General features: G+C 44.6%; 2 protein-coding genes across 2 annotated transcripts in view; both read left to right on the top strand.

Moving 5' to 3' along the window:
- LOC142184157 (vomeronasal type-2 receptor 26-like) overlaps nucleotides 1-465 on the top strand; it is a 15,737-nt gene extending 15,272 nt beyond the window's left edge. The window contains exon 7 of the mRNA XM_075258928.1: nucleotides 1-465. This exon is cut by the window's left edge and continues 434 nt beyond it. Within this exon, the coding sequence (XP_075115029.1) occupies nucleotides 1-465 (465 nt within the window).
- An 18,904-nt stretch (nucleotides 466-19,369) lies between these two features.
- Nucleotides 19,370-36,673, top strand: LOC142184057 (vomeronasal type-2 receptor 26-like). The gene is made up of 5 exons (XM_075258808.1): nucleotides 19,370-19,729; nucleotides 23,152-23,928; nucleotides 28,946-29,173; nucleotides 33,223-33,346; nucleotides 35,775-36,673. Exons 1-5 carry the CDS (start codon nucleotides 19,370-19,372, stop codon nucleotides 36,671-36,673), a joined length of 2,388 nt encoding a protein of 795 aa, XP_075114909.1.
- Nucleotides 36,674-72,089: the final 35,416 nt, after the last annotated feature.

Genomic DNA, 72,089 nt, shown 5'->3' with positions numbered 1-72,089 from the left:
AAAGTCTCTAATTATGTAGTGGTGACCTGTTCCTCAGTACAAATACTGCTTTGTGTTATGTGGTTGTTGGTGTCTCCTCCCTATGTAGAGTTTGACCATCACTCTTATCCTGGGAAGATCGTCATTCAGTGTAATGAGGGCTCAGATCTCTGGTTCTACTCCATGTTGGGTTATATGGGGCTCCTGGCCGCTGTCAGCTTTCTTCTGGCTTTCATGGTGAGGACATTACCGGACAGTTTTAATGAGGCCAAGTACATCACCTTCAGCATGCTGCTGTTCTGTAGTGTCTGGATGGCCATGATCCCGACCTATCTGAGCACCAGAGGGAAATCCATGGTGGCTGTGGAGATATTTGCCATATTGACCTCATGTGCTGGGGTACTTGGTTGTATCTTTGTTCCAAAGTTGTACATTATGGTTATAAGACCTGAGTTTAACACCAGGAAAATCATCCTGCAAAAATAAAGCTTTAAGTGTACAAAAGCAGAGGCATAACTTCCCAACAAGAATTATTTACCCCCCCCCCCCCCCCACACACACACACACACACACACACCTTTCTACATCTGACGTTTAGCTGCACTAAATTGTTTCTGAGCATTACAAACATTAGGTAATTCATTTTACTTTTGAGTACCACAAAAGAATTTATGCAAAATAGCAAGGAGAAATGTGAAATACAATAGTCAAATTTTATTAATAAGTGGGGAGTAGCGGAGAGAGACAAGAGAACCGGGAGAAGCAGAGAGAGGGGTGGGCTGCATAGCTGGAAATAACAGAGCGGCCAGGCCAAGGAGTTGTATGGGGGGAAGCGGGGTCGGAGGTGTATATTAGGAGAAAGTGTGGGTCAACAGTAGTTGCGTCAGTAAATATAGTCAAGTGGGCAGTGAGGGTGAATTTACTTGGCTATTGCTCAAAGAAGGTCTGTTTAATCGATAACCATGGTGTCCAAGTCTTGAGGAATGTAGGTCTGGATATGGTGCTCCAGTGAGGCAATTCTTCCATCCTACAGATGTTGTTGACCTTATTAACCCATTGAGAGAAGGATAGGGGGGGTGTGTGGAAGATCAACACATGGTGGGGATTAAGAGCCTAGTTGCCATCAGTAGATGGGTGGCCAGGTCTCCTCTGCATGGCTGGAAATTGGTGGGGGAAGCCACAGCAAGATGTGCTCAGGTGTTGAGGGAATAGTCTTGGAGCAGATCCTAGAGGTGGTGCCTAAAACCTTCCTCCAGAATGATGCGATCAGCAGACAGCACCACCAGATATGTAGGTAGCTACCCACTCACTTTTCGCAATGCCAACAGACCTCTGGAACTCAGGGATCAATGCCAGGTAGCCAAGCTGGAGTTTTATACCAGTGCGTTAATAGATTATACGGGTTCTCCTGCATTGGGACTCAGCAGGGAAAAAATGTGTGCACTAGTTAGTAGTTGATTCTTTTCTTGATGAGAAAAGGATCACTCCAGTTCCTCCACCTATCGCAGTAAAAACCTAGACGAGTCCTCAGAGGTCAGGGAAGATAGGGTGTGATGGTCCAATCTGTTCCAGAAGTTACATTGAGCATACCATGTGGGGTCAATCAGGTATGGCAACAGAGGTAGTGGTAGCGTAGGTCAAGCACCAGAAAGAAGGGGATGGGTTTTCTGGAGGGTGATGGTTTATACACCATGTAGTAGGGGGCTAGAATTTGGGAGGTGGGGTATCGCGCCTCAGAGTGCAAGCTTGTCTGGCAGAGTCAGGAGGGAGGTTTCTAATTGTGCAGTTAGGGAATCTGCAGGGTCCATTAGGATCCAGTGCTTTAGTTGATGGGCACTATAGTAGATGAGGAGGCCCGGTAGGCTAGTACCTCCTTTCGTGGGCAGTTGAATGAGTAGCGAATGCCTAAGTCAGAGTGTTGTTGATGCCACAGGAATATGTGTCGCACTGCATCAAAGAAAGATCTCGGGAGCCAGATGGGGAGCATGTGTAATAGATACAGTAGTTTAGGGAGGATACAGTATATGTTTTCAGCAGGTTTTTTCAGCCTAATCACGAAACAAACAGGATCTGAATGGATGATAGCTGGGTCTGGATGTCTCAAAACAAAGGGCAGCAGTTAAGAGAAAATAAGGCCCAGGCCCAACTATAGGGGGAGTTTGTTTGATACCCCAAGGCTTCGTGTTCTGGGACTGTAACATTTAGGATTTTAGATTTGCCAAAGTTCACCTTAAAGTTGGAGCCAAATCCAAAGTTTGTAAAAAGATCAGTGAGACATGGCAGAGAGTACTCAGGGTTTGTGGTGAGGACCAAAAGGTTATCTGCAAAAGCAGTAGTTTTATGGGTGAAGTCTCCAACAGTAATGCCATGAATTGTCTGATCTTGCCTAATTTTTTTTGTATAATGGTCTCTGTTACCATAATAAAGTAGGTGAGAGGGGACACCAATGTCTTGTCCCATTGTCAATGGAGAACGAGTGTGAGAGAGTGCCGTTCATGCTGAGTCTGACACTAGGGTAACTTTATAAAGTAAGTATGGCTGGATGAATGCAGGTGGAAGGACAAATTTTCTCACTTAACTCTATCGACAACTTTTTAGCGTCCATAGTCAACAGCACTAGGTGAGTTCTAGCTGATCTTGCATATTCAATAAGCCTAAGGTCCTTCAAGGTGTTGTCCCAGCCCGATCACCACTCACAAATCTTGATTGCTTCTCTTCGGTTTAGAGGCGAGCGTATGAGATAACCGGGAAGCTAAGGCCTTTGCCCACCATTTGAGGTCGGTGTTAAGTAAAGAGATAAGCCTGTAACTGCCACACTGAGGTAAGGTCCTTGCCCTCCATAGGGAGTATAGTGATAAAGGCTCTTAAGGATGCCGGGGGGAGTGAAATTCCAGACAGAAGGGAATTACAGTGGGAGGTAAAGTGAGGTAGAAGGACTGTTAGGAATGTTTTATAGTAGGACCCAGGTTTTTGCCGGACAGGATGGAGGATAGTACTTTGGCCAGTTCCTTATCAGTGTCGGATGAAAGCAAGACAAGACTGTCTGATTCATTAAGTTTAGGTACTTGGATAGCATTTAGAAATGCGTGAATCAGGTCGTCTGGAGTGGAGGGGTGATTCAGTGGGGTACCAATGGCCTGGTCATCTAGATTGTATAGTTTGTGGTAGAAGTCCCTAAGGCTTAAGTTATCTGTACTTCAGTGGCGACCGTAGTACCATCAGGACATTGAATCTCTTTAATGAATGACCTTTCTTTTTTTTTTCAATGTAGATTGTGAGTCCCACATAGAGCTCACAATGTACATCCCCCCACCCCTATCAGTATGTCTTTGGAATATGGGATGGAAATCCATGCAAACACGGGGAGAACATACAAACTCCTTGCAGATGGTTTTTTGCCCTTGGCGGGATTTGAACACAAGGACTCCAGCTCTGCAAGGCTGCAGTGCTAACCACTGAGCCACCGTGTGGCCCCCTGATCAGCATCCCCTCATATTCTACTTTACCACGACTATGCAAAACTGTACCACACCGCAGACTCCATTACGTCGCCTGTCACCTGTACCTTTCTCCCACAAGCTCCCTTTTACCATATTTGTGATTCAACTGTACCAACACATACCAATCATCCATAGACTGGTCTTATACAATGTATACCATTTAACCAACAAACCAATAGTAGCCAAATCATTCCAAATCTGCAGTATAACACGTGCACATAACTCCATATTAGCCTATTACACCTTATACACACTAAGCATACTTCACACACATACAGAACATTACAGATAAGGGTGACATCATCCCAAACAGTTTTCAAGAAAATCCATTCCTGGCCTTGTGACGGAAACAGGGTAGCCATCATACAAACAATATTCTTACCAACCAGTAATAATATGAGAGCTCCTCCCAGGTCTCAGGTAAGCGACTTTGATATATTGGTATGTTAGGAAGTTGGTCGAGGCAAAAACTAGGTTCAGGGTAAATTCTGAGTAGGAAAAAAAATGCTTCATGCATGAGTACAGAGTCATAGGGTAGTGAGTGGGCAGGCGTTGAGAATATAATGGGGGAATCTGGGATGTTGAACTTGAAATTACTAGATCTTGAAAAGACATGAGTGGAGATGGTACAAAGAGAGAGTAAGAAGGCGGCCTAGAAAGTTGGGCAAGATGATAGTGTGTTTCTATATCCAGGAGGCCTATGCCACCCAACTTCTTAGATTTTGTGAGATGCAAAAGACCAGTCTAGGGGGGAAGTTGGGCAAATATACTGGGAGAAAAGTTAACATAAAGAGGTGAAGAAGGATGGGTGAGAGGGGATCGGAAGGGTCTGGAATAGATAAAGCAGTTTTGGCTGGTTTTCATCATTTTCAGTGGTGGTGGCAGTGGTGGAACTATCGCTATAGCAGTCATAACAGCTGTGCAGCTGCTACAGAGTCTTTGATCTTTTTTTTTTTTTTCTTTAATAGTCTGTTGCCTGCTGTAGTAACCCCAGCAGGTAACAGCCCTAGCTTACTTACCAATCCCCACTCGTGCCCATGGCCGCCTCAACTTCCCTTTTTGCACTAAAGGTGGCCTTGTGCATCCATATCACACCTCTGACACTGAACTGCATCAGGATATCTCTGATAGAGATGTGATATGGGACAAACAAGGCCCTCTGGAGGGCTGAAAGGGATATGGGGGCAGTTGTGTGGGGGAGAGGGGACCAGTAAGTAGGACCATGGGCCTGCAGCAAGAGTATTTGTTGGGTGAAACTCACGAGATTCGTCAGAACTAAAACTGCTATTATTATACTCTGGGTTCTTTTCAGATATGAGGCCCATGGGAGGTGACAGATATAAAACATAGTGGCACTCACCTTTCCTGGGCTATAGCATGGGGTCTTTAGGCTTCTTTAAAGGGATTCTACCACTAAAGTAACATTTTTTTTCTCATTACCACATCAGAATAGCCTTAAGAAAGGCTATTCGTCTCTTACCTTTAAACGCCATTCCTTAGAAATACCAGTTTTAACCTGTATGCAAATGAGTTCTCCGCAGCAATGAGGGCGGGCCCCAGCGCTCAAACGGCGATCAGAGCGTCCCCACTGCTGCGCGAGAGCTCACTCCAGCACCGCTTCCATCTTCAGCTGCAACCCCGCCTCTTCTGCAACCCCGCCATTTTTGGGAGGCCGCTCTTGCTCTTGTAGTTCAATACAGGAGCGTACTGCACAGGCGCGGAAGTTGGACCGAGACGGAAGAAGTGGGGTTGCAGCTGAAGATGGAGGCGGCGCTGGAGTGAACTCTCGGGCAGCAGTGGGGACACTCCCATTCCCCACTCCCGTTTGAGCGCTGGGACCCGCCCTTTTGTTAATCAGATCTACTGATTCTGGCACAATTGGAAATATTTCTCTATATCCCCCCCATTCCCGATCAATCAGTGTTCTTAGTTTAGATGCTAGATTTGCTATATAGTCTCCTTCTACTGTCAGGTGGGCAGTATCAAACATGAGCAGGCAAGAGGTGTGATTCTCTGCGCTGACACTGGCTGCCTCTGATTGTAGCTCTGAATTATATCCCTTTTTCTGCTCCTGACTGGCACTGCCCACCTGACAATAGAGAAGATAAGTAGCATCTCGAACACCAAAACTAGCTGCATTGACCAACCTACCAACATCTAGAACATGGACATCATTATGGACAGAACCTCTATTGACATCTTACAATGCCTGGCTGTGTTTCAAAAAGCTGCTTAAGAGTTAACCCAAGTGAAATGAATAAAACTGAAGATAAATTTACAGAGTTGAATATAGATGGTATTCTGAGGTTATTATCACGGCTCCTCTCCGGTATTCTCCTGATGCTTCTATATCAGCCCCAGGTAAGACTTATAAGCTGCGTCTTGACTGTCATCTTCCTCTGCTCTGGAGTTCTGCAGAGCTGTCAGTGGCCGCACTACTGGAGGAGATCTGGTCTGGGTCATGGATTGGTCTCCTGTGCACTCATACTTGTATTCCTTACTGATTCTGGGCCCTGCTACATCCTATGGCAAGGTAGTGAAGAATTTACCATACTGTAGACTCATTCCAAAACTACCGATGTATCAGTATGAATATTATCAGGAAGGAGACGTCATGATCGGGGGTCTGGTATCTGTTCATGAAAGAATTGTTCAACTTCGTACTTATGAAATGAAATCCCCGGAATTCACTTTATGTGATCTGTAAGTATTGTTGGTCTGGGGACTATTGTGTACTGAGGTCATACATGTGTCATGGAGTATTCTTCCTTTAGCAGGGCCCTTGTATAGAGTACAGATGTCCCGGTACATGCAGGACTGTGTGTTTGTGTCTGTGACATTATAGAGTCCATACTGTACCAGGAGAAGTCACCGCAGATCTGTCCTCCGTGACACTGACTGTGCACCAAACACTTTAGGATTTCACAGATTTTGCCAAGAAATAAGTTTAGTGTTAATGTCACTGATGGATCATAACATGGAATATCACTGTGTAATACATTGTATATATACAGTAGGATCAAAGCAAACTCCTAGGCTAAAATGTAAATGACAATAAAAATCAGAATAAGAAATTTTAATATTATCAAAAGTCAGTACAAATTTTAATCTCTTGAACTCATGGAATGTAACAAGATGTAGAATAATTTTGGACTACAAGTCAGACATTTAAGCAAGACATTTTGTGTATTATAGTCCAGAGTCATTTCCAATGATCCCGGAGCTCGGCCATCCAGTTCTCATCCCTCTGCTTGATTCTAATAATACGCTTGTTGCTGTGTAAGCAGAGGAGCAGAGAGCCCAGTATTCTGTCCAGTGCATGTGCAGACCCCGGGACTTGTGTCTATACGCCATCATCCACCTTCTTCATAGAGCTCTCTCTCACCTGGAGAAACCCGGGAACACTGTGAGAATAATGTTCTTTGACTTCTCCAGTGCGTTCAACACCATTCAGCCAGGGCTACTGAGGGACAAGCTGGACCTTAGTGGAGTGGACCATCACCTGTCCAACTGGATCCTAGACTACCTGACAACCGCCCTCAGTATGAGAGCCCAGGACTGTGTGTCTGACACTGTGATCTGTAGTACGGAGGCACCACAAGGTACAGTTCTTGCCCCATTTCTCTTCACACTGTACACTGCTGACTTTAGGCACAACTCATCCAGCTGTTACTTACAGAAGTCCTCTGATGACTCTGCTATAGTAGGCCTTATCACTGATGGCGACGATAGGGAATACAGGGACTTAAACCGGGATTTTGTTGAATGATGCCAGCAGAACCAGCTCAGGATTAATGCTGGGAAGACCAAGGAGATGGTGGTGGACTTTAGTAAATGGAAAAGTGTTTTGATCCTTGTGGAGATCCAAGGGACATGCATCGAGATAGTCAAGACCTATAAGTACCTCGGTATGATACTCAGTAATAAACGGGACTGGGCTGATCACCTGGAGGCGCTGCACAGAAAGGGCCACAGAAGACTCTACCTGCTCAGGAGGCTGAGGGCCTTCGGAGTCCAAGGGCCACTTCTCAGGGCCTTTTTTCAACTCTGTGGTAGCTTCAGCCATCTTTTTTGGTGTGGCCTGCTGGGGGAGCAGTTTATCAACCAGGGACAGAAATAGACTTAAAAAGGCTGATCAGAAGGGCCAGCTCTGTCCTGGGGAGTCCCCTGGACCCAATACTGGTGGTGGGTTACAGAAGGATACTGTCCGTGGTGAGCTCCATGCGGGAGAACAAATCCCACCCCATGTATGGGACGTTGACGGCACTTGGCAGCAGTGTCAGTGATTGACTGCTTCACCCCAAGTGTGAGAAGGAGCTATCGGAGATAGGCTACATAATCTACATCAGACCAAGCAAAGATCACTCCGCATAGAGAACTAAATGATCCTGAAGTCTTCCTTCTATCTTTTCTTCCTTAGCTGCTATGGATTTCTAGGTATTTTTTTCTCAGTGTATGTGTGTCTACTTCTGTAATATATTAGTGTTTATTATCCTGTTAATGAAAAGTAGCAAGGTCCAGCACGAACGATCAGCCATCCATGTATCATAAAACGTAGCTTTTATTTTACATATAAAAAAACTTCATGTGCAGCAGTAGGGGTTACAAGAGCCTACATGTTTCGGGGTTGCCCCCTTACTCATGGCATATGGATGCGTGTTGAGCTGCAGTCTTTTAAACAATAAAAGAAACACAAGTAAAAACAAAGCCCCTCCCGTCTGCACAGAAACAGAAACTGATTAATTAAGCATCAAGTGTGGTGCTTGAGAGACAGAGGAAAAAGAAGACATAATATGGAGTCATCATTTTAGAATGGTGCATTGAAGTGTAGCATATCAGAAAAAAAAAACAAAACAAAAAAACCTTAAAGTTAAGTATGAATGGGTAAATGTGGGGGAATTGTTCATATGTCATGCATAGAAACAAACAACACAAAACAAAACAAAAAAAAAATAAAATAAAAATAAAAATAAATGCATAAAAAACAAAAAAACAAACAATTTTTTTTAAAAAAAATAAATAAATAAATAAATAAATAAAAAAAAATAAAAAAATAAATGAATAAATGAAAAATAAAATTAAATAATAAATAATAATGATGATTGTGTGCATATGTATCTGCGCAGGGATCGTTTCAGTATATAAAAGCTATATCATTGCGAAAATTCAGGCTGTATGGAAATCTTGTTTTAAGCATAAAAATCCAATACGCTTCCCTGTACAAAAGTTTCTTCTGCCAATTCCCCCCCCCCCCCTAATGGGTTTACTGACCCTTTCAATGCCGTATGCTCTAAAATAAGTGGTATTCCCTCCATGTATTTCTCGAAAGTGTTTGGATGCTCCCGAGCAATGCAAGATGTCCAGATTGCTGCTATGATAAAGATGCTCGGATAAGTATACTTTTAGTTTTCTGGTGGTACAGCCTACATAATAGATTTTACATGCCTCGCAAGAAATGATGTATACGATGTGGTCAGTATTGCAGTTAATGAAAGTTTTAATCTTGAAGATTTTATTGCCATCCGTATTAGTAAAATTCTTAGTTTTTTGAATGAATTTGCAGATATTACATCTGTTCTGTCCACAGCGATAACAACCTGTGGTATCAGAGTTTGTGAGGAAGGTGTTTACAGTTGGTGTTCTTTTTCTGAAATAACTGGGGGACACAAGATTGCCTAGGGACATCCCCCTCCTGGCAATAAAATTGCATCCTCCACTTAGGATGTCCTCCAAGATGTTGTCTTGATGTAAAATGTGTAAGTTGTTTTTTATGATGTTGACTATGTGTTTATAATTGTCACTGTAATCAGTAGAAAAATACACTTCCTTTTGTTTATTGTCGTTCTTGGATGTTTTAGTGGACAATAGGTCTGATCGGGTCTTTTTGGCGACTATGTCTTTGGCTCTTTTTAAATTCCAAGTGAGATATCCTCTTTGCCTTAGTCTTTGACATGAGGTATTGGCATAATAGTTGTAATCATTGGGATCTGAGCAGATCCTTTTTATCCTGGTTAGCTCTCCCACTGGGATTGCTTTACAGGTATGTTGGGGATGGTTACTCCGTGCATGCAGGATCGTGTTACCTGCATGCTGTTTCCTGTGTAGTTTGGTAGTGACTGTATTAGTGTCCGTATTCCCATGTAATGTAACATCCAAAAAATCAATGGTGGTATTATGAAAATTGGAAGTGAACTGGAGATTAGATGCATTGCTGTTTATAAAGTCAGTGAAGGAAAAAGTTTTCTGCGCTTCCCCTGACCAAACAATCAAAACGTCATCTATGTAACGTCCATAGTACTCTATTAGATCAAGACAAGGGTTGGTGGGAGAGAAAATAAAAAATTCCTCCCACCAAGCCATGACCAGATTTGCGAGGGAAGGCGAAAAATGTGCGCCCATGGGCACACCACACAGCTGTAGATAGTGCTCACCATTGAACATGAAAAAATTATGTCTCAATAAATAGGTGACCACCTCGATGATAAATTCACAAAAGTCTTCAGTAAACTGTGAGTAGAGATAAAGATGATGTGACAGCGCCTCTACAGCTGTGTGGTGTGGTATACTGGAGTATAATGAGACAACATCGTAGGATAGCCAATTATAATTGTACCTCCATACGAAACCATCAAAAATACGCAACAAATCTTTGGTGTCCTTTATATATCCCGGTATCCTTATAACCAAGGGCTGTAAAATCGTGTCAACCCACATGCAGATACGTTCGTTTAGTGAACCAATCCCTGCAATTATTGGCCGTAAAGGGGGTGGAAAGGTGTTCTTATGAATTTTCGGGAGGCTGTGGAAGATGGGCATGATTGGATCCCGTACATGTAGATAGTCAGCCTCTTTATCAGTGATTATGCCTAAGCTGACCCCTTCCTGAAGTAAATTGTAAAGTTTTTCTGAGAATATGTTGGTAGGATCGCAGGTTAGTTTTTTGTAGGTTTTAGTGTAATGTAAAATGTTACGTACACTACTGGCATAATCTGTACTGTCCATGATCACAACTTTCCCCCCTTTATCTGCCATGCGTATAACTATATCGTCCCGTTGTTGTAATAACTTCAGACTATTCTGTTCTTCCCTAGTTAGATTGTGAGTTGTGTGTTTGGCCCCAGTTTGTTGTAATTTAATTAGATCCCTTTCAACTGCCGTTTGAAAATGGTCTATTACTGGAACCCTAGCTGTTAGTGGGTAATAGTCTGGGTTTTTAATCTGGACTTTATGGTTGCTGATGGTTCTGTTGGTGGTAAAGGCAGATTCCAAGGATTTCAGGCTGACTAAGCACACTTGTTCCTTGAAAGTTTTGTTGTCATATTCATTAGATGTAATTTCTGATTGTGTGTCACTGATGGTCTCAGAACTGGTGTGTAGGGAAAAATGTCGCTTAACTGTGAGAGCTCTGACAAACTTGTTGACATCTAACAAAGTGTTGAAAATGTTAAATTTTGAGGAAGGCACAAAATTAAGACCCTTGCTGAGAAGTTCATAACAGGAGTTTGGCAAAGTAGCAGAAGACAGATTAAGAATACTAGAGTCATACTTGGAGGAAACTATGATTTTATTGTCACACGGTGGTAACTCGACAATGTTGTCAGGTGGTCTAGAAGCATTAACTAAGTTTTGAGACTCCGTGTTTTGTAGGTTTAGTCTCTTTTGATGCTTCCTCCCCCCCCCCCCCCCTGCATTTTTTGTTTTTCTTGTGCCAACTCCTGTTGTAGATGTGGCAGAGGTTCTGGCCGGTGATGGATTGCTCCTCGGGGATAAAAAAGGTATGGATTCAGAATCTGTCAGATCAGTGTCTCTTTCAGAAGAACTGAAGGATACCCGTCTCTGATTTGTGTTGGTGTAACCCCCTTGATACTTGTGCGAAGGTCTCTTGAGAATAGATCTTGGAGTGCTGGCACGTGTGTCCTTCCAAGTATATACGGCATTAGTGTCATAGTCCTTTGTGTCTCTATGGAATTTATTCCTTTTGGTGGTAATCACCTTTTCCTCCAAGTCTTGTACTTTTTTGTGGATTTTATCCCATTCATCTTTGTACTTAATTGTATTGAGCAAGGGAGTGATTCCTTCTCTAATGGTAGAGATCTCCGTTTTTAATGAAATTAGTTTGGTTTCTTCCTCCTGTACTATCAACTGCATGAGTTTGATGGAACATTCAGTTAACACTTCTTCCCATTTCTGTTTGAAATCACTGCTATATTCAGTAGTGGGAAATTTGTTTAGCCTCAGTCCCCTAGGGATCATTTTTTTGTCAATGTAAGATGTTAGGGTTTTGTGGTCCCACCAAGTCCGCATTTCACGTGATAATAATTTGCCATAAGTATGGAAGGATTGCATTATGCTGTCTTGGTTTTTATTATCCTGTATCTGTATTACTATGCCGCTGTAACACACTGTAATTTCCCTACGGTGGTACTATTAAAGGATTATCTTATCTTATCTTATATGGCTTGAGTCTCTCTCTGAAGTCCTTCTATACCTATTGCTTCCGTTTCTTATTGTGATGCCTATTAGATGCAGTGACGTAGATCACAGATGTGTGCGCATGTCCTCCATTACTTCAACTGAATGCTGGGTCATGAGTGCACAACCTTAGTCCTATATAACATCAGCACTGTAAGGTCCATCGACCACTATCTATTGGCTGAGACGGTCAGATGTTGCCATCAGGCCATTGTCTGCTCTGTATTAATTTTTTTTTTTTTTTTTTTTTTAAGAGAGTTCAACTTTTTGCAGATCTCTCCCAGGCTACTATTGCCGCCAGGAAAAAAAATTAGCCCCAATTATGGCATAACTACGACATCAAAATGTTCCGTATAAGGGTCAGTTCACACGTGAAAACCGCCTAGCTTATTTGTGCGAGGTAAAAAACCTCGAGGAGTTTTTTTGACGCTGTTTTTTGCATTCCACGCGGTTTTTGACGAGGTTTTTGACGCGGTTTTCGCTAGCGGTTTTCGCTAGGGTTTTTTTTTCCTATATGTGCTATAGAAACTGCAGGCGAAAACCGCGCGTTTTTTTGCAAAAAACCGCGCGGTTTTGTGTGCAAAAAACCGCGCGGTTTTTTACCGCGCGGTTTTCGCCTCCCATTCACTTCTATGCAATTCTTCAGGCGTTTTCCACCTGAAGAAAGGTCATGTCGCTTCTTCAGGCGGAAAACGCTAGGAGGAAAAAAAAAGCTAGTGGTCTACATAGACCACCATGTTAAAGGAGAGGTTTTTGAAGCGAATTCCGCTGTCAAAAACCTCCCCTTTGCCCACGTGTGAACTAGCCCTAAATGGGAATTTCCTACTAAGATTATTGTCAGCAAAAATGGTGTAACCCACGCTTTCAGATCCCTTGACACCAAGAAAAATTTCCTTCTGCAGTGGACCCTACCACCGCCTGCCGGACCCTCCGTGGTAGACCAAGATATCAGCCAAGTGCAACAACATCACAATGAACGCACAGCCAGCCATCCCTTGTGTGTTACGTGTTTTGACTTTCTGGCAGACTTTCTCCCATGTTTGCACAATATTACTATACCACTCGCTATTCAAATTTAAAAGTTCGATGTAGAACCAGCATTGATTGGTGAATGCTATGCAGTCGGCCAATCAATGCTGGTTCTTCTCCTACCTTTAGAAGTCTTCTCTGTGCAGCTTCCCCGCGGCATCTTCCGGCTCTGAATTCACTCTGCCAGGCATTGGGCCTGGGCAGAGCCGACTGCGCATGCCCGTACTACAAGCGGACATGCGCAGTTGGCTCTGCCCAGGCCCGATGCCTGGCAGAGTGAATGAAGAGCCGGAAGATGCCGCAGGGAAGCTGCAAGGAGAAGACTTCTTTCAAATTCTGTTTTTATTGAGTAGGATATGCAAAGTGAACAATGTAGATTATACAACGAAAAATATTGCAATTATAAGAGAAATAAGAAATTGCAAAACATAAACATAATTGAAAAATTAGCACATAATAAAATGTACAAAGTATAAAACATATGAAATAGACAAATGTTGAGTTAGGGAGAGGGTGGGTAAACTAAGGATTGGGATAAGGAGGGGGGTAAGGGTTAAACAAGTAAGGGTCTTAGGTCAGACTGACTAGGATATTTCAGTAGCTCTACAGTACAATATTAGCATATAAGTGGAATATCATGGCCTATGTAAATTTCTGTATTCAAACCATGGTCTCCATAGCGCCATAAAAGATTGATGCTTTCTTAGTTCCCAACTATACAATTCTTCGAGTCTCGCTAGATCGTCTATTTTAGATAGCCACTCCGCTACTGTGGGAGGATCTTTGCTTAGCCAATGTAGTGGTATCAAGAGTTTTGCTGCCTGGACTAGTAGGGTAGGTAGATTATTTCTGGAGGGGATCCAGGAGTTTTCAGGGAGCCAGAGTAGCACTGAGGCAGGAGAAAGTTTAAATTGTTTATTATGGGTGATTTAGCAGATCACTTCTTCCACCTGTAACCAAAAGTGGGATATGCATTTGCAGAACCAAAATATATGGCCCAATGTACCTCCACTTTCTCCACATCTCCAGCAAATGTCGTCTTCACGTAGGCGCTTCATTTTTAGGTCAGCTGGGGCATTATACCACCTTGTGAGTATTTTAAAAGAATTCTCTTGGGTCCTAATACAGGGCGAAAACCTATGGGATCTATTGTGAATACGAGCTATTTCTGGTTCCGAAAACATGCGATTTAGATCTTTCTCCCATTTGCCAATATAAGCGGGTTTGGCATTGTAAGAAATCGTCAATAAGTGAGTATAAATCAAAGAAATGATCCCTTTCGAGGAACGGTTTTGAGAGAGTAAGGTTTCAAACCAAGAGGGGCTAGGTACATCTGGGAATAAACGCCTAAGTGAAGAGTGCGTATTCTGCAAATCGGAGAGTTGGAGGAAGGTGTTTGTATTCTCTAATAACAGTGAGGGTAGAGCTTCCGAACTTAAAAGGGTTTTTAAGGTATATGCATTCACCAGTTTCCATACTTCAGATACCTCTTTCGCCTTAGGCCGTATTAAAAAAGGCGCTAAATCACTTGGCATTGAAGCAGGTGGGTAGCTCACTAGTGGAGAAGAGCAATGAACCTCCTTAAACGTCCTCGCCACGGCTGCAGAAATTTGAAAAGGAATCTCAGTAGAGGGGGTCAGGCCCCATAATCCAGCTCGGAAGCGAGGGCCAAGAGAGCAAAGTTCTAGAGAAACATCTAATGCCCTAGGACCTTCAGAATGAAGGCGCAACCACCTTTTCAATAGAATAGCTTTATAGTAGGTTAAGAGGTCTGGTAGGCCAAAGCCGCCAACTTTCTTTGGACGTATAAGATGGTTATGTGAAATCCTAGCTTTCCTATAGCCCCAAAGAAAGGAGGTAAATAGAGATCTAATTCTCTTAAAATAAGAAATTGGGATAGATATAGGAACCATCTGCATAACATAGAGAAATTTGGGCAATATGTAGGTGCGAATTAAGTTTTTCCTGCCTACCCACGAGACATCAGGGACAGAAAGGGATTCTAGATGATTTTTTATTGAGCTTAGGAGGGGAAGATAATTAGTCTGGAATAAAGAATTCGGATTTTTAGTAATTTGAATACCTAGATACTTAAGTTTATTTTAAAGTTGGAAAGTTGGCCAAATTGTTCTAGCAATGAGAGGACATGTGGAAACGTGTTGATTGGGTCAGAGACAAATAGAAGCAGATCATCTGCAAAGGCAGCACTGTAGTGAGTGTCTTCGCCCACAGTGAACCCTTTAATGATAGGGTGGTCTCTGATAGCCTGCAATAATGTTTCCATTACTAAAATAAAGAGGGTGGGCGAAAGGGGGCACCCCTGCCTCGTACCATTGGTTATAGTAAATGGGTCTGAAAGAGTTCCATTCACCCTTATTCTGGCACTGGGGAAAGAATAAAGTGAGGAGATGGCTGATATGAATTCTTGTGGGATTCCCAATCTAGATAGTACACGGTACATGTAAGTCCAGTTTATTCTATCAAAGGCCTTCTCAGCATCTGTGCTGAGAAGGACCAGTGGTAGGCCTTGCCTCACAGCGTATTGAACCAGTTGTATCACTCTACAAGAATTTTGGTTGCCCTCCCTGCCAGGCACAAATCCACATTGCTCTTGATGAATTAATGAAGGGAGGAATAGCTGAAGGCGGGAAGACAATATTTTTGCCCACAACTTCACATCTATATTTAATAGTGATATGGGTCTATAGCTTCCGCATTTATTAAGGTCCTTTCCTTCTTTCGGTAAAATAGTGATGGTAGCCTCGAGGGCTTGTGGTGGGAGTGAACCTCCCTGCCAAAGTTCCTCGCACCAATTGGTCAAGTGAGGAAGAAGAACCTGCTCAAATTTTTTATAATATCCCACCGGGAGGCCATCTGGACCCGGACACTTGCCCAATGGCAGCGAAGAAAGAATTTTCTGTACTTCCTGTAAAGTAATGGGTTGGAGAAGTGAAAGGGCCTGTTCCTTAGACAGGGAAGGCAACCTCAGGGTGCAGAGAAATTCATCCATACGCTTAACAGTGTCTGGATCGTTAGGGTTCAAGGCCGGTGATAGATTATATAAATTGTGAAAATATTTTTGAAACTGGGAAGCAATTTCTCCCGTAGTAGTAACTGTTGATCCACCGTCAGGGGTTATTTTGGAAATAAAGGACGAATCTTTCCGCTTTTTTATCATTTGTGTCATTATCCTATTTCCTTTGTCTCCTAGTGAATAGTATTTAAATTTCGAATATTGGTAACTTTTAGCATATTTGATATTCAGGTGGTTGCGCAGTTGATTCCTAAGATCATTAAGCTCCGTTTGCATTGAAATGGCTTTAGAGCGTTTCTGGATACACTCAAGGGCATAGATCTTTGCCAACAGCTCGTTTAAACGAGCCATTCTTTGTCTTTTAACCCTCGCCCCTAATGCAATTAGCTCACCTCGAATGAACGCTTTGTGCGTTTCCCATGTGATGGCACATGAAGTGTCCGAAGCTGGATTCTCTATGAAAAAGCGGTGTAACTTAGAGGATAAAGAAGCTACGTGGCGAGGATCGTCCAAGAGGGTCTCATTAAGCCTCCAAGACCAGGATTTCGCAGGGAGGTTCTGGAGGGACAAAGACATAGAGACTGGAGCGTGGTCTGAAATAGTAAAAGAACCTATATCAACAGCAGTTAGTGTACTTACATAAGGTTTAGACAGAAATAAATAATCAAGGCGATGTGAGGAGGAATGAACTGAGGAAGTGTAGGTGAAGTCTTTGGAAGACGGGTGGAAGATTCTCCAGGAGTCTAACACCTCCGTTTCACCAAGCGCTTTTTGGAGACTAGCCAAAGATCTCTGGGAATGTGGATTGAAAGTAGACGAAGAATCTAACAGAGGGTTAAGGGCAATGTTAAAGTCTCCTCCAATGATTCTAATACCCTCAGCAAAGTCTCTAAAACTAGAGAGGGTCTGTGAGATCCAATTCGGTTGTTTGACATTAGGGGCATACAAGTTACCTAAGGAAATTAACTGATTCCCAATTTTGCCTTTTACAAATAGGTATCGCCCTTCCGGGTCTGCACATATTACCAAGGGTTCAAAAGGAACCGTTTTGGCAATGGCTATGGAGACCCCTCTGGAAGCTTTTGCATAGGAGCTGTGAAACCAGTGTTTGAAGTAATGGGTGGGTAATCTAGGTATATGAGAGGACTTAAAATGTGTCTCTTGTATAAAACAGATATCAGTCTTAAATCGTTTTAACAATGTGAATAGTTGTGAACGTTTTTGCGGGATATTTAGACCACATATGTTCCAAGATGTAAACTTAAGTGATGCCATATTGTCTGGTATAGAAAGATAATGACTGGAGTACTGGAGAGATGATAAAGAGCTCATATCTAAGCTTAAAGTCTGTAGACCCGAAAAATAACAGAACAATTAGTATAACTTTAAACATTAACTTAGCAAATCGAATGCTAGTAGTGAAGCATTGAGGGGGGGGAGGGAGAACGGAGTGGGGTAAAGACCATGATTTATACATGATCTTCCTGATCAGTGTCAACGCCTGGCAGACCGTAACATAACAGTAGCATGGTAAATATCAGAGTCAAAGTACCACAAAAGAATAAAAAACAGAAAAGAAGGAGAGACAAAGGAGTAAGGAGACCAGGGAATTGGAGAGCAAAGAAAAAAGGCAAAGTAGAAGCAAAATAAATAAGAGAGTAAATGGGGAAACACAAAGGGGGAAGGAAGAGGGAGAATAAACAATAGATAACGACCAAGAGCATTAATGAGAGTCCAATATAGCGTGACAAACCACTACATAGACATAGAGTGGAGTTGAGGGCCTCATATTGGGAGTCTCTTGGATTTCGCAGGTTTTCCTCTGGATACTTTCATCCATTGTTCAGCCGAGGGGAGCTTGGGGAAGTCCAAGTGTTAGTCGGTAACCGAGAGCCAAGAGGATATGGGTATGGGATCGATTTTAAGCACATTCCAGGCCGCAGGTAAATCATCTGGAACTCTAATTGTTCATCGTTTGCCATCATATTGGAATTGTAACCCGAACGGGAATAGCCAGCGAAAAAGAATCTTCTTCTCCTTCAGGTAAGCGGTCAATGGCCTGAGGATGCGCCGTTTATAGAGAGTGGAAGGCGCCAAGTCCTGGAAGAGAGATATGGGTTCACCATCTAAGGATAGGTCTTTGTAAGATCTAGCTGCTCTGAAGACTGCTGCAGTGTCCGTATAACATAGTAGGGCACAAATTACGTCCCTAGGGGGTTCTGCTGAGGAAGGGACCGGGCGAAGAGCCCTATGTATACGTTCTATGGAAATGGAGGCAGCTTGTTCGTCACCCAAAAGCAAGGCAAAGATTTTAGAAGCAGCTGCAGGTAAGTCCTGATGTGAGATAGACTCTGGGATCCCTTTAAATCGGATATTTTTCCTCCTTCCCCTATTTTCCTGATCCTCAATCTTTTCTAAGGCAATATTGAAGGCATTTAATTGCTGTCTGCAGCATGTTTCTGTGGCGTTACAAAAAGTTAAGATGGCGGATTGGTTGTTTTCCACTACATCTAAGCGTGTCCCCATGTGGCTTACCTCAGCCTTTATTTCCCCTAGCTCCTTCATAACTGGAGAGAGAGCTTGTGCCAGGGTCTGGGAGAGAATTTTCTTCAGGTAAGCTCGGGAAATAGGTGATGAGTCTGCAGAATCAGGTATCTCTATGTCTTGCGAGATATCCTCCTGGTCCGAGTCCTCCAGCTCACCCAGCTCTGATGAGGGAGCAGGCGGGAGCGCCATGTTGTGAGAGCGCGCCGGAGACTGTAATGTCTTCTTACGGACGAATTTCTCAAGGGACCCGAGACTTTTTTTAGATTTTGGGGTCTCCGGTCTCTCCCCAATTCTGTCCTTCAAAGGTTTCACCATTTTGACTCCTGAAAGCGAGATATTCGTTCGGCTGCCAGGTGAGGTGACGGGAGCTCTTCTTTCAGGTGGCCGTCTTGTTCTGCGGTCAGGCTCCGCCCCGAGAAGACTTCTAAAGGTAGGAGAAGAACCAGCGTTGATTGGCCGACTGTATAGCATTTGGCCAATCAAAGCTAGTTCTGCATCGAACTTTTCCATTCGAACAGCGAGTGGTACTCGATCGCGTACGAGTATTTCGAATACCGTTGTATTCGATCGAATACCTACTCGATCGAGTACTGCTCACTCATCTCTAGTCGGGATCTCTTTCTATCCTATTTGGGTGTTTTGCAATAATTTTTTTTTAATAATTATATATAAAAAAGAGATTTATTATTTCTATATGAAACTATAAGTCCAGTGTTTTCTGGATGTATGGTTTACTTTGTGGTTAAAAAAAACTTAATCGCCACACCCCAGTGGAATCTCCAAACACAAAGTGGCACATCCAACCACCATGACTGACAAAGCACAACCTTGTATGGAGCTTTACAGCCTCACATTGACATTGTCTTTATTTTCCAGAATTAGCTTTGATGAGTACAGAGCCATCCTGGCATTCATCTTTGCTGTTGATGAGATTAATCAGGACCCCGACCTCCTGCCCAATGTTACCCTGGGCTATCACATATTTGATACATGTGGTGATCCTAAGAAAACCTTACACTACACCCTCCGAATATTGTCAGGTCAAAAGAAGACAGCTCCTAATTATTTCTGTACGGGACGTGGTGAAGTGGTGGCCTTTATAGGGGACTCAGAATTTCTTACAAGTCAGGCCTTGGCTCAGCTACTCAATCTCTATAAATACACACAGGTAAGGAGTTCTCCATAGAAATGCTCCTCTAAGGCTGCATTCACACAGAGTAACGCCAGGCGTCATTTGTGTGTAATTTGGGTGCATTCAGACTACGTAACGCCGGGCGTGTATGAGAGCCGTACACGCCGGCATTACGGCAGACTGCCGAACACTTCCCATTCACTTCAATGGGAGCGCTCGTAAACGCCGCTGTTACGAGCACTCCCATTGAAGTGAATGGGAAGTGTTCGGCAGTCTGCCGTAATGCCGGCGTGTACGGCTCTCATACACGCCCGGCGTTACGTAGTCTGAATGCACCCTTTGTGTGTCTTTTACGGCCGTCATAAAACGTTTACATAGAGTTCTATAGGAAAAGACGCCCGTCATTTACGGCCGTCATTGTAATGACGGCCGTAAATGACGGCAGTAAATTACGGGCGTCTTTTCCTATAGAACTCTATGTAAACGTTTTATGACGGCCGTAAAAGACACACAAATTACACACAAATGACGCCTGGTGTTACTCTGTGTGAATGCAGCCTTAGATGATTTATACAAAAACGTACAGTATATATTATATGTATACATGTAGCACATCAAAGCCATAATACTTTGCAAATCTTCATACAGAGTTTTGGGTTAAATTGTTCATTTTCGGACATTATTGGTATAAAGTTTTACACAAGTGGAAATCTGCCAGCAATATACATAATTAGAGATCGTGATCCAATAACACAAATGTAACACTGCATTGGTTGTTTCTAAAGAGTGTCACAGCCATCTTGACTAGACTTTTTGTCCCTGGAGCTCGATCCAGGGTTGGCAAGCCATTATTAATGATTAGAGATGAATAAATTGATTTTATATTCAAAACAAAAATTTTTTTTTAATTAAACTAAAACTTTTGTGATTCGTCTCAGGTGAGCTACAATGGCCTCCCTGATATGTAATATGCAGTTAAAACACAGGACGGGGTCTATCTTATTTGAGGTCCTCGCTATCTGAAGCTCTTGTAGGCAATGTTATGTAGCACCGGTATCCGGTACATGAGCACTAAACCATCTCTACACAGACAGGACTATGTCTAAGTACAAGCAGAATAACTTTTGTACCCACTCACAGGATCCGTAACAATCTGTTCCAGCTATCCTTCAATTGGTATCTCATTCCAACATGGAGCTGATTAAACAAGCTACAGCGAGCCAATCTTCCTGCATAAAAAAGACCTACAGAGCTCCGATCTCCTGGTTCTCCTCTTATCTCTCAGACCGCACTTTCAGTGTATCATTTGCGGGCTCTGTCTCTTCCCCTCTTCTCCTTGCTGTTGGGGTTCCTCAGGGCTCGGTCTTAGGCCCCCTGCTCTTCTCTCTCTACACAGTCCCCATTGGACAAACCATCGCCAAATTTGGCTTCCGGTACCATCTTTATGCTGATGACACCCAATTATACACATCTTCTCGTGACATCACCTCTGCACTCATACAGAACACCAGTGACTGTCTCTCTGCTGTCTCTAATATTATGTCTTCGCTCTATCTGAAACCCGCTGTCTCATGGTTATGTTTGACTCAGACCTACCCTTCACCCCCCATATCCAATCACTTGTATGCTAGTGTCAACTCTACCTCAAAAACATCTCCAGAATACGCCCTTTCCTTACCAGAGATACACTAAAGACACTTATTGTCTCTCTGATTCATTCTCGCCTTGAATACGGTAACTCCTTACTAATCGGTCTTCCCCTCACTAAACTCTCCCCTCTACAATCTATTCTGAATGCAGCGGCCAGGCTCATCTATCAGTCTAGACGCTACAGCGATGCCTCTGGTCTGTGCCGGTCATTACAGCGATGCCTTGGGTCTGTGCCAGTCACTACATTGGCTGCCTATTCCTTATAGATATAATATCCAATATAAATATCCAATATAAATTTATCACCCTCATCCACAAGGCTCTCCATAATGCCGCACCTCCCTACATTTCCTCCCTCATCTCTGTCTACCACCCAACCCGTGTACTCCGTTCACTCAATGACCTAACACTTACATCATCTATTATCAGAACCTCCCACGCTCGTATACAAGACTTCTCCTGAGCTGCACCACTTCTCTGGAATGCTCTACCTGAAGTGGGGAAGGGGTTAATTCCTTTACACAATGTGAAGAGGTACAGGCCGGACCACAGATCCAGATCAGGACAGGAACAGCTGCCAGGAGGCATGTCCACTACTAATTATCAGGAATTCGAGAACTTACACTGATGGATGAGCTGGCACGTCCTAAACTGTATTGTCCTTTGCCATTTGAACAAATTCTGTTAGTTTAAACCACTTGGGGGTTACTGATGTTACCATTTGTTTTCCTAGTTAAAGAAATGAGTCTAACATGTCTTGGGGCACATTTACTCATTTATCAATTGTTTTAGACATTTTTTTAGGCAAATGTACAACTTAAAATGGGTTATGGTTATTAGGATGTGGAGGTGAACTAAAATGCTCCCAGCTTTTGGTCATTTTCGGGGGAAAACTGGACAACCCCTTTAACCATTATTAGTCACTAACTATAACCCGCGACTTCGTCCGCTGTCCCCTCACAATTGCACAAACCACCTGCAGAGCGGCCCATGGCCCCCACGGCCCTTTCCTTGCAGCCGGCACTGGGCTCTCCCTCAGCATCATTGGCCAGGACTCCACAGCCCCGCTGCTGCACCTCTTTCCCCCCACCCGTGCCCCCGGCCCCCTTACCCCTCTTTAGAGATCACAGTCACCTCCTACATCTACCCCTTCACCCCACCACCACCTACCCATGACCCCGGTTACCCTCCCCCTCTTTCCACATGTGCAATCTGGCCCCCCCTCCCGCCTACGTACCTTCTGCCCTCCGGTGCCAACCCTCCGCCCTCCTCGCCCTCCCTAACCCCCACCAGCAAGCATGTGCGGTCCTTCCCGTGTCGTGTGTTCCTGCCGCACAGCTGGCCATGCCCACAATTTGGTGCCAACCTATGGGCTGCTGTGCTGGCTCCCTATCCCGCCCACACACTGCCATGCACCAATAGGAGTGGTGTATAACTACCTGTGCTGATGTCATGCCCGGGCCGACAGCAGAGCAGAAGACAACTTTTGAGGGTCGCGGTGGCGTTTTGGGGTGAGTGAGACACTTTTAAAGTAGCCCATTTTTCCTTCCTGACCAATATGTAGTTGTGTGTCAAATTTCTATGAAATTCATGCAGCCATTTCGGTGTGATTGAGGAACAAACATCCAAACATATAATATTAATAGGATTCTGCTCCTGACGTACACTCTATAGGCAAACTTAACACATAAAATATCAAGGACCAGTTTCTCTATACCCTGTGGTGCTGTGAATAAAGTTGTTGGACTGTTGATGTTGCAGCGAGTGCCACTAACATGTGACCCATCAATCACGTTTTATGTCTGTAGATCAATCATGGGGTGACCGATCATCGTTTTAATGATAGAAAATTGTATCCAACATTTTACCGGATTGTTCCTGATGACCGGGTCAGATACGCCGCCATTATCCAGTGTCTGAAATATTTTGGTTGGGATTTCATTGGCATTATTACACAGAATGATGGAAGCGCAGAGATGGAATATACAGAACTGAGGAAAATGATGGTCCAGCATAAGATCTGCGTTGAGTTTGTCATTATGTTGAGCAGCAATAAACAGATTAACAAAAAGAAGATGGCTGGGATTGGCAAGCGCACGGCACGGGTCGTAGTCGTGTGCGGCTTATACTCACTCTCGTACCTTTCCTTTCTTCATGACTTTGAGTTTATTCAAGAAAACTTTACTTTGATCCTTCATGGGTCCTGGCTGAGAATCAGTATAATCTTCTTTCCAATATTCAATAACAGCTTACTTCTTATGTTACCCTACAGAAACATCTCAAAACTTCATACAATTAATAATTACGTCCACCTCTCCAAACGTCCAATGGACCCGCTGCTCAATGACATCTGGCTCCTGCTCTTCAAATGTCTTTCCAAAGATAAAAGAAAAAACAATTTTTTTCAATCGGTCTATAACTTTTTGGCAAATAACTGCACTGAGATGCCTGACATTGCATCGTTTAACAGCATGACCCAAACAAAGGCCTATTATACATACACCATAGTACATGTACTGGCCCACGTCATACATACAATGAACCTAAGAAGGGATCGGGCGAGATCATACAATTTAGTACAAAAAGTAAGTGATCAATGGATATGTATAGATTGCGTAGAGGTGTGGGGGGAGGGGCCACAGGATACAACAACGTCCATTTTATATTAGAACCATCAGTATTTGGGAGAGAAAATATCAGAATTATAACAAAACCTAAACTTTTTTTCAGAATTGTTCTTAACTAGAGATGAGCGAATAGTATTCAATCGAGTAGGTATTCGATTGAATACTACGGTATTCGAAATATTCGTACTCGATCAAATACTACTCGCTATTCGAATGGAAAAATTTGATGCAGAATCAGCGTTGATTGGCCGAATGCTATACAGTCGGCCAATCAACACTGGTTCTTCTCCTACCTTTAGAAGTCTTCTCCGCGCAGTCTTCTCCGTGCAGCATCCCCGCGGCGTCTTCCAGCTCTGAATTCACTCTGCCAGGCATCGGACCTGGGCAGAGCCGACTGTGTATGCCAGCGCTTCAAGAAAATGGCTGTTTTGACTGTAAGCGGCCATTTTCTTGTAGTGCGGGCATGCGCAGTCGGCTCTGCCCAGGCCCGTTGCCTGGCAGAGTGAATTCAGAGCCGGAAGATGCTGCGGGGACGCAGCGCGGAGAAGACTTCTCGGAGAATCCAGCCCGACCCTCACTCATGGACTTGGTAAGTTCAATTTGATCAAATGTTGCCTACCCCTGAAACGAGCATTTTTGCCCCCATAGAGTATAATAGGATTCGATATTCGATTCGAGTAGTCGAATATTGAGGGGCTACTCGAAACGAATATCGAATATCAAGTATTTAACTACTCGCTCATCTCTATTCTTAACTCTATTCATAGTGTATCTTTTTATCCATTCAGACTTCTGCCGCCCTATAATAAAAATAAAATGTCCCTTACCGCCAAATCTGCTAGATTCCCTAATGTGGAGTGTTTTCTACACAACTGAGATGCTAAGGAGATACAGGATGAGCCCAGTTACCTCCAGGCATGTCCTCTTTGACAAAATCATCATCCGAGTTCTTGGCTTCTGTAAAATTATCCCCTGGTACAGCATAGTCCTGTTCTGATCATACACATAGTCTATGAGGTATAGGCCTAGTTGTTGTGCTAAGCGGTGAAAGCAACTATGCTATTGTATTATATATCAATGGTGACCTTACTAAACTGTAAACCTCCTTAGGAAGGGTCACACACCTAGATCTATAGAAGCCATGCTGCCCTCCACCCACTGGTGTGTGAGAACTTACTGTAAGCCGTGATGGTCCTAGTCCAAATTTCTAAAGCAAAGTCCAACCACAATACTGTAAATCCAGTTGGATGTTCGTTCCCCTATAAGGAGCCTACTGTATTGGTCCCCATGACCCAAAAGATCACCATGCTGACTATCTTCTCATTTCATTCATGATACTTGTTTCTGTTACACATCATTTTCAGGAATGCACCACTTTTTCTTGCAGATGGCCTCTTGTTGTCTCTCCAGTAACTCCGCTGTAGCAGTGCTGGGCATGCGCTCAGCTCGGCTGCATCTCTGGTGTAACCGAGCTGAGCGCACGGCCAGCACTGCTACATCTTGGCATAGGAATGCATTGACCAGCGTTGATTGGCCAAATGCCATACAAAGTACAGCATTCGGCCAATCAATGCTGGTTCTGCCGGAGGAGGCGGAGTCTAAGATCGGTCCACAGCAGTCTCCATTCTGGTCTGATCTGGTCTCCTCCCCACAGACGAGCCTCCGGCAGAACCAGTGTTGATTGGCTGAATGTTGTAATCTGTATGGCATTCGCCCATCAACGCTGGTCAATGCACTCCTATAGGAAAAAGTCAGCTCCCGCATATCGCAAGCTGACAGGGATCCCGGCGTAATACAGTGACTTGTGTGTGTTAGATGCCCCCAGACATGCTTCCCCTGCTGTCCCAGTTGCATTCCAGGGTGTTGACATTATTTCCTGGGGTGTGATAGTGGACTTGGTGACTCTCCTGAGTCGAATGGTGGGATCCCCTGAAGTGAAGCATTTTCTCCCATAGACTATAATGGGGTTTGATTTTCGTTCGAATAGTCGAATATTGAGGGAATATTTGAAACGAATATCGAATATTGAATATTTTACTGTTAGCTCATCTCTAATCACTACCTATTGTATTATTGCAATAGGTAGTGGATAAAAATGTACTCGCACATCCATGCTTCTATTTAGGATGGCCCCTTCCTTGCCACCTCCAGGGTACGCTGCACACAACCATGTGCTAGGGCTCTAGACGTACAAGAAGACGCTAGACATAGCATCCTGTGTTCTTCAGTGTCTTAAGTGCAGCACCACCTAGAGGCAGCAGTGGAGGCCAGCCTGGACAGTAGTGTGATAATAATTAGAGATGAGTGAGTACTGTTCGGATCAGCCGATCCGAACAGCACGCTCCATAGAAATGAATGGATGCACCTGGTACTTCCGCTTTGACGGCGGCCGGCCGCTTAACTCCCCACGTGCCGGCTACGTCCATTTATTTCTATACGAGCATGCTGTTCGGATCGGCTGATCCCAACAGTACTCGCTCATCTCTCATAATAATAATGCAATAAGTAGAAGCTGATTTAAAATAAGACTACCGATGCCCCGTTTATGCCACGAGGCGCAGTCTGAGGCATTGCCTGAGGTTGACTCATGGAAAATTGCATAATAGTACATATCAGAGGGAAAGTGAAAGTTACTAGAGATGAGCGAACAGTGTTCTATCGAACACATGTTCGATCGGATATCAGGGTGTTCGCCATGTTCGAATCGAATCGAACACCGCGTGGTAAAGTGCGCCAAAATTCGATTCCCCTCCCACCTTCCCTGGCGCCTTTTTTGCACCAATAACAGCGCAGGGGAGGTGGGACAGGAACTACGACACCGGGGGCATTGAAAAAAATTGGAAAAAGTCATTGGCTGCCGAAATCAGGTGACCTCCATTTTAGACGAATAGTGGATTTCAAATCCGGGTCATATGAGAATGTGAACTTTGTGACTATGAGACAGGGATAGCTGTACAGGCAGGGATAGCTAGGGATAACCTTTATTTAGGGGGGAATGTTATTAAAAATAACTTTTTGGGGCTCTATCGGGTGTGTAATTGTGATTTTTGTGAGATAAACTTTTTCCCATAGGGATGCATTGGCCAGCGCTGATTGGCCGAATTCCGTACTCTGGCCAATCAGTGCTGGCCAATGCATTCTATTAGCTTGATGAAGCAGAGTGTGCACAAGGGTTCAAGCGCACCCTCGGCTCTGATGTAGCAGAGCCGAGGCTGCACAAGGGTTCAAGCGCACCCTCGGCTCTGATGTAGGAGAGCCGAGGGTGCACTTGAACCCTTGTGCACCCTCAGCTCTGCTACATCAGAGCCGAGGGTGCGCTTGAACCCTTGTGCACACTCTGCTTCATCAAGCTAATAGAATGCATTGGCCAGCGCTGATTGGCCAATGTATTCTATTAGCCTGATGAAGTAGAGCTGAATGTGTGTGCTAAGCACACACATTCAGCACTGCTTCATCACGCCAATACAATGCATTAGCCAGTGCTGATTGGCCGAATTCCGTACTCTGGCCAATCAGCGCTGGCTCTGCTGGAGGAGGCGGAGTCTAAGGTCGGACCTGAATGGAGACTGGTGTGGAGCGATCTTAGACTCCGCCTCCTCCAGCAGAGCCAGCGCTGATTGGCCGAATTCCGTACTCTGGCCAATCAGCACTGGCTAATGCATTGTATTGGCGTGATGAAGCAGTGCTGAATGTGTGTGCTTAGCACACACATTCAGCTCTACTTCATCGGGCTAATAGAATGCATTGGCCAGCGCTGATTGGCCGAATTCCGTACTCTGGCCAATCAGCACTGGCTAATGCATTGTATTGGCGTGATGAAGCAGTGCTGAATGAGTGTGCTTAGCACACACATTCAGCTCTACTTCATCGGGCTAATAGAATGCATTGGCCAATCAGCGCTGGCCAATGCATTCTATTAGCGTGAACTGAGTTTGCACAGGGGTTCTAGTGCACCCTCGGCTCTGCTACATCAGATTGCTACATCTGATGTAGCAGTGCCGAGTGTGCATCAGATGTGTAGTTGAGCAAAACTGACTCAGCACTGCTAAGTCTCTGCATTCGCATAGGAATGCATTGGCCAGCCTTCGGCCAATCAGCGCTGGCTCTGCCGGAGGAGGCGGAGTCTAAGGTCGGACCTGAATGGAGACTGGTGTGGAGCGATCTTAGACTCCGCCTCCTCCAGCAGAGCCAGCGCTGATTGGTCGAGTTCCGTACTCTGGCCAATCAGCACTGGCCAATGCATTTCTATGGGGAAAAGTTAGCTTGCGAAAATCGCAAACTGACAGGGATTTCCATGAAATAAAGTGACTTTTATGCCCCCAGACATGCTTCCCCTGCTGTCCCAGTGTCATTCCAGGGTGTTGGTATCATTTCCTGGGGTGTCATAGTGGACTTGGTGACCCTCCAGACACGAATTTGGGTTTCCCCCTTAACGAGTTTATGTTCCCCATAGACTATAATGGGGTTCGAAACCCATTCGAACACTCGAACAGTGAGCGGCTGTTCGAATCGAATTTCGAACCTCGAACATTTTAGTGTTCGCTCATCTCTAAAAGTTACACAATAGAACATAGCACACATATCAGAAGCTGAAAGTTATATAATAGAACATAGATCACATAGCTGAAAGTGAAAGTTATACAACAGAACAGATATGTTCTATTGTGAAGAAAATATGGCTAGATGAGATTTCCAAATCATTTCATTGTGACCTAGCAATATTAAGGCTGCTCAGCTGCAGCAATGTCCCATAGACTTTACAATACCAAACCTCACCATAACAACTTCAGCTCACTAGGAGCCGTGCTGTCTAGGTACAGCTAATCTTAATGGCCCCAGGTGTTGGACCTCCAAAGCTTGAATATCCTAAAGTAAGACCATCAGCAGTAGAAATAGAATAACCCCGGATATGGGGAGATAAGTAGTCCTTGTCTATGCTGACGACAATCTTAAGGTTTCTTTTATTTTATTCCAGATAAATTACTTTTTAAAGAAAGTTCATTACATGGATCACAATAGAGAAGACATTTTCTTCAATGAGCAGGGATCGGTGCCTTCTCCGTGGCTGCTAGCAAACTGGGTGATTCTTTTAAATGGAAGTATATGTGAATTTGCAGTAAAGCCTCTGGCGTCCTTTGAGGAAGCCACGAGGGACAATATAGCAAATATCAATAAGGAAGAAATCATCTGGAAAAATGGCAAAGTAAGAAATTTAGAATTATGCTAAATATGTAGAGAAATAGAATAATGTACGTGACATAGTGTATCAGAGTATAGTTGTATAATGGTCATATATAGAGATGAGTGAGTAGTATTCGATGGAGTATAAATTCGAACGAATACTACGGTATTCGAAATACTTGTACTTGTTCGAATACTATCGCTATTCGCAGTAAAGTTTCAATTTAGAACCAGCGTTGATTTGCCGAATGCTATACAGTGTATAGCATTCGGCAAATCAACGCTGGTTCTGCAGCAGGCTCGTCCTTGCTAGTTGGGAGAGCTGGCAGCTTACGGTTATGCTGAGGTGGAGTCTAAGATCGGACCACAATGGAGACTGCTGTGGTCCGATCTTAGACTCCGCCTCCTCACAGATGAGCCTCCGGCAGAACCAGCATTGATTGGCCAAATACTGTACACTGTATAGCATTCGGCCGATCAATGCTGGTCAATGCATTCCTATGAGAAAAAGTCAGCTCCTGCATAACCGCAAGCTGCCAGCTCTCCCGACTAGCAAGGATGAGCCTGCTGCAGAACCAGCGTTGATTTGCTGAATGCTATACACTGCTGCATCTGTGTGTGCTGAGCTCTGCTGCTTCTCTGTGTAGCATAGCTGTGTCAGCACTGCTACATCTGAGATCGGTCCACAATGGAAACTGCTGTGGACCAATCTTAGACTCCATCTCCTCCGGCAGAACCAGTGTTGATTGGCCGAATGCTGTACTCTGTATGGCATTCGGCCAATCAACGCTGGTCAATGCATTCCTATGAGAAAAAGTCAGCTCGCGCATATCGCAAGCTGACAGGGATCCTGACCAAATTAATCGAAGGTTAAATCCACCATTCGTATAAATTGGAGGTCACCTGATTTAGCCAGCCAATTACTTTTTCCGATTTTTTTTCAATGCCTCCCTTGTCATAGTTCCCACCTCCCCTGCACACTTATTGGTGCAAAAAAAGTGCCAGGGAACATGGGAGAGGATACGAATTTTTACTGTGTTTGCCTCGTGGTGTTCGATTCCAATCGAATACCTCAAACGGCCTGACATTTGATGGAATATGTATTCGATCGAACAGTGTTCGCTGATCTCTAATCGCGGGTATTACCCACTCCCTTTCTCGAGGTGCCATTTTCATCAGCACCTGGATTAAGCTCCGGGGCTGGCAGTTGGCGTGACAGCTGAAGACTCACAGGCTTGTCTGCCATTTATTTGTATCACAGGCTGCTTTATGCAGCCTGTCACATGAAAGACAATATTTTGCAAGAAAAATAATTGCAAGAAATTAAAAAATAAATAAATATATATATATATATATATATATATATATATATATATATATATATATATATATATACATATATATATATATATACACTCACCGGCCACTTTATTAGGTACACCATGCTAGTAACGGGTTGGACCCCCTTTTGCCTTCAGAACTGCCTCAATTCTTCGTGGCATAGATTCAACAAGGTGCTGGAAGCATTCCTCAGAGATTTTGGTCCATATTGACATGATGGCATCACACAGTTGCCACAGATTTGTCGGCTGCACATCCATGATGCGAATCTCCCGTTCCACCACATCCCAAAGATGCTCCTCTATTGGATTGAGATCTGGTGACTGTGGAGGCCATTGGAGTACAGTGAACTCATTGTCATGTTCAAGAAACCAGTCTGAGATGATTCCAGCTTTATGACATGGCATTGCATTATCCTGCTGAAAGTAGCCATCAGATGTTGGGTACATTGTGGTCATAAAGGGATGGACATGGTCAGCAACAATACTCAGGTAGGCTTTGGCGTTGCAACGATGCTCAATTGGTACCAAGGGGCCCAAAGAGTGCCAAGAAAATATTCCCCACACCATGACACCACCACCACCAGCCTGAACCGTTACCGATACAAGGCAGGATGGATCCATGCTTTCATGTTGTTGACCCCAAATTCTGACCCTACCATCCGAATGTCGCAGCAGAAATCGAGACTCATCAGACCAGGCAACGTTTTTCCAATCTCAATTGTCCAATTTCGATGAGCTTGTGCAAATTGTAGCCTCAGTTTCCTGTTCTTAGCTGAAAGGAGTGGCACCCGGTGTGGTCTTCTGCTGCTGTAGCCCATCTGTAGCCTCAAAGTTGGACGTACTGTGCGTTCAGAGATGCTCTTCTGGCTACCTTGGTTGTAACGGGTGGCTAATTGAGTCACTGTTGCCTTTCTATCAGCTCGAACCAGTCTGGCCATTCTCCTCTGACCTCTGGCATCAACAACGCATTTCCGCCCACAGAACTGCCGCTCACTGGATGTTTTTTCTTTTTCGGACCATTCTCTGTAAACCCTAGAGATGGTTGTGCGTGAAAATCCCAGTAGATCAGCAGTTTCTGAAATACTCAGACCAGCCCTTCTGGCACCAAAAACCATGCCATGTTCAAAGGCACTCAAATCACCTTTCTTCCCCATACTGATGCTCGGTTTGAACTGCAGGAGATTGTCTTGACCATGTCTACATGCCTAAATGCACTGAGTTGCCGCCATGTGATTGGCTGATTAGAAATTAAGTGTTAACGAGCAGTTGGACAGGTGTACCTAATAAAGTGGCCGGTGAGTGTATATATATATATATATATATATATATATATATATATATATATATATATATATAAAAATTCAGTGCATCCCCCTTTCCCTAGAATACATATAAAAGTACTTTAATACTGTGAAACACATACATATTAGGTGTCCCTGTGTCTGAAAATGCCCACTCTACAAACTTATTCAAATATTTTTCCCATACGGTGAAATAAAAATTCTGATTAAAAATTGAATAAGAAGTGATCAAAGTAATAGACATTCCCCAGAATTGTATAACTAAAAATTAAACCTGGCCCTGCAAAAAACGATGCCTGATGCCCCTGATGTACCCGGAAGTATGAAAGAGTTACGGGTGTCAGAAGATGGCAACTTAAAATGAAAACATTTTTGCAAAGTTTTAGATCTTTGTTAAGGAGGTAAAATGTAAATAAAACCATATAAATTTGGTATCCACGGAATTGTACCGAAACGTACAGTATAGGTGATATGTCATTTTAGCTGCAGAGTAAACGCCGTAAAAACAAAACCCATTAGAAAGTCATACAAACAGTGGAGTTACACCAGCCGGTAATGAGCGCTATATACTTACCGATCCTGGCAGGGGCCGGGATCGGTAAGTGACGGCGCAGGCCCCACAAGCATTATTATACTCTGAGGTCTTTTCGGACCCCCGAGTATAACAATCGGAGGCCCAGGAGAGGTAAGATAACATAAAAAACTGTGTTACTTACCTCTTCAGGCTCCGGGTAGGCTTCGGCCTACTTGCGTGACGTCATATGACCCGCAACGCAGGGCCCCGGTCACATGACGTTACGGAAGATGGCCGACAGCGACGGAGAATGCAGGAGAGTTGGGAGATAGGTAAGTACCAGTAGTTTATGTTTGTATCCCTCTGGGTCTCCGATTATACCCCAGAGTATGATAATTGTTCATGTGTGTCATCAATGGGGCATAATACTGTGTACTGGGGCCAGTATGGGGACATAATACTGTGTACTGGGGCCAGTATGGGGACATAATACTGTGTACTGGGGCCAGTATGGGGACATAATACTGTGTACTGGGGCCACTATGGGGACATAATACTGTGTACTGGGGCCACTATGGGACATAATACTGTGTACTGGAGCCACTATGGGGACATAATACTGTGAGCAGGGGCCAATATGGGGTATTATAGTGTGCGCAGAAATGCGTGCGGGGGGGGGGGGGGGTCGCGGCGGCGGTAGGGGTCAGTTGGTCGAGGCCTACAGCGTCGGTCGGGCGTCTCAATAGTTTGCCACTGGGCCCCGCCATTCCTAGTTACGCCACTGCGTACAGATGCACTTATTCTGTAATTCCACCCAATTCTGAATGACTCTAGCGGCAGATAGCAGCACAATTAGTTATTTTGCCATGGTTACGTTGAACTTTTGATAATTTGTATTTTGCACATGTACAAGGAGCCAAAATCTCGCTGTAATGAGCCGTGTTCTCCGGGATACAGGAAAGCTCCTAATGGAGGATATCATGTCTGTTGCTATGACTGTGTCCCATGTTCTGAGGCGGAGATCTCCAATATAACAGGTAGGAGTATATACCATATAACAGTAACCCCTTCCTATCACAGTGAGTGTTTCCATCAAGACCCAGTAGTAAGTGGTGATGAATACATGTTCACCGATGTGGGGGCACAGGATAACATGATATTGGAATGGGGCATGAGAAGACATTATACTGTAGATATCAAGGTTATCAGGGTTTGGGGAAGCGCTCAGGTAGATGCTTGTAGCAGTGCAGGAAACAGGGACACAAACACTGGATTGCACACAGGTTCAGGCTTTATTCTCATGTAACGCATACACTGCTTTTGCAAACCCACAGGATAAACAAAACAAAACCCTTCTCAGCTGAGAAACTAACTTAAACGTAAGGAATCTTTTCCCTGACTATACAGGAGACTGGCTACCAGTCTCCCACCTTGGCAATAACAACAGGTGGCACAGTACCTGCTTTGGAGGTCCGGTCTGGACAGTTCAGTGTGGTGCCACCCTGCGAGTCTTCACACTCAGACTGTTATTAGGGCCTGATTAGTCAGCTGACCTCCCTGGTGTGAGTTTTTACCAAACACCCTTTAGCTGCCTGGCTGGAATATACTTGTCTTCCCAGACCACACCCTTCACTCTCTCACAAGGGTTATTAGATGATCACTGTAAGCCTTCCTAGTACAGGACTCCCTGAGTCTCTGCACTAAGACCGAACACCAGGGATCAACGGGTTAATTGTAGCGATGTCAAGTAAAATTAACAAGAGGGTACGTCACTCATACTGAAGATATGAAAAAAAATGGATGACCTTCCCAATCAAACCATAATGTAAGACGGTGGACGCACATACTATAATGCAGCAGAAAAATAATAAAATTATAAATTTAGCTCTCAAAGGGTGACCTGAGCAGTCAGACTGCACCAGAGCTCCCCCCCTCCCCAATTCTATGATCTCACTGCCCCTATCTAATTGACTAAATTAAATAAATCTGTTTTGCGATCTAATTTATGCTCTGCAGTCCACTCCTATACTTCTGTAGTACTGCGGCTATTTTTATGTTTTTTCTTTTCTGACTACCTCTGTACTGACTGCAGATATTGACGTCCTCCCGGATTCCTTCATCTGACAGGATAGCTTCACTCTCTGTACATAATCTTATATATTGGGGGGCCACACGGTGGCTCAGTGGTTAGCACTGCAGCCTTGCAGCGCTGGAGCCCTGGTGTTCAAATCCCGCCAAGGGCATAAAACCATCTGCAAGGAGTTTGTATGTTCTCCCCGTGTTTGCGTGGATTTCCATCCCATATTCAAAAAAAAAAAAAAGACATACTGATAGGGAAAAATGTACATTGTGAGCTCTATGTGGGGCTCACAATCTACAAAAAAATAAATAAATAAAATAATAATAATCTTATATATTGCATATGATTAGGGTTGAGCGATCGTGTTCGGAAAAAATCGGAATCCGATCGGCGGATTCAAGATCGGTGATCTTTTCCCACAATGCCTTCACACTGAGTATATAGTGTGTACTCAGTGTGAAGGCTCTGCTGCGGTTCCATAGAAATGAATGGAAGCAGCCGGCACACAGCCTTAACCCCCTGCGCGCCGGCTGCCTCCATTCATTCTAATGGGAGACTAAAGCTACTTACCTCCAGAGATGGCTGGTCCGCTGCTCTTTGCTTCGCTGCTGGTCCAGCTGCCATCTTCTTCTACTCGCTACCCCCTCCCTGCCAGGTTAGGAGAGTGTGGGCGGGTTAGGAGAGTGTGGGCGGGTACAGGGCGGGGAGGTAAGTGGACACCAGGGGGGACTAAGTAGCCAGAGGATTAAAAAAAAATCCTCTGGCTACTTAGTGATTCACTACACAGCGTGGATTCTAACAATTGTTAGATTCCATACTGTATAGTGAATAGGATTGCTTTTAAAATCCGATCTCCGAATAATAAAAAAAATCCCATTGACTTGCATTGGGATCGGAATTGGGATCGAGATCGGGTTCGAATGAAAAATGATCGGAAATCGGATTTTAAAATCGATCCTGAAAAGTCAGGATCGGCTCAACCCCACATATGATATCATCACTATGACCTCTACAGCCACCACGAAGAATTGGCTGTGAGACTATTAGGTGATGATACCAGAAGCCTAACTGGTTCATAGACCATGTGATCCTCCTTCTCTATGCTCTTTTACCAAGTTACAATTGGTGCCGGCCACCTTGCAGAAGGTGAGGCGAGTCTCAAATGCTTTGCTTTTCTAAAATTTCTACTTATTCTTGCTCATTACAAACCAAACTGACCAGCAGAGATATTTTCCAAGTAGGATCCAAGTTATGGTAAAAGTCCATTATTATTTTACAAGCTGATCTTTACATACCCTAAGCTATTGAGCAGATAAAACAATTAGACATGAAGCCTACACATATCTTTGATCCTTCTGATACCTTCATGCTTCCTTTTATTATAGACAGTGAAATCTGCCATAAATGTCCCGAAGGTGAATGGCCAGATGAGAGGAACGTGAAATGTGTCCCCAAAACCTACGACTTCCTTTCCTATGAGAAGGATATTCTGGTTTTGATATTTTCTGCATTGACTTCATTATTTTCTGCTGTCTCTTTATTCATATTAGGAAGTTTTGTCTATTACTGGGACACTCCCATCGTGAAGGCCAATAACCGGACTGTGAGTTTTATCCTCCTGGTCTCCATCTTTCTGAGCTTCCTCTGTGTCTTCTTGTTTCTTGGACGTCCTATGGACATCACATGTTTGCTGAGACAAATGTTATTTGGCATCTTCTTCTCCATCAGTGTTTCTTCAGTTCTCGGGAAGACTATCACAGTCTGCATCGCCTTCAAAGCCACCAAACCTGGAAGTTTCTGGGTGAAGTGGGTCTCACTCAAAGTGTCTAATTACGTAGTGGTGACCTGTTCCTCAGTACAAGTACTGCTTTGTGTTATGTGGTTGTTGGTGTCTCCTCCTTATGTAGAATTTGACCATCACTCTTATCCTGGGAAGATCATCATCCAGTGTAATGAGGGCTCAGATCTCTGGTTCTACTCCATGTTGGGTTATATGGGGCTCCTGGCCGCTGTCAGCTTTCTTCTGGCTTTCATGGTGAGGACATTACCAGACAGTTTTAATGAGGCCAAGTACATCACCTTCAGCATGCTGCTGTTCTGTAGTGTCTGGATGGCCATGATCCCGGCTTATCTGAGCACCAGAGGGAAATCCATGGTGGCTGTGGAGATATTTGCCATATTGACCTCATGTGCTGGGGTCCTAGGTTGTATCTTTTTACCAAAGCTTTACATTATGATCTTAAGACCTGAGTTGAACACTAGGAAAATTATTATTCAAAAATAAATCTTTAGGTTTCATTCACATGATCGAGTTTCAGCCTGAACATTATTATTATTATTATTATTAGTATTAGTATTAGTATTTATTTCTATAGCACCATTAATTCCATGGTGCTTTACATTATTAGATTAATTCCATGGTGCTGTACATTATTAGATTAATGCCATTGTGCTTTACATTTGGGGGTTACATACAATACACAGAATATACAGGTAGATATAATACTAACAGTGATCGGCTGGCACAGTGGGGTAGAGGGCCCTGCCCGCGAGGGCTTACAATCTATGGGAGAAGGCGGTAGAGACAGAAGGAGAGGGGGAGACTGTACAGATGGTGGTGTGGTGATAGTGTTATTGGAGGTTGTAGGCCTTCCTGAATAGGTGAGTCTTCAGGGCCTTCTTGAATCCTGAGATTGTGGGGGTCAGTCTTATGTGTCGTGGTAAGGAGTTCCAGAGTATGGGACATGCATGGAAGAAATCTTGGAGACGGTTGTGTGAGGAGTGGATGAGAGCAGAGCAGAGCAGGAGGTCATTGGAGGATCTGAGGTTACGTGTGGGCAGGTAGCGGGAGATTAGTTCAGAGATATATGGAGGGGACAGGTTGTGGATGGCTTTGTATGTTAGCGTTAGTAGCTTGAACTCAATTCGCTGGGCTATAGGTAACCAGTGGAGGGACTGGCAGAGGGGAGCAGCTGATGAAGATCGGGGGAAGAGGTGAATTAAACGAGCAGCACAGTTTAAGGTGGACTGGAGGGGGGCGAGGGTGTTTGCTGTGAGTCAATGGAGAAGGGTGTTGCAGTAGTCTAGGCGGGAGATTATGAGGGCCTGGACAAGCATCTTAGTGGTTTCAGGGCTGAGGAAGGAGCAAATTCAGTGGATGTTTTTGAGCTGGAGGCAGCAGGAAGTGTTGAGGGTTTGTATGTGTGACATGAAGGATAGGTCAGAGTCCAGGGTTACCCCAAGGCATCAGGCCCGTGGGACAGGGGTAATTGTGGTTCCGTTAGCTTTGATAGATGGGTCAGGTGGTGGGGCCATACAGGATGGGCTGAAGATGATAAACTCTGTTTTCTCCATGTTGAGTTTGAGAAAGCGGGAGGAGAGGAAGGAGGCTACGGCCGCTAAACAATCTGGAATTCTGGCCAGCAGGGAGGTAATGTCTGGTCCAGAGATGTAGATGTTTCAGGTGGAGGGGCCATACGGGGTGGGGTGAAGATGATGAACTCCGTTTCACCACTATAAGTGTCTTTAATAATATATTTATGAGTGGGCTGTGAATCAATGGTTCTGAAAACATAAACTGGTTTATTAGTTGTTTTGACTTTGATTTATATGTTTTTACTCTGTCGGCCTTTGACACTCCCACTTTGGGTTCCAAGTGGGTATTCTTTATTGGCCATGTCTATATGTATGACGTGTATGTCTGTCAGCCCTAGTCCATGAACACTTGAAAAAGGGGTCTATACCCTGTAATGTGTGTTGTGTCGTGACTTTAACTTTAATAAAGTTGATTCAACTATCCTGTGGAAGTGCGGTCCTTTGACGATTCCTGGGGGATCTTCACCTGTCCTTAGTATATAGTTTCTAAAATGGGATCACTTTAGTAGGGATTCCACTGTACTAGTAGTTTAGGAGCTCTGCAAATGAGACATGATACCTAAAAACTATTCCAGCAAAAGTTACTTTTCAAATCCCCAGTGTCGCTCCTTTCCTCTAGGGGGCTGCCATGTGCCCAAACAGCAATTTGTATTGACATATGAGGTATTTTAACTATGGGGTATTTTCTTTCTGGGGAGATTACATTATGTTAAGTATTCCACCCATCTGCAAAACATCCTAAAAATGTCGAGCAAACTTTGCATGCTCTTAAGCCACTCGTAAACAGCCAAGCACACCCTCCTTGAGTTGTAGCGGCAGAATGGCCTCCCACACTATAGGCTGATATGCAATGTTTCCATCCATTGGAATTCAACCCTCCATATGTTGGATTGACTATATTAACAGAGAAAAACCATACATGATATCTTGATGATACAAGCAGACAGATGTATTCCCCTGCATAACTTTAACATTAGCCAGTGGCAGCTCATGCATGACACCTGTCGCTTGCTTGTTCCCTTTGATGAGGCCATTTTTTAAGTCAATTGCCATGACTACAGGATAAACAATGTCATTCCACTTATTCACATCAAGGAAAAAGATGCTTTTCACTCTAGCTGGTCAGGGGACTAGAGAAGTGGTGCCAACATCTTGCAGTTGCATGAGCTGTGTGGTGGCTGAACTGGAGGAGGAGGAATAGGAGGACATTGGAGCATAAGCAATGTCTAGCCTAATGGGTGCAGAGGAGATTTAGGAGCAACTGGAACAGAAAGAGGGAGATAAGGAGGAGAAGCAGATGACTCAGACACACCGTGCAGTGGAGATGCAGTGGAGTAGATGCAGTGGATAGAGTGGATGCAGTCCATCTCCATGCAGTGGAGATGGATGCAAGGAATCCTATGAAGTCAATTGCACAATTGGCCCAATGCATGATCAATTGCTTGTGCAGTGACAGCCAAATTGTCACCATTTGGCAAAGGAACTTTAAATCAAGGAAACAGCGACTGATTTATGAGTACAAGGCCATGACCCTATTCAAGACGCTGGACAGTGCAATGAACGTTTCACGTGGGTTTATGTCTTTCTATACAAATTACTGAAGTAAGATAGCCATTAAGATAAGAACCTGGGATCTGGCAATTGATTATTTGTTTTTATAAGTATATAGTAATAAGCCTCTTCCCCCCTCCCTCCTGTAATCCTACCCCTGTGTCCAGTTATAAATATGCAGCCTCTAGAAAGTGTTTTTAGATATATCTGAAAAAGGAGCTCAGAGGAAGCTTCGAAACGTCATATTCTGTCATCATTATGAGTTAGCCATTAAAAAAGTATCACCTACTGAAGACTTGCAAAGTTTTTTTTGTTTTTTTTTACATTCGGCAGAGGGATGACTATTGACTTTCCACCATGTTAGACCCTCACTACCATTCAAAAATGGTGGCCTTTTTTACATCCACTGAGAGGAAGGACAAACTGAATTATAATAGAGATATGCTATGTAGCAAATTGTCCGCTGCCTATCTGTGCCATCATCAACACTCTCGCATGTACGACTGGGCCAGTCCTGAGCGCTTAACTTGCACTGACATGTCAGCTGTGGGAGGGGGTGGGGAATGGCAGGCTGCCGACCTCCCCATTTTGTCACTGGGTAACTATATGGCCTTCTAATGCTGTTTCCACCTCCACACTCTGTCACCTGGTCAGTCTATGGCCCCCTAAGACTGCTGCCACCTCCCCACTCTGTCACTCTTTGGCCTCTTAAGGTTGCTATCACCTGTGCATTATGTCATGTTGCCACTCTGTGGCCTCCAAATGCTGTTGCAACCTCCACATTCTGTCACCAGGTCACTCTATGGCCTTCTAAAGCTCCTGACACCTCCCCACTACGTCACCAGGTCACGATATGTCCTAATGCTGCTGCCACTTCCACATTCTGTGGCCTTGTACAGCTGCTGACATATCAACACTTTGTCACTTCTCATGCTGTTCCCACCCTCCCCACTCCATGACTGGACCACTATTTTGCCTTTTTGGCCTGGTTAACATCATCATTTATTTGACCCTTCTTCTGATCGTCAAAAAGGAAAAATGAAACTCACAACGGGCCCTGTTCGTGTAGCAGCTGTAAGGCCTGTATGGACCAATCAGATTTGGCTTATGATTTGGTAGCCAAAAACAGGAGTGGGTACAAAACAATGAAGGCATGTAAATATTCCATTCATGTGTGATCTCCGTTTTGGATCTTCTACTGATGGATTATTGTCCAAATCCTGACTGAGGTAAAGCGGATGCTCAACAGACAGGATCCTTTTTTTAGGGGGGTTACTATTCTGATGGATCAGAAGGAGGGTAAATAATCAGTGACGTCCACACAAACTTACTGCTAACACCTCTCCACTCTGTAAGGGGGCTCTACTTGTATAAACAGGTTCTGTAGACATCTGTGTGGAATCAGCAGATGAGGTGTCAAAGGAGTACACTCTTTCACGCTATAGTAGGATCTTGAGCCTCTGCACGGGTCTTTATATCTGGCACTAACATCGACCGGTAAGGCTGAGTTCACACTTGAGTTAGATGGTCAGTTTTGGCCCCATAACAGGGCAAAAAAGTAAAGTGTGCAGAAGTTCTAAGAGCGACGCCTGCCATGTGCGTGTCATACTGACTCACTGTATTGTTTCACTACCACAGCAGACTCCCCATGTGTGTTACTACAAGGCGCAGTGTTCTACACCACTATACATACACCACTATATACACCACCATATATACTATACTATATACACCACTATATATACTATACTATACAGTCCTATGAAAAAGTTTGGGCACCCCTATTAATCTTAATCATTTTTAGTTCTAAATATTTTGGTGTTTGCAACAGCCATGTCAGTCTGATATATCTAATAACTGATGGACACAGTAATATTTCAGGATTGAAATGAGGTTTATTGTACTAACAGAAAATGCGCAATATGCATTAAACCAAAATTTGACCGGTGCAAAAATATGGGCACCTCAACAGAAAAGTGACATTAATATTTAGTACATCCTCCTTTTGCAAAGATAACAGCCTCTAGTCGCTTCCTGTAGCTTTTAATCAGTTCCTGGATCCTGGATGAAGGGATTTTGGACCATTTCTTTCTACAAAACAATTCAAGTTCAGTTAAGTTTGATGGTCGCCGAACATGGACAGCCCGCTCTCAAATGATCTGAAAACAAAGATTGTTCAACATAGTTGTTCAGGGGAAGGATACAAAACGTTGTCTCAGAGATTTAACCTGTCAGTTTCCACTGTGAGGAACATAGTAAGGAAATGGAAGAGCACAGGGACAGTTCTTGTTAAGCCCAGAAGTGGCAGGCCAAGAAAAATATCAGAAGGCAGAGAAGAAGAATGGTGAGAACAGTCAAGGACAATCCACAGACCACCTCCAAAGAGCTGCAGCATCATCTTGCTGCAGATGGTGTCACTGTGCATCGGTCAGCAATACAGCGCACTTTGCACAAGGAGAAGCTGTATGGGAGAGTGATGAGAAAGAAGCCGTTTCTGCACGTACGCCACAAATAGAGTTGCCTGAGGTATGAAAAAGCACATTTGGAGAAGCCAGCTTCATTTTGGAAACAAAGATTGAGTTGTTTGGTTATAAAAAAAGGCGTTATGCATGGCGTCCAAAAAGAAACAGCATTCCAAGAAAAACACATGCTACCCACTGTAAAATTTGGTGGAGGTTAGAGATGAGCGAACAGTGTTCTATCGAACTCATGTTCGATCGGATATTAGGCTGTTCGGCATGTTCGAATCGAATCGAACACCGCGTGGTAAAGTGCGCCATTACTCGATTCCCCTCCCACCTTCCCTGGCGCCTTTTTTGCTCCAATAACAGCGCAGGGTAGGTGGGACAGGAACTACGACACTGGTGACGTTGAAAAAAGTAGGCAAAACCCATTGGCTGCCGAAAACATGTGACCTCTAATTTAAAAGAACAGCGACGCCCAGGTTCACGTCATTCTGAGCTTGCAATTCACTGGGGACGGAGGTTTCCGTCCAGCTAGCTAGGGCTTAGATTCTGGGTAGGCAGGGACAGGCTAGGATAGGAAGGAGAAGACAACCAACAGCTCTTGTAAGAGCTAAATTCCAGGGAGAAGCTTGTCAGTGTAACGTGGCATTGACGGGCTCAATCGCCGCAACCCAGCTTTCCCAGGATCCTGAATGGAATACACTGACAGTGTATTCCCGTATACCCGATATATACCCCCGATACCCGTTCCAACGGTGTGCCCCCCCACCTTCACCCCAGAAATACCCTGCAAGTACCCTAGCAATGGAATTGGGGCTATATACACCCACTATTTTTGCTACTGCCATATAGTGCCATTGTCTCACTGGGAATTCAAAGAATATATTGGGCTTACATATAACTTCAATTCCAGGGAGAAGCTTGTCAGTGTAACGTGGCACTGACGGGCTCAATCGCCGCAACCCAGCTTTCCCAGGATCCTGAATGGAACACACTGACAGTGTATTCCCGTATACCCCATATATACACCCCAAATCCCCGTTCCAACGGTGTGCCCCCCCCCCCACCTTCACCTCAGAAATACCCTGCAAGTCCCCTAGCAATAGAATTGGGGCTATATACACCCACAATTTTTGCTACTGGTATATAGTGCCATTGTCTGACTGGGAATTCAAAGAATATATTGGGGTTACGTGCACCCACAATTTTTGCTACTGGTATATAGTGGCATTGTCTCACTGGGAATTCAAAGAATATATGAGGGTTATGTGCACCCACAATTTTTGCTACTGGTATATAGTGCCATTGTCTGACTGGGAATTCAAAGAATATATTGGGGTTACGTGCACCCACAATTTTTGTTACTGGTATATAGTGCCAGTTTCTGACTGGGAATTCAAAGAATATATGGGGGTTACGTGCAACCACAAATTTTTGCTACTGCTATATAGTGCCATTGTCTCACTGGGAATTCAAAGAATATATTGGGGTTACGTGCACCCACAATTTTTGCTACTGCTATACAGTGCCATTGTCTCACTGGGAATTCAAAGAATATATTGGGGTTACGTGCACCCACAATTTTTGCTACTGGTATATAGTGCCATTGTCTCACTGGGAATTCAAAGAATATATGGGGGTTACGTGCACCCACAATTTTTGCTACTGCTATACAGTGCCATTGTCTCACTGGGAATTCAAAGAATATATTGGGGTTACGTGCACCCACAATTTTTGCTACTGGTATATAGTGCCATTGTCTCACTGGGATTTCAAAGAATATATTGGGGTTACGTGCACCCACAATTTTTGCTACTGGTATATAGTGCCATTGTCTCACTGGGAATTCAAAGAATATATTGGGGTTATGTGCACCCACAATTTTTGCTACTGCTATATAGTGCCAGTTTCTGACTGGTAATTCAAAGAATATATTGGGGTTACGTGCACCCACAATTTTTGCTACTGGTATATAGTGCCATTGTCTCACTGGGAATTCAAAGAATATATGGGGGTTACGTGCACCCACAATTTTTGCTACTGCTATACAGTGCCATTGTCTCACTGGGAATTCAAAGAATATATTGGGGTTACGTGCACCCACAATTTTTGCTACTGGTATATAGTGCCATTGTCTGACTGGGAATTCAAAGAATATATTGGGGTTACGTGCACCCACAATTTTTGCTACTGGTATATAGTGTCATTGTCTCACTGGGAATTCAAAGAATATATGGGGGTTAAGTGCACCCACAATTTTTGCTACTGCCATATAGTGCCATTGTCTCACTGGGAATTCAAAGAATATATGGGGGTTACATATAACTTCAATTCCATGGAGAAGCTTGTCAGTGTAACGTGGCACTGACGGGCTCAATCGCCGCAACCCAGCTTTCCCAGGATCCTGAATGGAACACACTGACAGTGTATTCCCGTATACCCCATATATACACCCCAAATCCCCGTTCCAACGGTGTGCCCCCCACCTTCACCTCAGAAATACCCTGCAAGTCCCCTAGCAATAGAATTGGGGCTATATACACCCACAATTTTTGCTACTGGTATATAGTGCCATTGTCTGACTGGGAATTCAAAGAATATATTGGGGTTATGTGCACCCACAATTTTTGCTACTGCTATACAGTGCCATTGTCTCACTGGGAATTCAAAGAATATATTGGGGTTATGTGCACCCACAATTTTTGCTACTGGTATATAGTGCCAGTTTCTGACTGGGAATTCAAAGAATATATGGGGGTTACGTACACCCACAATTTTTGCTACTGCTATATAGTGCCATTGTCTCACTGGTAATTCAAAGAATATATTGGGGTTACGTGCACCCACAATTTTTGCTACTGGTATATAGTGCCATTGTCTGACTGGGAATTCAAAGAATATATTGGGGTTACAAATACCCTCATTTCTTGCTACTGCCATATAGTGCCAGTTTCTGACTGGTAATTCAAAGAATATATTGGGGTTACGTGCACCCACAATTTTTGCTACTGGTATATAGTGCCAGTTTCTAACTGGGAATTCAAAATGCGCAAGGCTCCCGGAAAGGGACTTGGACGAGGCCGTGGGCGAGGTCGGGGGAATGGTTCTGGGGAGCAAGGTAGCAGTGAAGCCACAGGGCGTCCCGTGCCTACTCCTGTGGGGCAGCAAGCATTGTGCCACTCCACAGTGCCAGGGTTGCTTGCCACATTAACTAAACTGCAGGGTACAAACCTTAGTAGGCCCGAGAACCAGGAACAGGTCTTGCAATGGCTGTCAGAGAACGCTTACAGCACATTGTCCAGCAGCCAGTCAGACTCTGCCTCCTCTCCTCCTATTACCCAACAGTCTTGTCCTCCTTCCTCCCAAAATTCCCAAGCTTCACAGAACAATAACCCCAACTGTCCCTGCTCCCCAGAGCTGTTCTCCGCTCCTTTCATTGTCCCTCAACCTGCCTCTCCACGTCACGATTCCACGAACCTAACAGAGGAGCATCTGTGTCCAGATGCTCAAACACTAGAGTCTCCTCCATCTCCGTTCGATTTGGTGGTGGATGACCAGCAACCCACCCTCATCGACGATGATGTGACGCAGTTGCCGTCAGGGCATCCAGTTGACCGGCGCATTGTGCGGGAGGAGGAGATGAGACAGGAGTTGGAAGAGGAAGTGGTGGATGATGAGGACACTGACCCGACCTGGACAGGGGGGATGTCAAGCGGGGAAAGTAGTGTGGATGTTGAGGCAGGTGCAGCACCAAAAAGGGTAGCTAGAGGCAGAGGCAGAGGTCAGCAGCTTAGGCGAAGCCAGGCCACACCCGGAATCTCCCAAGATGTTCCAGTTCGTACCCAGCCCCGAAAAACTCCCACCTCGAGGGCACGTTTCTCGAAGGTGTGGAGTTTTTTCAAGGAATGCGCCGAGGACAGATATAGTGTTGTCTGCACAATTTGCCTCTCGAAATTGATTAGGGGCTCTGAGAAGAGCAACCTGTCCACCACTTCAATGCGCCGTCATTTGGAATCCAAGCACTGGAATCAGTGGCAGGCAGCAACGGCAGGACAAAGGCCGCCTGCCGTTCACGCCACTGCCACTGCCTCTGCCACTGCCTCTGCCTCTGCCACTGCCACTGCTGACTGTGCTGGCGATGCACTCCAGAGGACGAGCCAGGACACCACTTCATCTGCCTCCGCCACTTTGTTGACTTCTCCCTCATCCTCCCCTGTTCCTGTCTTATCTCCTTCTCCTGCACCATCAAAGGCACCATCAGGCGCTTCTTTACAACAACCCACCATCTCTCAGACATTGGAGCGGCGGCAGAAATACACTGCTAACCACCCACACGCGCAAACCTTGAACGCCAACATCGCTAAACTGCTGGCCCAGGAGATGTTGGCGTTCCGGCTTGTTGAAACTCCCGCCTTCCTGGACCTGATGGCAACTGCGGCACCTCGCTATGCCGTCCCTAGCCGTCACTACTTCTCCCGGTGTGCCGTCCCCGCCTTGCACCAGCACGTGTCACTCAACATCAGGCGGGCCCTTAGTTCCGCGCTTTGCACAAAGGTCCACTTGACCACCGACGCGTGGACAAGTGCATGCGGACAGGGACGCTACATTTCACTGACGGCACACTGGGTGAATGTAGTTGAGGCTGGGACTGCTTCCCAAACTGGCCCGGTGTACCTCGTCTCCCCGCCTAACATTCCTGGCAGGGACACGAGAAGAACACCCCCCTCCTCCTCCTCCTCCACCGCCTCCTCCTCCGCCACCGCCTCCTCCTCCGCCACCGCCTCCTCCTCCGCTGTTAGATTGACCCCAGCTACAAGTTGGAAACGTTGCAGCACTGGCGTTGGTAGACGTCAGCAGGCTGTGCTGAAGCTGATCAGCTTGGGGGACAGACAGCACACTGCCTCCGAGGTGAGGGATGCCCTCCTCGATGAGACGGCAATATGGTTTGAGCCGCTGCACCTGGGCCCAGGCATGGTCGTTTGTGATAATGGCCGGAACCTGGTAGCAGCTCTGGAGCTTGCCGGACTCCAACATGTTCCATGCCTGGCCCACGTCTTCAACCTAGTGGTGCAACGTTTCCTAAAGAGCTACCCTAATGTTCCAGAGCTACTGGTGAAAGTGCGACGCATGTGCGCCCACTTTCGCAAGTCGACAGTAGCCGCTGCTAGCTTAAAATCTCTCCAGCAACGCCTGCATGTGCCACAACACCGGCTTTTGTGCGACGTCCCCACACGCTGGAACTCAACGTTTCAGATGTTGAATAGAGTGGTTGAGCAGCAGAGACCTTTGATGGAATACCAGCTACAAAACCCTAGGGTGCCACAAAGTCAGCTGCCTCAGTTTCACATCCATGAGTGGCCATGGATGAGAGACCTTTGTGACATCCTACGGGTCTTTGAGGAGTCCACAAGGAGGGTGAGCTCTGAGGATGCGATGGTGAGCCTTACAATCCCGCTCTTGTGTGTTCTGAGAGAATCCCTGATTGACATCAGGGATAACTCAGATCAAAGAAATCAATAAGGGAAAAAAGGGGAAAGGAATACTCAGCCACCGGTAGCAATGCCCAATATTCCACGATATCCTTACACCACCTTCACTTTCCTGTATAAAAGGCCGTCGCACGGAACTGTCTCCCTCGGCTCGGAGCTGTATAGCATGCAAATCGTTTTTGAAATAGCACCAGCGCAGCCACTTGGAAAGTAAAAAACTCCTCTTTATTGTGTCCACAATTGTGAAACTTCACACGCAGGTTACAAACATGGAAACTGCGCCAGACTGACGCGTTTCGGATAAAATAGCTTCCTTTCTCAAAGTCTTCCTTCCTTTGAGAAAGGAAGCTATTTTATCCGAAACGCGTCAGTCTGGCGCAGTTTCCATGTTTGTAACCTGCGTGTGAAGTTTCACAATTGTGGACACAATAAAGAGGAGTTTTTTACTTTCCAAGTGGCTGCGCTGGTGCTATTTCAAAAACGATTTGCATAACTCAGATCACACAGAGGAGTTAGGGATAGCATCCGATCCGTCACAGCTGGAGAGTAGGTCCACACATCTGTCCGCTTCATCGCGTTTAATGGAGGAGGAGGAGGAGGAGGAGGAGGAGGAGGAAGAAGAGTTGTCCGATGATGTGATGGTGATACAGGAGGTTTCCGGGCAACTTCAAATCGTCCCATTGTTGCAGCGCGGATGGGTAGACATGGAGGATGAGGAGAAAATGGAGACTGAACTTTCCGGTGGGGCCAGAGGAGTCATGCCAACTAACACTGTGGCAGACATGGCTGAGTTCATGTTGGGGTGCTTTACAACCGACAAGCGTATTGTCAAAATCATGGAGGACAACCAGTACTGGATCTTTGCTATCCTTGACCCCCGGTATAAAAACAACATCTCGTCTTTTATTCCGGTAGAGGGGAGGGCCAATCGCATCAATGCTTGCCACAGGCAATTGGTGCAGAATATGATGGAGATGTTTCCAGCATGTGACGTTGGCGGCAGGGAGGGCAGTTCCTCCAGTAGGCAACCAAGTTCTCACCGGTCCACACAAACGAGGGGCACACTGTCTAAGGTCTGGGACACCTTGATGGCACCCCCTCGCCAAAGTGCCGCCACGGAGGGTCCTAGTGTCACCAGGCGTCAGAAGTATAGGCGCATGTTAAGGGAATACCTTTCCGACCACAGCCCTGTCCTCTCTGACCCCTCTGCGCCCTACACGTATTGGGTGTCGAAGTTGGACCTGTGGCTTGAACTTGCCCTATATGCCTTGGAGGTGCTGTCCTGTCCTGCCGCCAGCGTCCTATCTGAGAGGGTGTTCAGTGCAGCCGGTGGCATCATCACTGACAAGCGCACCCGTCTGTCAGCTGAGAGTGCCGACCGGCTCACTTTGATAAAAATGAACCACCACTGGATAGAGCCTTCATTTTTGTGCCCACCTGTGTAAAGCACCCCAACATGAAACTCCATGTCTGTACTCAACCTCTCCAATTCCTCCGCATCCTCATACTCATCCACCATAAGCGTTGCACAATTCTGCTAATACTAGGCTCCCTCCACCCTGATTTCCCCCAACTCTGCTGGTTAGAGGCTCCCTCCACCCTGATTTCCACCAACTCTGCTGGTTAGAGGCTCCCTCCACCCTGCTTTCCCACAACTCTGCTGGTTAGAGGCTCCCTCCACCCTGCTTTCCCACAACTCTGCTGGTTAGAGGCTCCCTCCACCCTGCTTTCCCACAACTCTGCTGGTTAGAGGCTCCCTCCACCCTGATTTCCACCAACTCTGCTGGTTAGAGGCTCCCTCCACCCTGATTTCCACCAACTCTGCTGGTTAGATGCTCCCTCCACCCTGATTTCCACCAACTCTGCTGGTTAGAGGCTCCCTCCACCCTGTTTTCCCACAACTCTGCTGGTTAGAGGCTCCCTCCACCATGAATTGGTCCAAACTGGGCTGTTTAGAGGCTCCCTCCACCATGAATTGGTCCAAACTGGGGTTTTTAGAGGCTCCCTCCACCATGAATTGGTCCAAACTGGGCTGTTTAGAGGCTCCCTCCACCATGAATTGGTCCAAACTGGGGTTTTTAGAGGCTCCCTTCACCATGAATTTGCCCAAACTGGGCTGTTTAGAGGCTCCCTCCATCATGAATTGGTCCAAACTGGGGTTTTAGAGGCTCCCTCCACCATGAATTGGTCCAAACTGGGGTTTTTAGAGGCTCCCTCCACCAAAAATTTGCCCAAACTGGGGTGTTTAGAGGCTCCCTCCACCATGAATTTGCCCAAACTCTGCTGGTTAGAGGCTCAATCCACCCTGATTTTCAAAACAAATGTTGGTGCCAACCTCAACTTACTACAAGGGCCAAATTCACTGCTGGTGACAAGCTCTCCTCACTGTAAGTGCCAAATACACATGTTTCAAGGTGTTTTCCTACTGTCAGAGAGGTGGTATTGAGTGTGTAAAGTGTGTAGTTGTTAGGCTGTGATGTTGGGGTAATAGAGGGTCTTTGGTGTGTTAGATGCCCCCAGACATGCTTCCCCTGCTGTCCCAGTGTCATTCCAGAGGTGTTGGCATCATTTCCTGGGGTGTCATAGTGGACTTGGTGACCCTCCAGACACGGATTTGGGTTTCCCCCTTAACGAGTATCTGTTCCCCATAGACTATAATGGGGTTCGAAACCCGTTCGAACACACGAACATTGAGCGGCTGTTCGAATCGAATTTCGAACCTCGAACATTTTAGTGTTCGCTCATCTCTAGTGGAGGTTCCATCATGCTTTGGGGCTGTGTGGCCAATGCCGACACCGGGAATCTTGTTAAAGTTGAGAGTCGCATGGATTCCACTCAGTATCAGCAGATTGTTGAGAATAATGTTCAAGAATCAGTGACGAAGTTGAAGTTACGCCGGGGATGGATATTTCAGCAAGACAATGATCCAAAACACTGCTCCAAATCAACTCAGGCATTCATGTAGAGGAACAATTACAATGTTCTGGAATGGCCATCCCAGTCCCCAGACCTGAATATCATTGAACATCTGTGGGATGATTTGAAGCGGGCTGTCCATGCTCGGCGACCATCTAACTTAACTGAACTTGAATTGTTTGTCCAAAATACCTTTATCCAGGATCCAAGAACTGATTAAAAGCTACAGGAAGCGACTAGAGGCTGTTATCTTTGCAAAAGGAGGATCTACTAAATATTAATGTCACTTTTCTGTTGAGGTGCCCATACTTTTGCACCGGTCAAATTTTGGTTTAATACATATTGCACATTTTCTGTTAGTACAATAAACCTCATTTCAATCCTGAAATATTACTGTGTCCATCAGTTATTAGATATATCAAACTGAAATGGCTGTTGCAAATACCAAAATATTTAGAACTAAAAATGATTAAGATTAATAGGGGTGCCCAAACTTTTTCATAGGACTGTATACTGTACACCACTATACATACTACACTATATATACTATTCTATATACTGTACACTAGAGATGAGCGAACACTAAAATGTTCGAGGTTCGAAATTCGATTCGAACAGCCACTCACTGTTCGAGTGTTCGAATGGGTTTCGAACCCCATTATAGTCTATGGGGAACATAAACTCGTTAAGGGGGAAACCCAAATCCGTGTCTGGAGGGTCACCAAGTCCACTATGACACCCCAGGAAATGATACCAACACCCTGGAATGACACTGGGACAGCAGGGGAAGCATGTCTGGGGGCATAAAAGTCACTTTATTTCATGGAAATCCCTGTCAGTTTGCGATTTTCGCAAGCTAACTTTTCCCCATAGAAATGCATTGGCCAGTGCTGATTGGCCAGAGTACGGAACTCGACCAATCAGCGCTGGCTCTGCTGGAGGAGGCGGAGTCTAAGATCGCTCCACACCAGTCTCCATTCAGGTCCGACCTTAGACTCCGCCTCCTCCGGCAGAGCCAGCGCTGATTGGCCGAAGGCTGGCCAATGCATTCCTATGCGAATGCAGAGACTTAGCAGTGCTGAGTCAGTTTTGCTCAACTACACATCTGATGCACACTCGGCACTGCTACATCAGATGTAGCAATCTGATGTAGCAGAGCCGAGGGTGCACTAGAACCCCTGTGCAAACTCAGTTCACGCTAATAGAATGCATTGGCCAGCGCTGATTGGCCAATGCATTCTATTAGCCCGATGAAGTAGAGCTGAATGTGTGTGCTAAGCACACACATTCAGCACTGCTTCATCACGCCAATACAATGCATTAGCCAGTGCTGATTGGCCAGAGTACGGAATTCGGCCAATCAGCGCTGGCTCTGCTGGAGGAGGCGGAGTCTAAGGTCGGACCTGAATGGAGACTGGTGTGGAGCGATCTTAGACTCCGCCTCCTCCAGCAGAGCCAGCGCTGATTGGCCGAATTCCGTACTCTGGCCAATCAGCGCTGGCCAATGCATTCTATTAGCCCGATGAAGTAGAGCTGAATGTGTGTGCTTAGCACACACATTCAGCTCTACTTCATCGGGCTAATAGAATGCATTGGCCAATCAGCGCTGGCCAATGCATTCTATTAGCTTGATGAAGCAGAGTGTGCACAAGGGTTCAAGCGCACCCTCGGCTCTGATGTAGCAGAGCCGAGAGTGCACAAGGGTTCAAGTGCACCCTCGGCTCTCCTACATCAGAGCCGAGGGTGCGCTTGAACCCTTGTGCAGCCTCGGCTCTGCTACATCAGAGCCGAGGGTGCGCTTGAACCCTTGTGCACACTCTGCTTCATCAAGCTAATAGAATGCATTGGCCAGCACTGATTGGCCAGAGTACGGAATTCGGCCAATCAGCGCTGGCCAATGCATCCCTATGGGAAAAAGTTTATCTCACAAAAATCACAATTACACACCCGATAGAGCCCCAAAAAGTTATTTTTAATAACATTCCCCCCTAAATAAAGGTTATCCCTAGCTATCCCTGCCTGTACAGCTATCCCTGTCTCATAGTCACAAAGTTCACATTCTCATATGACCCAGATTTGAAATCCACTATTCGTCTAAAATGGAGGTCACCTGATTTCGGCAGCCAATGACTTTTTCCAATTTTTTTCAATGCCCCCGGTGTCGTAGTTCCTGTCCCACCTCCCCTGCGCTGTTATTGGTGCAAAAAAGGCGCCAGGGAAGGTGGGAGGGGAATCGAATTTTGGCGCACTTTACCACGCGGTGTTCGATTCGATTCGAACATGGCGAACACCCTGATATCCGATCGAACATGTGTTCGATAGAACACTGTTCGCTCATCTCTACTGTACACCACTATACAGGGTCTCTGCAGCCAGGAAATAGCTGTTTTTTTTATGCTAATTACTGCAAATTAATTTTGATCGAATCATATCTTTTTAGAAGTCAGCAAAGTGGCTGGATCAAATTTTTGAAAATTTCCCTTACCTCTAATGTTTATCTTTTGCTCTTACTAGAGATGAGCGACTAATATTCGATCGAATACTATGGTATTCGAAATAATCAATTACAATCGAATACCACGCGGTATTCACTGTTATTATTCGATTCCCCTCCCACCTTCCATGGTGCTATTTTTGCACCAATAGCTGTGCAGGGGAGGTGGGAAAGAAAGTAATAAAACGTAGGCATCGAAAATATAATGTCAAAAGTCATTGGCTGGCTAAATAAGGTGACCTCCGATTTGTAAGAATATGGCCAGTCAGATTAATTTCAGATGCGATTTGGATTTAGACAGGGAGAGACGTTCTGCTCAGGGTTAGCTAGCAATTAGCTTCTGCTAGGCAAGAATAGCAAACCAAGAGCTCTTATAAGAGCTACACTGCTTGAAGAGTGTATATACACCTCTAATATATAAACCTCCATTATATACACCTCTAGTATATACACTCATTCTGCAGCTAATTTTCACAAAAGCCCTTTTTAGGGCTTCAATTCCCTACCACCTTTTATACTGGTATACAATATACTGTACCTGTCCCATACAGGTGTGAAGTAAGGTGTATACTTGCCATACAGTATATACCGTACTTTCTATACGCTCTAAATATATACCGTCCGTGTATACTTGCAAAACAGTACACTTGAATACATCCGTTTGTACACCCAATATACCGGTCCCATACGGGTGTGAAGCAAGGTATATACTTGCCATACAGTATATACCGTACTTGCTATATGCTCTTAATATATACCGTGTATACTCGCCATACAGTACGCTTGGATACATCTTGAAATGCGTAAGGCTAGCGCAAAGGAACGGGTACGAGGACAGGGGTGTGGAAATGCAGCTGGGGGCCAAGGCCGCGGTCAAGCTACTGCTTGCAAGCTACTGCGATCAATGCCTACTGGTGAGGGGCAGCCAGCATTGCATTCATCCACAATCCCTGGCTTGATGGCAACGTTAAGCAGGGTGCAGGATACAACGCTGTCGAGGTTCGAGCAACAGACACAGGTGTTACAATGGCTAGCGGATAATGCTTCCAGCAGCTTTTCCACCAGTCAGTCAGCCACTACCTCCAGTCATGTAACTACCCAAGAGTCTGCCCCTCGTTCCTCCCAACATTCCCAATCTTCCCAGAAGAGTCGTCCACCTTTGCCCTCTTCCAGGAACTGTTTTCAGGTCCTTTTCCACTCTTTGACTCTGTTCAACCACTTCCCGATTCCCAGGAGCTAACAGACAAATTTGTGTATTCTGATACCCAAACACTGGAGCATCCGCCATCTCCTGCCGATTTTGTGGTTGTGGACCTACAATCCGTCCTCAGTGATAATGATGAGACACAGTTGCCATCAGGGCAGGCTGTGTCATGTGCAGTGTGCAGGAGCAGGAGCAGAGTGAGCAATTGGAAGAGGAGTGGTGGATGTCTAGCGGGGAAAGCAGTGCAGATGTGGAGGTAGGCGTAGCACCCAAAAAGGTGGCTAGAGGCAGAGGCATGTCCAGAGGCATAGGACAGTTGCTTCACAGAAGCCAGGCTAGAGCCAGCAAGGCCCAAAATGTTACCTGCCCTGGCCACTTGCCAAAAACTCACCGAACGAAGCCATGTTCCTCGATGGTGTGAAGATTTTTCAAAGTATGCGCGGAAGACACACTGAGTACGGTTTGCGCACTGTAAAACTCAAAATTGAGTTGGAGCTCTGAGAAAAGCAACCTTACAACTTCAGCCATGTGCTGTCATTTGGAAGGCAAGCACTGGGCAGTGGGAGAGAGCAAACGCAGGACAATCATCTGACGTTGCCGCCACTGCAACTTCCACTGTTTTCAATGCTGGTGCTGCAGTCCAGACCACCAGCCAGGACACCTCCACATCTGCCTCTTCCATTTTGGGGTCTTCACCCTCATCCTCCCCTTTTCCTGCCTCCGCTCCTTCTCCTACACCATCATGCACCTCTTCCCAGCAACTCACCATCTCCCAGGTGTTTGAGCACAGGCAGAAATACAGCGCAAGACACCCACATGCCCAAGCCTTAAATGGCCACATCTCCAAACTGCTGGCCCTGGAGATGTTGGCATTTAGGCTTGTGGAGATTCAGGCCTTCTGTGACCTGATGGCAGCTGCGGTCACTACTTCTATAGGTGTGCCGTCCCCGCCTTGCACCAGCACATGTCCCACAACATCAGGCGGGCCCACAGTTCCGCGCTTTGCACTATGGTCCACTTGACCACCGATGCATGCGGACCAGGATGCTACATCTCCCTCACGGCACACTGGGTGAATGTAGTGGAGGCTAGGACCGGGTCGCAAACTGGGGCAGCCTACCTCCTCTCCCCACACAATATTCCTGGCAGGTTTAAACTACCCTCCTCCTCCTCCATCCTAACATCAACCCCAGCTGCAAGCCTAAAATGCTGCAGCACTGGCGTCGGGAGACGTCAGCAGGCCGTGCTGAAGCCCATCAGATTGGGCGACAGACAGTAAACTGCCTCCGAGGTGAGGGATGCAATCCTCAATGAGATGGCAATGTGGTTTTCGCCGCTGCACTTGGACCTAGGCATGGTCATGTGTGATAGCGGCCGGAACCTGGTATTGACTGGAGCTTTCCAGCCTCCAACATGTTCCATGCCTGGCCCATGTTTTCAACTTGGTGGTGCAACGCTTTTTACAATAGCCACTGTTTACAAGTATTTTTCCACTTTTCATAGGAGGTTCAATTGAGTTTGGAAAGTGTCTAGTTGATAGGCTGTGATAGTGGCGTAATACTGTGACTTTGGTGTTAGATGCCCCCAGACATGCTTCCCCTGCTGTCCCAGTTGCATTGCAGAGGTGTTGGCATCATTTCCTGGGGTGTCATAGTGGACTTGGTGACCCTCCTGAGTCCAATTGTGGGTTCCTCTGAAACGAAGCATTTTCTCCCATAGACTATAATGGGGTTCGATATTCTTTCGAATAGTCGAATATTGATGGACTATTCGAATTGAATACCGAATATTTAATATTTCACTATTCGCTCATCTGTAGCTCTTACACATAAAATCCATAAGGTATTGTTTTATTCGATAAGTTCAGTCTGCCATTTCTGCTCCCGTGCTGGGTGTTCCCTTGTGGTTGTGTCTTTTCTGGTTTTTATTTTTTATTTATTTTTTTTCACTAATGCTTAGCACAGACTGTATGTGGTTTATTATAAGATTAAAATACCTCGTAACTGGCTATATAAACCTCTCCCTGCTACAACCTCTGCAGCACAGCTGAAGGATCCCTCACGTTCCGTGCTGCTGCTGCTGCTGATACATCTGCCGGGACACACAAGGATCTTCTGTCGTCTACTACTGAACATGTTCTTATTGTTATTGGCTTTCTGTGTGACTTTCTGTATCTCTGAGACTCAGGACCCTGTAGCTCAATGTCATATGTTAATGAAGAAATTTACATTTGATTACACATATTCTCAGGATGGAGATATCATTCTAGGAGGGATCTTCACTGTCCATTCCTCCATGCACCTGGTGGACCTTTTAGGTAATTATTTTGAACAGATGTGTACAGGGTAAGTAAGAAACATCACATACTGTATAAAACCAAGAGCTACAAGAACAGACTAGAAACATTCCCATTTGTAGTGGACAGTTCTCCTGTTACAGATCTGCCCTCTCAGGAGATAACACTATGAAGGCCGAGTCTGATCTGTATTACACCCGGTATTGTCTCATATGTTGTGCTATAAAAGTACTATGGGCTATAATACTGTGTGCAGGGGCCACTATGGGCTATAATACTGTGTGCAGGGGCCACTATGGGGCATAATACTGTGTGCAGGGGCCACTATGGGCTATAATACTGTGTGCAGGGGCCACTATGGGGGATAATACTGTGTGCAGGGGCCACTATGGGCTATAATACTGTGTGCAGGGGCCACTATGGGGCATAATACTGTGTGCAGGGGCCACTATGGGCTATAATACTGTGTGCAGGGGCCACTATGGGGGATAATACTGTGTGCAGGGGCCACTATGGGGTATAATACTGTGTGCAGGGGCCACTAAGGGACATAATATTGTGTGCAGGGGCCACTAAGGGACATAATAGAGTACGGAGGAGGGGGTCGTCAAGATCTTTGGCGTCAGTGTCGGTTGGGGGGGGCCCCATGTCAAAAGTTCACCACGGGGCCCCGTCATTCCTAGTTACGCCACTGCTTTTGTGTCAAATAAAACACAATTATAGAAGAGATTCCATTATTGGGTCACCAAAAAGATTATAGTTGTAAAGTTTTGGAGCACAAATGCCTCTTCATCCGGCAAGTGTAGAAGTGAATGATCACTTAACAATTTCCTGACTGTTTGCTTGCAGTTCAGATCAGTATAAGATGATTCCCTATTGCTAATTATCTAATGTGACTCATCTTGAAAATTGGCTAAAAATGATACAAAATTTTAAAAAATCCCCAACTACTGATAGGAAATGTTAATATTGTTTCATTTCTATCTACTTCATAAAGGAATCCGAAGATTCTCACAATAGTAACCCTAGAATGATTTTATTTATTTATGTAAATATTTCCATTTATAAACAACAAATATCTCTATTGATATATTGGTTAAATATTGATCCGGTCACATATAATAATACAATTGAACACCTTACACACGTACAGTTGCGGTAGCACGTATCAATGAAAGTATTTTATCCAAGGTGATAAGTAAGCGCTGACACTTCTCCTCTTATTTGTGTCTAATCCTGAGTTTGAATGTAAATACAACTACTAATAGTTGTAAGTGGGATTTCAGACTCCAAGAAAATCAAGATCTGTCAGATACTATGGATGGTCTTATTTTTTTGGCATCAAATATGAATATAGTACTTTGTTCTGGAAAGTGTAATATTGAGAGGAAGAGATTTTGTGTTTCCTTCACTCCATTTTCTGATAACTAAGGAACCTCTGCTACTTGCTTTGATGGTCTCGTCTTCAGAAATATGTCTAGTGCAGAAAGTGATGGAGACGTTTAACCATCTAGTCTTATCTTTCTGGACACATTTCTACAAGGGAGAGATAAGTAAACACTTATCAGTATCGGTGTATGTAAGAGCCCTGATGTAACTGCCCAGTAGTATGTGAGGGGCTTTATAGCGCTATTTGTCATGTAATGCCATTGGTGTTCCTTCCCCATCTTCACTTTACGTTTCTATTTTAGGATCTGATGTTTCATCAGTTCGAGCTTCTTTACTATTTCCTTTCCAGTCTTCTCGCTTAAGAGCGCATCGTCATCTGTCTTTTAGGAATTTTACTTTCCTGAACAGTATCAATACACTGTTTGGGGCCTACAGGAGAGGATTAGGTCATTGTATCATACGTGTTGTATTTTAGGTAAATTATGCGTGAACATTTTGTAGGCGTCATCTTCTCCTCGTGTACCAGATGATGGCACATGTACAGTGATGTGCTAAAGTATTCATACCCCTTGACCTTTTTCACATTTTGTCACCTTAGGGTCCATTCACACAGAGAAAAAGGGTGAGGAACTTGGTGTGGAATTTCAGCACTGAAAAAAAAAAGCCTCCCATTGACTTCAATGGGTTCCATTTTCTCCTAGCAGAAAAAGGAACCTATTGAAGGCAAAAGGAGGTTTTTTTTGTCAGCACTGAAATTCCACACCAAGTTCCTCACCCTTTTCCTCCATGTGAATGCACCCTTACACCCACAAACTTAAATGAATTCCATTGAGATTTTAAGTGATAACCAACACAAAGTAGCCGATAATTGTGAATTTGAAGGAAAATGATACATGGTTTTCAATCAAATAACAATCTGAAAATTTTGATGTGCAAAAATATTCAGCCTGTTTCTATCAATACTTTGTAGAGCCAATTTTTGCTGCAATTCCAGATTTTCGGCTCAGTCTCTACCTACTTTGCACATCTAGAGACTGATATTGTAGCCCACCCTTCTTTACAAAATAGCTCAAGCTGCGCCAGATTGGATGGAGAGCATTTGTGAACAGCAATTTTCATGTCTTGCCACAGATGCTCAATGACTGGGCCATTCTAACACATGAATATTTCTTGATCTAAGCCATTCCACTATTGGCTGTAGGTTTAGGGTCATTGTCTGGAAAGTGAATCTCCTTCCCAATCTCAAGTCTTTTGCAGCCTCCAACAGGTTTTCTTCCAGGATTGCCCTGTATTTAGCTACAACCATCTTTCTATCAACTCTGACCAGCTTCCCTGTCCCTGCTGAAGAAAAGCCTCCCCCCAGTATGATGCTGCCATCGCCATTTCTCATAGTGTGTGGGGGGGGGGGTGTTCAGGGTGATGAACAGTGTTACTTTTCTGCTGATGTCTTTGTTTCAACAATGGTTTTCTTCTTGTCACTCTTCCATATTTGGAGAGTGCACAACTTATAGTTGTCCTGTGGACAGATTCTCTCCCTCAGAGCTGTGGATTTCTGCAGCTCCTCCAGAGTGACCATGGGCCTCTTAGATGCTTCTCTGACCAGTGCTCTCCTTGTTTGATCTGTTAGTTTAGGTTGAAGGCTATATTTTTGGATGATGGATTGAACATTGCTCTTTGAGATACTCAAAGCTTGGGATATGGTTTTAGAACCTAATTCTGATTTAAACTTCTCCAAATCTTTATCTCTGACCTATCTAGTGAGTTCCTTGGTCTTCATGATGCAGTTTGTTCACTAGTGTTCTCTAACAAACCACTGAGGCCTTCAGAGAACATGTGTATTTCTACTGAGACCAAATTACACACATCCAGACTCTATTAAATAATTCAGTTACTTCTGAAGGCAATTGTAACCTAGATTTTATTTAGGGGTATTAAAGTATTGTAAGGTGACAAGAGTATTATAAGGTTGTAACTTGACAGAATGTGAAACATTCCAAGGGGTAAGAATACTTTTGCAAGCCACTGGAAGAAAATTGTGGTTGATTTCTAATGTTATAGTAAAAATTTCACCAAAGATTTTCCCAAAAAAGTTAAAGTTAGACTGGTCATGTGTGACTCTGGAAAAAATGTTGGTCAAGCAAAGGGAATATAATAGTTTCACATATATCACTTACTAGCAAATGGACCCAACTTCACACTGGTATATTTTATTTTTTTGTTTGTGTAGTGGCTCCATAAGAATAGGTTAATTGCTATGGAAACCTGGTGTAAAGCTGTGTGTATGTGAAGACTGAAGAACCTGTGAGTTTCCATTGGTCCATAAGCACTATGTGATCATGTGTATCTGTTTGGATATCAGTGAAAAACATGTGATTGGTTGTTATGGATACCTGGAGTAAAGCTGTGTGTATGTTACCTTGTGTAACAGTGTCATACACAGTGCCCTGTCTCTTTAAAGATGACTTACTGCAGTGAAGGAAAATGGCTGGGTTGTTCTGGAAACTTGCAAAAAAACTGTGTATGTGACCTTGTATAACAGTTTCATCCATAGCGCCCTTCCTCTTTAAGGCTGACCTGCAGCAGTGGAGAAAAATGGCTGGGTTGTTATGAAAACATGGTGTGAAGATCTGATGCGTGATGGTGTGTACTGAGCTGTGTATCTAATCCTCTATATGTGATAGTGTGTGCTGAGCTGTATATCTAATCCCCTGAGGTGTGATGGTGTGTTCTGAGCTGTGTATGTAATACTCTATGTGTGATGGTGTATGCTGAGCTGTGTATCTAATCCTCTGATATGTGCTGAGCTGTGTATCTCATCCTCTGGTGTGTGATACTGTGTGCTGAGCTGTGTATCTAATCCTATGATGTGTGATACTGTGCTGAGCTGTGTATCTAATCCTCTGATATGTGATGGTGTGTGCTGAGCTGTGTATCTAATCCTATGATGTGTGATACTGTGCTGAGCTGTGTATCTAATCCTCTGATGTGTGATGGTGTGTGCTGAACTGTGTATCTAATCCTCGGATGTGTGCTGAGCTGTGCATCTGATCCTCTGATGTGTGATGGTGTGAGATGACATGTGTATGAAATTATCTTAATGTGTGCTGAGCTGCATATATAATCCTCCGATGTGTCATTTTGTGTGCTGAACTATGTACCTAATTCTCTCATGTGTGATAGTGTGTGCTGAGCTGTGTATCTAATTCTCTCATGTGTGTATCTTAGTTTGGAATTCAGTGTTGGATATTTGTTACGGAAACCTGGAGTAATGCTGTGTGCATGTGGAGTGACCATGTGTATGGCAGTTGGATTATGGCAAATTGGCTGTGTTGTTATGGAAACCTGGAGTAAAACTGTGTGCATGTGGAGACTGATCACTTGTGAGCTTCTATTGGCTGATAAGGGACATGTGACCATGTGTAAGGCAGTTGGAATATGAGTGAAAGCCTTGCAGGTTTGTATCGGCTAATGCAGGTCATTGTTTTGTGAATACTGTATCTCACGTCCTTGAGAGCTGAGACCTGATCTAAAACCTTCCGGGACACGTGATGTGCCTGTGTGCCAAATTTGATGAGGATCGGTATAGTCGTTTGGTCGCGCATAAACAACAGACAGACAGATGGACAGATAGAAAGACCCGGCCTCAGACAGGTGTATTTCATTTTATGTTTGTGTAGTGGCCCCTGAATTGCCAGTAAAGTTGAATCCACAGACATGTGAACCCACTTTGGAAACCACACCCCTGAAGGAATTTATCAAGTGGTGTTGCGAGAATTTTTTATCCCTTGAGTGTTGCATTAATTTAATTTCCAAAAAAGAATCTGCAGGTGGTGATCAAAAGTGAAAATTGCAATTTTTCCAGAGATTTGCCATTCCAGTGCCCAATAAGTTGTTCTTATTCAAAATATACACTGTACCCCTGGATAAATTCCTTTAGGGGTGTAGTTTGCAGAATGGGGTCACATGTCAGTAGATTCCACTTTACTGGCAATTCAGGAGCTCTGATCTGTGCTCCAAAAACGCTCCCTCCCTACTGCTCCTGGTTGTTTGCCCAAACAGTGGTTTATAACCACATATGACATTAAGTGCGTTATCCTGGGTACACCAGTGTTATACATATGGGCATAAACTCCAGTTTGGGCACACAGCAGGGTACAAAAGGGAAAGAGCACTATGTGACTTTTGGAGTGCAGATATTTGGTATCTAGATGACATGTTATGTTTGCAGAGCCTCTAAGGTACCAGATAAAGCGTAATACCCTAGGGAGCAACCCCATTTTAAAAACTGCTCAGATAGTGAACAAGTGGCCATGACAGAGCATACTATTAGGCCCACTTTCACCAAGTCCCTGACACCAGGGAGGTAATATTACATCCTTCGTCATTAAGGGTTTAAAGACACAACTCAATTAGAGATGAGCGAGTAGTACTCGATCGAGTAGGTATTCGATCGAATACTACTGTATTCGAAATACTCGTACTCGATCAAGTACCACTCGCTATTCGAATGGAAAAGTTCGAGGCAGAACCAGCATTGATTGGCCGAATTCTATACAGTTGGCCAATCAACGCTGGTTCTTCTCCTACCTTTAGAAGTCTTCTCTGTGCAGCTTCCCCGCGGCGTCTTCCGGCTCTTCATTCACTCTGCCAGGCATCGGGCCTGGGCAGAGCCGACTGCGCATGCCCGCTTGTATTGCAGGCATGCGCAGTCGGCTCTGCCCAGGCCCGATGCCTGGCAGAGTGAATGAAGAGCCGGAAGACGCCGCGGGGACACTGCAAGGAGAAGACTTCTCGGAGGATCCAGCCCGACCCTCACTCGTGGACTTGGTAAGTATAATTTGATCAAACGTTGCCTACTCCTGAAAAGAGCATTTTCCCCCCATAGACTATAATAGGGTTCGATATTCGATTCGAGTAGTCGAATATTGAGGGGCTACTCGAAACGAATATCGAACCTCGAACATTTTACTTTTCGCTCATCTCTAAACTCAGTATTTCAATATTGTTTCACAGTATTCATCCCAGAGAATATTTACATCTGGCGGCTTTTCGTTTTGCTATTGAAGAAATTAATAATCGCTCAGATCTTCTGCCCAATGTCACTCTGGGATATCATATATATGACTCTTGTGGGAATGTGAATAAAGTTCTAAAAGATGTTCTGCAGATACTGTCCGGACACACAGTAACAGCTCCAAACTACTCATGTATGGAGAATGACGCAGTGGTCGGATTTATTGGAGATTTCCGCTCTATCACAACTCTCCCCATGGCCCAGCTGTTAAGCTTATATGGATATACACAGGTGAGAACAGAAAATTGTTGGTCTGACAAAGAAGGTGTCTCTGTAACTAATTGTAAATACAATAATCTAATGGGGTTGTCCAGAATTTGGAGCAATTCCTGAAGAGGCTCAAGGAGATGTAAATGAAAAAAAAAAACAAAAAAAAAAAAACATACTCCTGTGTTTCCCCTTGGTGGGATAACTTGACCATTGGGTAGTGCTGCCTTGAGATATCTGAATTTCCTCTGCTTTTTGGTAAATCCAGGCATCCGTTTTAGTTTGGAGACAACCTGAAATTTTTTTTGTATGGTAGTAAAATTATATTCAGCACGTGTTAAAATGTAAAAACTCCTTGAGGACGCTGCTGTACTTGAGACGCCGTTCTCTGCCAAGGAACTCGAGATTGGTATCTCTATCTTACCAGGGGCTAAGAGCCCTGGTCCGGATGGCTACAAAGCCCGCTTTTACAAAATCTTGAAGTTCGAACTAGTCCTCCTCCTACTAAAGTCCTTTAATTCTATTTTTCAAGACACCTCTTTTCCTCCCATCCTTCTTGCAGGCCCAAATTACAGTTATTCCTAAGGAGAGGAAGGATCACTTGTTTTGCTCCAGCTACAGGCCGATCTCCTTACTCAATACTGATGCTAAGCTGTATGCTAAATTAATAGCTAACCATTTGAGCCCGCACATGGGGGACCTTGTACATGTCGATCAGGTGGGATTTATACCCCGTAAGGAGGCCTGGGACAACATGCTGAAGACCTTATCCACAATCCATCATGCCCAGCGCTCACAGACTCCAATGATGCTGCTCTCGTTGAATGCGGAGAAGGATTTTGATAGGGTAGAATGGGGTTCCTGGAGGCAACCTTGGCTCACATAGGTCTGGGCCCTACTATGCTTATATTTGATCTCTTTACAACTTCCCTCTAACGCCTGCTCACTTTCCCCCTCCCTCACTATACATAATGGTACCCAACAGGAGTGACCCCTCTCCCCATTATTGTATGCTCTGGTGATAGAGCACCTTTTGTTGGCTATCAGGAACAACCCAGATATCCGGGGTCTGCAAGTTCGTGATCTGCACTTGAAGATGATGTGCAGATGATGTCCTCCTTTTTGTCACTGAGCCGCTCACGTCTATTCCTTCTATCTTTCATGAAATTGGTGCTTACAGCTTTTACAGCAATTACAAAATGAATCTGTCCAAGAGTACTGCCCTCAACGTTTCTCTACCTGCGGCAGTCCTCAGTAACTTGCCCTCCTCTTTTCCCTTTAAGTGGTCCTTTAAAGCGATAAAGTACTTGAAGATGCAGTTTCCTAGCAATTTAGCTGACACTTATTTGCTGAATTTCCTTCTGATTTTGTGCACTCTCCAGGCTGATCTTGCGCGTTAGGATACCAAGGGACTCTTTTGGCTGGGGCACATCAATCTATTAAAAATGAATGTGCTCCCTGCCTGCTTTACCTCTTTCAAAGTATCCCTGGTATTTTACCATCACACTTCTTTTCCATGATTGGGAAAGCCTTTAATACGTTCATCTGGACATCTAAGCACCCCGTGAATTGCTAGAAGCACTCTTGTCAGATCTAAACGGGAGGGGGGTCTAGCAGTTCCGTATTGCATGAAATACTATTTGGCAGCAGTTACGGCATGTATCCTTGATTGGCATCACTCTGCACGCTCCAAACTCGATCGAACACTACTAGCTGTTCGAAGTTTAATGTTCGATGCAGAACCAGCGTTGATTGGCAGAATGCTATACATTCTGCCAATCAACGCTGGTTCTTCTCTTACCTTTCCGAAGTCTTCTCCACGCTGCGTCCCCGCGTCTTCTTCCGGGTGGAATTCACTCTACCTAGGCATCCGGCCTAGTCAGAGCCGACTGCGCATGCGCGGGCATACACGCGCATACACGCGCATGCGCAGTCAGCTCTGCTCAGGCGTCGGGCCTGGGAAGAGCCGCACGTGCATGCACAGTCGGCTCTGCTTAGGCCTGGTGCCTAGGCAGAGTGAATTCCACCCGGCAGAAGACGCGGGGACACTGCGCCGGGAGAAGATTTCAAACAGAATTCAGCCCGACCGTCACTCGTGGACTTGGTAAGTATGATTTTATCGAATGTTGCGTACCCCTGAAACTAGCATTTCCCCCCATAGACTATAATGGGGTTTGAAATCCGTTCGAACAGTCAAACAGTGTGCGGCTGTTCGAATCGGATTTCGAACCTCAGACACTTTAGTGTTCGCTCATCTCTAGTCACTAATAGTCATGGTAATCATATGTAGCACAAATGAACAAACAGAATGAGAAAAAAAAATTAAAATCAAGTGTTGAACTTTTTTGAATCCAATAAAAATGTAAATAAAAAGTGATCAAAACAATAGACGTTCCTCAAAATAGTAAAACTAAAAACACCTGACCCCACATAGAAGGAACAAAAAAATAAATCAGACACCCTGTGCATCCCTGTACACGGAAATATGAAAAAAGGTTTGTCAGAAACTCATAACTTATTTTCTTCTCAACCACCAATCCAAGATGGCGTTGAAATGTGATCCCCAGTTATCCACTCCATATGATGGATATCTCAGACAACACCCCAACATCTGATGTGCTGTCTTCTTCGTCGACATCTGAAATTCGACATGTAAGTTCCAGACCGAATGCTGACTGCTTATCCACCAGCTCATCTTCATTTTCTTTAGCGAACCAGCTGGTGATGTCACAAAAAAGAGATACTTCCCCATACATAGGACACGTTGTCTCTCCAACTTCATGTTGTATATGTAAGAGTTCACCAATCTCCTTCAGGGGTCCACCTCTGAGACTGCTGAAACCCTTGAGGGTAAGCTCACATGTTTTTTTTTTTGGTCCGGCATCCAGTCGCACACTCCGTTCTGGATTAAGTCCAAATGAATGGATGGATGGTGGATGTCGCAAGGTGAATCCGTCTGAAAGAATGAGCATCTTGCTTTTTTTCTGGGAGCCAGAACAAAGAACTGAAATCAATGGGAGACATCTTTTTGGTCAGGATTTTGAGGCAGATACAGTCTCAAAATCCTGACCAAAAAAAATCTAAAACCTTTCCTTCTGGTAACCAGGCAGTATCTGAATCATTTTTCATAGATATTATGCTTGCTCTCCATAGTATCATCCAAAAGGATATTACTAAAGGTATTTCAAATGTATCCTCTACTGTTGACTCCCTTGCAGAACATGTATACTATGTTGAAAATAACATGGGCAAATTTTTTGGCGCACATAATATCTGGTTGAGACCCATAACGACTTAAAGGAAGACCTGCAATCTATTAAATTCAAATTGACAAAAGTAACGTGAAATTTTGCGGCATCCTTGAATCTGTCTTAGCAGCTGACTCGCTCTTACCTCATTATTCGGATCACGCTCACAGACTTCCAAAACCGAAAAATCTTCCTGACTCCATCACTTGCGATGTCATAGCACAAATTCACTTTTACCATCTGAGAGTTCAACTTATGATGGCTTCTAGAAAACTGACTCACTGATTTATCTCAAGCGACCATTACTGTTCGGAGGAAATTAGCCCCGATAACTCTGAGCGCTGAGACATCACGTTATTCATTACAAATTGGGCTTTCCTGGTGAAGGTATTTCAAAATGGCAATTCTCACTTCTTCTCCACCTTAGAACAAGGAATGAAATTACTTCGGCAGTGGGGCCTGAACTCTCTTCCACAAACACCTGCTCGAAAACCCAACTTACCATCTAAACTGATACCTATTTGGAATCTGATCCTTCCGGTTACCCGAGGATCCTCTAAGGATACAGTATAGCAGACAATTTAATGTTCTTTTCATGAAAACTGCACCCCAAGTTTGTGCAGTATGTTATTGATTCTGTATTTGCCAATATACGGCTGGGTAATACTATTGTCAACCCTCTACTGGAACAACCCTAGCTGGTATGTACAATATGCCTTAATGTTGTGTGTTACATATTTTCTGTATGTAATTTTTACACCACAGAAGTCTCTGCACTTGCCCATACATGGCCATTAAGATGTTATCTTTGAATGTCAAAGGACTTAAAGAGGACCTTTCATCAGATTGGGCACATGCAATTCCATATACTGCTGGAAAGCGCTACGGTACCGAGACCAATAGCGTGTTACCCGGGGCACAGTGCGGGAAAGCCGATAGTGCACTGAAATGAGCGCACTGTCGGCTTTCCAGCAGTATATGGAACTCCCTGTGCCCGCTCTGATGAAAGGTCCTCTTTAATAGTGCTTATAAGAGGTCTCTAATATGGAAAGAAGCGTCTAACTGCAATGCTGATGCATACAAGAATTCCACTTTAGCCTGAGGCCATGTTGCAGAAATGCAGCTTTTTTATTGCAGATTTTGTTGCCAATGCCAAGAAAGGAATGGGAAATATATAGGAAGATCTCATACTTCTACGTTCTGGTCAATCCACTACTGGCTTTGGCTCAAAAAACTGAAGCGAACTCTGCAACCAAAAAAGGTGCGTTTCTGCAACGTGGGGCCTTAGCCTTAAAAAGCAATCTTATCAAATTTACTAACAGATCATCAATGTAATCATTGCTTTTAAGAATACTGTTACATTCCAACTAATGGATTCTATTGTAGATCACAGAGGAGAGTGTATAGCCCTGATTTGCTCCCGTAATAATAGTCAACGTATATTGCCCCAATTTCTCTCAGGTTGCTTTCTTGAAGTCCTTGAGTAAGAGACTTAGAGGTAAAGGTATTATCTGTGGACATTTTAATATCATAAGATAAGATAAGACAATCATTTAATAGTCCCACCATGAGGAAATTCAGTGTGTTACAGCAGCATGGATAATACAGTAATATAATTCACATACAAGCTCATAGCAAATAGAAAAGATACTAAGAGTCATAGCAACTAAGAATAAAAAGAAAGACTCAGGATCATTTAGTTCTCTGTGTGGAGTGATCTCCGTTTAGCCTGGTGTTGATTATACAGCCTGACCTCGGTCGGGAGGAAGGATCTCCAATAGCGCTCCTTCTCATACTTGGAGTGAAGCAGTTGGTCACTGACAGTACTGTCCAGGGCTGCCACGGTTTCATATATAGAATAGAGAGATACCGAGCACACTTATAGTGTAGATGGTCTATTATAAATATATAGATGAATTATCTGGTGTTTATGAAAAGAACTCAGGACCTGGTGGCCTCTCACCTGATCGGGTTGTGACTCCGTTCACAACTCCGTTTTCAGCAATATTAGGCTTCGTCAGAGTGAGAGTGGCAGCACGTCTCTATAACACTGGTCAAAAACCAGGAGGATGCACCAATGGAAGAACAAAAGGACGGCGCTCTCAGGTCCAAAGGAATTTATTCAAAAAGAAGATTGCACAACGCAAAAACAGTTGTCGCGTTTCGGGTCGGAACCCTTTATCAAGTGTGTAACTTCACTAATCGAGCTTCACTCAAGCTAGGAAGAAATAAACTCTATCCGGAGCGCCTCGGCCTATTTAACCGTACCGCTCCATGTGCCACGGTTTCATATATGGGATGGGAGTTGTTCTCCAGCATGGATCTCACCATGGACAATATCTTTCTGTCACCCACCATCTGTACTGGGTCCAGGAGACTACCCAGGACAGAGCTGGCCAGTCTAATCAGCCTATAAAGTCTATTTCTGTCTCTGGTTGATATACTACTTCCCCAGCAGGCCGCTCTAAAGAAGATGGCTGATGCTATCACAGAGTTGAAAAAGGCCCTAAGAAGTGTCCCCTGGACACTAAAGGCCCTCAGCCTCCTGAGCAGGTAGAGCCTTGTTAGTAGACCCTGTTAGTAGCTGTGTTTACTATATAGTGTAAGTGCTGTTTCAAGTATCTCCACTAGTGGCCACTGTTTTCAAAGACTTTATACTCCAACTACTAGAGGCCACCATTCTCTAGCCTTGCCCACAAACCAGATGGTCAGTATTGTCCCAGATCAGCGGCCATCTTGTTTCCTGTCTGCAGCCATCTTGCTTCCTGTTTGGGGCCTATATAAACCCAGAGCACATTCAGTCCCACGCTTGAGTATTGTGCTAACTTTAGTCTCTAGCTCAGAGGTATATCTTCTCCAGATTGCTTCTTCTTACTGCTAACCCACTTGTACATCGACCTTGGCTCTGTCTGCTTACCCGCTTGTTCATCAACCTCAGCTCCATCTAACTACCCACCTTGCGCATCGTCCTCAGCTCTGTCTGACTACCCACCCCGTGTACCGACCCCGGCTATCTACTTTCAGTGGTCTATCATCAGAATTGTAACAGGATACTCAAGCCAAAATTATGGAGTCCGCCAGAATAAAGAGTATGGAGGATCGTATGAGTCAAATGCACGGTATGCTGTCAAAGATTCATGGTGAAGTATGTGATCTTAAAACCAAGTACGCAGCTTTTGAAAACCAGACTATGCACCACATTCAGGTTTATGGACAATCCAGTAGAGATCTGCAAGATCTGGTACGTGACTTAACTGACCATGTGGTCAAATTGGAATCACAAGATCATGGTGGAACTCCAGCTTCCCCCTCCGCCCTTGCATTCCCACCATTTAGGTTTGGTGGGGACTGAGACAAATTTCAAGGTTTCCTTAATCAGTGCCAACTCTTTTTTTGAAACCCATCATTTGCACTTTACCACAGACCGTTCCAAGGTGTTGTGCATCATCATGCTTCTGACGCATAAAGCGCTAGCCTGGGCTAGCCCCCTCGTCAAGACAGAAGATGTCCGGTTGAATAATTTACAAGACTTTCTGGCAGCCATGAGTCAAGTATTTGATGATCCCAATCAAGTTGCCACAGCAGAAGCAGCATTGCTAACACTACGGTAGGGCAGACGCTCAGTAGCAGAATACGCAATGGAGTTCAGGAGGGGGGTAATTGACACTAATTGGAATGATGCTGCAAGACTCAAAATTTTCAGAAATGGACATTCTGGTGCACTAAAAGATGAGTTGGCTCGTGCTGAAGCTCCCACTGAGGTGCAGTGCAACACTATCCAAATTGACACCAGATTGACTGAGCGTAAACAGGAAAGGTGGGGCTCCTTATGGCTTTGTAGCAGTAACAGCTATACTCCTTAATGTCTCAGCTCCAGCTTCCAGAGATCCTCAGGAGAAAGGGTATTGTGAATCAGGAACTGAGGAAATGCAAATAGACACTGTTAGGGGCACAAGACCCCCAGAGCTATGTTGTCTGTAGTTCCAAATTAAATAACAGGCCTGGATAAGCTACACCCATCCTTGAGGCCTGGAGAAATCACAAAGACACAGCTGGTGGTGTATCAAAATGAATTCTGATTTATTGTTACAGAGAGGTAGTTTTTATACAATACAAACAAGAGCAGGTTGGACTATTCTAATGACATGATTGGTTGTAGAGTTATAACATAAGCTGTAGCACATGACTATTGGCTAAGGCCTACTGTAATCTTCATTTCATTATTACTATCCAAACTGGGATGGACTTTCTCAAGAAACAAAGTCTAGATGCATATATCATGGCAAGAGAGATAATTAATGATCAATAGGCTGGTCAGACCACTCCAGCCTTGGGGCTAACGATCAATAGGCTATAGAACCTGTTTCTACACACCCAGTACATCTTCAAAGGTGAGGCTTTAAAGACAGTTAGATAAGGATTCATTAACATTCCATTTCCTTATAACCTAAAGAAGGGGTTCTCTTCTTTGATCTTTTGTATACAGCCATACAAACAATGCCCATTCCCAGCCTGACTATCTCCACTTTTCTGTAAGGTGGTATAGATTTGTGTATAGTATCAACAAATACACAGCACATGGCCAGTTTAACTGGTTCCTTGTGGAAGAGACAACTCATCCCTGAGATGGAGAGTGAGATAGAGAGATATAAAGAGATATAATGAGATATACCAGCATAAGCCCCCACCTTTTTATACTTAATTTTTCCAAAGATATTGTTGGCCCCCCACAACAGTATGCAGAGACAGGAACATTGTGTATGAGTAGAGATGAGTGAGTAGTATTTGATCGAGTAGGTATTCAATCGAATACTATGGTATTCAAAATACTCATACTCGATCGAGTACCACTCGCTATTCGAATGGAAAAGTTCGATGCAGAACCAGCGTTGATTGGCCGAATGCTATACAGTAGGCCAATCAACGCTGGTTCTTCTCCTACGTTTAGAAGTCTTCTCCGTGCAGCTTCCCCGCAGCGTCTTCTAGCTCTGAATTCACTCTGACAGGTATCGGGCCTGGGCAGAGCCGACTGCGCATGCCCGCTTCTAGCGGGCATGCACAGTCGGCTCTGCCCAGGCCCAATGCCTGGCAGAGTGAATTCAGAGCCGGAAGATGCCGCGGGGACGCTGCACGGAGAAGACTTCTCGGAGGATCCAGCCCAACTGTCACTCGTGGACTTGGTAAGTATAATTTGATCGAATGTTGCCTACCCCTGAAACGAGCATTTTCCCCCCATAGAGTATAATAGGGTTCGATATTCATTTCGAGTAGTCGAATATTGAGGGGCTACTCGAAACAAATATCGAACCTCGAACATTTTACTGTTCGCTTATCTCTATGTATACGCATAGTCAATATACATATTTAAGGCAAGGGGCTTAATGTGCAGTCCTCTAGGAAGACTGGAGAAGAGCATACAGGCATAGACCCATTAGGTCATAATCCCTTCATTTATCAAACACGTAAACATGAACTTGCAAAGTCAAAGAGCACCTTTATAAGTGAATATAGGCTTATAAATCTAGTAATTAGGAGGGTCACTGAAAAAGAATGAAAAAAGAAAAGTTAAGTAAGCAGGTAGGAAGCAAATGTCCCTTTAGTGTGGATTTCTTTGCTCTCGGAGATCTGTGTCGTGGAGGGCCTGTCCAAGAAGGTAGTTGCGGGAGCTCCTGTAGAACAGCGATGTCTTGGGATAGCAACCATGATGGGATTTCAATACAGTCCTATGAAAAAGTTTGGGCACCCCTATTAATCTTAATCATTTTTAGTTCTAAATATTTTGGTGATTGCAGTAGCCATGTCAGTCTGATATATCTAATAACTGATGGACACAGTAATATTTCAGGATTGAAATGAGGTTTATTGTACTAACAGAAAATGTGCAATATGCATTAAACCAAAATTTGACCGGTGCAAAAGTATGGGCACCTCAACAGAATAGTGACATTAATATTTAGTAGATCCTCCTTTTGCCTCTAGTCACTTCCTGTAG

Source organism: Leptodactylus fuscus, chromosome 1 (assembly GCF_031893055.1).
Source record: "Leptodactylus fuscus isolate aLepFus1 chromosome 1, aLepFus1.hap2, whole genome shotgun sequence".
Lineage (NCBI taxonomy): Eukaryota > Metazoa > Chordata > Amphibia > Anura > Leptodactylidae > Leptodactylus > Leptodactylus fuscus.
The sequence above is the reverse complement of the archived record's forward strand: the minus strand, read 5'-3'. Positions and strand labels throughout refer to the sequence as shown.

Coding starts and splice junctions, on each gene's coding strand:
- LOC142184057 (XM_075258808.1), top strand. CDS start 19,370: ATGACTGACAAAGCACAACCTTGTATGGAGCTTTACAGCCTCACATTG. Junction 23,929..28,945: donor CATACAATTTAGTACAAAAA/GTAAGTGATCAA, acceptor ATTTTATTCCAG/ATAAATTACTTTTTAAAGAA. Junction 33,347..35,774: donor GGAGATCTCCAATATAACAG/GTAGGAGTATAT, acceptor CTTTTATTATAG/ACAGTGAAATCTGCCATAAA.